This window comes from Scyliorhinus torazame, chromosome X, assembly GCF_047496885.1.
Source record: "Scyliorhinus torazame isolate Kashiwa2021f chromosome X, sScyTor2.1, whole genome shotgun sequence".
Classification (NCBI taxonomy): domain Eukaryota; kingdom Metazoa; phylum Chordata; class Chondrichthyes; order Carcharhiniformes; family Scyliorhinidae; genus Scyliorhinus; species Scyliorhinus torazame.
Window position 1 is genome coordinate 32727265 of NC_092738.1, and position 71339 is coordinate 32798603.

General features: G+C 47.6%; 2 protein-coding genes across 3 annotated transcripts; both read left to right on the forward strand.

The window, feature by feature from the left end:
• The first annotated feature begins 12888 nt into the window (after positions 1–12888).
• Positions 12889–23755, forward strand: mettl1 (methyltransferase 1, tRNA methylguanosine). Its single transcript, XM_072494014.1, has 6 exons — positions 12889–13049; positions 14158–14324; positions 18908–19092; positions 19517–19630; positions 20243–20344; positions 21290–23755. Exons 1-6 carry the CDS (start codon positions 12970–12972, stop codon positions 21434–21436), a joined length of 795 nt encoding a protein of 264 aa, XP_072350115.1. The 5' UTR covers positions 12889–12969; the 3' UTR covers positions 21437–23755.
• A 3959-nt stretch (positions 23756–27714) lies between these two features.
• On the forward strand, positions 27715–52215 carry cyp27b1 (cytochrome P450, family 27, subfamily B, polypeptide 1). Of its 2 annotated transcripts, XM_072494016.1 has the most exons (10): positions 27715–27801; positions 27889–28039; positions 33555–33745; positions 38002–38198; positions 40631–40831; positions 43423–43586; positions 43970–44136; positions 44691–44772; positions 47066–47263; positions 47946–52215. In XM_072494016.1, exons 2-10 carry the CDS (start codon positions 27902–27904, stop codon positions 48057–48059), a joined length of 1452 nt encoding a protein of 483 aa, XP_072350117.1. In that variant the 5' UTR covers positions 27715–27801; positions 27889–27901; the 3' UTR covers positions 48060–52215. The 2 variants fall into 2 exon arrangements, with proteins under 2 accessions (XP_072350117.1, XP_072350116.1); XM_072494015.1 differs by lacking the exon at positions 27715–27801 and having other exon boundaries at positions 27859–28039.
• Positions 52216–71339: the final 19124 nt, after the last annotated feature.

The following is a 71339-nucleotide window of genomic DNA, read 5'->3' on the forward strand; positions in this document are numbered from 1 at the left end:
CAGTACCTGTCTCTTTCAGCAGCTGCTGATCAAATATAATGGAACAACAAATAGAAAGCTGTTTACTGAGCCTTTCCACGAGTTGGTCACAGGCAGGAAGCAGGAATCTTATGATAACCACAGAATTCATCAGTGATCTTTCGAATAGGAGCTTCTCAGGTTTATATGGAACTGTTGATTTTCAAGATGAAAACACATGGCCTTTTTCAACACTATGTTATAACCTGCCTGCTTACCATTGGCTGGGGACTAATGACAATCCCACAATCCTGTGGGAGTATGAGCTTCCCCAATGAGGGGGGCGGAGAAACCATTAGTAAACTCCAAGTATAAATAAAGCTGGCCAGTTTAGGAACCAGCAGGAAGGAGTGTGCAGCAAGGGAAGTTGCGGCTGCTGTTATATATATATGTTATTGTAAATAAATGTTATTACTTTGTATCCTTAAACTCGTGCTGGATTCTTTGTGGCCCTTACAAAACTGGCGACGAGGGTTAAAGTGAATAGCTGTCTACACTGCTGAAGCCACCTCCCTGGATTTTTGTTGGATACAGGTTGGAAGTTGTTTTCTATTATACCATGCCTCTGTACGGACGTTTGGATGTTTTTGATGCTGCGCTGGAAAGCTGGAACCAGTACGCACAATGGATGCGTTACTATTTCCGGGCAAACAATATCACCGAAAACGAGCGCAAGATGGTCATATTGCTCACCGCCTGTGGCCCGCATATGTTTGGGGTGATTAGGAGCCTTACATACCCAGCTGTGCTGGACACCAAAACATTTGATGAACTTGTGAATATAGTGGGGCAACATTTTAACCCAACCCCGTCCACGATAGTCCAGTGTTACCGGTTTAATACCGCTGAGAGGACCCCTGGAGAATCCCTTGCCAATTTTCTATCCAGGCTACGCAGGATTGCGGAGTACTGTGACTATGGTGAGACCTTGTCAGAAATGTTACGCGACCGTTTGGTTTGCGTTATTAACAATGCAGCCACCCAGAGAAAGTTGTTAGCTGAGCCAACATTGACTTTTCAACAGGCAATTCAAATAGTATTGTCCCGAGAGAGCACAGAACGAGGAGTGCAGGAGCTACAGGGAATGGAAGTGCATGCCTTGGGGCGCAACTCCTTCCGTCCGAAAATGTCCCCCCGCGCTCCTGCGGTACCTTGGGCGAGGCGACGTCCGGACCGACGCCAGTGGCCGTCGGACATTCCTCCCCGAAGGGAGCCTTCTCCAGAACCAATGGATGAGGAGCCATGTCCGTGTCAAACTTGTAGGCGCCGACCCCGTCGCGGACGCCGGTCCTGGGGGCGCCAGAGGCGCCGTCGTTCTGACCGAAACTGGGATCAGCCCAGTGGCCTGTACCTTCCATGTGGATGAACCTGCGGTGACTACTCCTGAGGATGTGGAGACGGAGGACGACTGCCTGCAGTTGCATTGTGTGGCAGCTCCCCGTGTGGCCCCCATTAAGGTGACAGTACGGGTCAATGGTCACCCGCTTGAGATGGAGTTGGACACTGGCGCAGCGGTCTCCGTGATCGCCCAGAGGACATTCGACCGCATCAAGCAGGGTATACAGACCCTTACATTAACCGACTCACAGGCCAGGTTGGCCACCTATACGGGGGAACCACTGGACATTGCAGGAACTACAATGACCCCTGTTGTTTATGGACGCCAGGAGGGGCGTTTCCCACTTATCGTGGTGCGCGGCCATGGGCCCAGCCTGTTGGGTCGGGACTGGTTGCGCCATTTGCTGTTGCAATGGCAGCACATCCTCCAAACAGTTTCTGAAGGGTTGACTGAGGTGCTAGGACGATACCCAGATGCATTCCAGCCTGGTTTGGGGAAAATAAAAGGGGCCGTAGCCCGTATCCAAGTCGAACCAGGAGCCACGCCGCGCTATTTCCGGGTGCGCCCGGTGCCTTACGCCTTGCTCGAGAAGGTAGAAGGGGAGCTCATTCGTTTGGAGAGTTTGGGTATTATCAGGCCCGTCTGTTTTGCTGACTGGGCAGCACCAATTGTACCAGTAATGAAGCCAGATGCCACAGTTCGCTTGTGTGGCGACTATAAACTTACAGTGAATACGGCTTCCCGACTCGACCGATATCCAATGCCTCGCATAGAGGATCTCTACGCGAAGCTTGCAGGTGGACTCTCGTTCACAAAATTAGATATGAGTCACGCCTACCTGCAGTTGGAGCTGGACCCTGCCTCCCGACCATATGTAACAATTAATATACACCGGGGCCTGTATGAATATACACGGTTGCCCTTTGGAGTATCCTCTGCCTGTGCTATTTTTAGAAACCATTAGTAAACTCCAAGTATAAATAAAGCTGGCCAGTTTAGGAACCAGCAGGAAGGAGTGTGCAGCAAGGGAAGTGTGTGTGTGTATGTATGTGTGTGTGTATATGTATTATTGTAAATAAATGTTATTATTTTGTATCCTTAAACTCGTGCTGGATTCTTCCTGGCCCTTACAAAAACTATCACTGAAGTTTTTATTTTTTTCTATTACTTTAGCAGAGTTACAAAGCCAGAGCTCAGTGTGGACAGGGGCAAACCCCTAATCCAGCTCCTTGCCTGCTCCAAAAACCAATTCAAATTGAATCCAATTCATGGTCCCCACAAGAGAGGCGTACCAGATCCAAGCATTAAACCCGACCTCATGCTCAACTTAGCCAAAAGGCCGAGAAGCGGTGAAGTTTTAAAAAAAATTTACCCAATTATTTTCTTCCAAGGGGCAATTTAGCGTGGCCAATCCGCCTGCCCTGCACATCTTTTGAGTTGTGGGGGTGAGACCCACGCAGACACAGGGAGAATGTGCAAACTCCACACGGGTCCTCAGCGCTAACCACTGCGCCACCCACCTGAAGTTTTTAACATAACCTTTAGTTACATGGTTTTAATTAAAAGCAGGAAAGAATTTACCAGAATAACGAATGATTGGAGCCCCAGGTGTAGCACTGAGGCATATCGACCAAGAAGTTTAAGGTACTATTTCTATTGCATGTAAAGTTAGCTAATCCCAGGTAGGACAACACTTGGTGTGTTGGCCACAGTTAAGGGGGAAATAAATCCATCACCATTCTCTTTCCTTTTAAAAAAGATTTAGAGTACCCAATTACTTTTTTCCAATTGAGGAGCAATTTAGCGTGGCCAACCCACCTATTAGGCACATCTTTAGGTTGTGGGGGTGAGACCCGGGATCAAACCCAAGTCCTCAGCGCTGTAGGCAGCAGTGCTAACCACTGCGCCACCCCACCATTCTCTTTCCTGATTGATATCCAGTGAATGTTACTGAAACATTCCATATACATGGACATCCAGTGACGACAGAAGCAGGAGCTGAACTGTGATGTCCCCATGGGTATATTAGCTTGAATCTTGCATGAACAATAATCCGGTACCACAAGGCACGAGTTCTACCATCTATGATGGAGGTTCCCCATGTTTTGTGTCTCCCACAATATCTCCCACTCATTTGGAAGTCTAAACTCCAGCACTAGAACTACATTTATTTTTGAAGTATTATTTTGTTGTCATCCAAGTGCAGATGTTAGTGTCAGAAAGTTAAACTCATTTCAGAGGAAGATGAGGAGAGATTTAATTGAAGTGTACAAGGTTGTGAGGTGCTTAGTTAGAGTGCATGGAAGGGATCATTTCCCTTAGTAGAGAGGTCAGTGACAAGGGGATTTTAAGTGATTGGTGGGAGGATTAGAGGGGGGTGAGGAAAACATTTTTTATCCAGAGTCTGGAACTCACAGCTTGAAAAGGGTAGTAGAGGCAGAAACCCTTAACTCATTTAAAAGGTGTCTACGTCTCGTACCCTCCAGGGCCAAGTACTGGAAAATGGGATTCAGCTGGGTAGCTTGTTTTTCGGCTGGCACAGACACGATGGGCAGAGTGGCCTCCTTTTGTGCCGTATATGCTTCTACATTTAAAAAAGTTTCTAAATACATGTAAGGGCGGCACAGTGGTTAGCACTGCTGCCTCACAGCGCCAGGGACCCAGGTTCAATTTCAACCTTGGATGACTGTGTGGAGTTCGTACGTTCTCCCCGTATCTGCGTGGGTTTCCTCCGGGTGCTCCGGTTTCCTCCCACAGTCCAAAGATGCGCAGTTTAGGTGGATTGGCTATGCTAAAAATTTCCCTTTAGAGTCCAAAGATGTGCAGGTTAGGTGGGGTTACAGGGATAGGGCAAGGGAGTGGGCCTAGGTAGAGTGCTCTTTCAGACGGTTGGTGCAGACTCTATGGGCTGAATGGCCTCCTTTTGCACTGTAGGGATTCTATGATTCTCTGTATCTGAAAAGGAGGAATGTGAAGACAAGGAATGTGAACACAATGGGCCGGATGGCCTTCTTCTGTGCTACAATGATTCAGCATCAAGCACTGCCAGGGCCAAATACAACACAGCCAGTTGCAGAATGAAGCAATGCCCTACTCTGTCCTAATTATGTGCATCAGAAGAGCAGTTACCCACTCAATTGCACTATATAAAAGCAGCCAAGTGTTGGCCTTTTGAGTTTTGTGTGGTGTTGAATTGAAATGGCCTGATTTGTTTCTCATGAGAATTTCACATCAGTCTGGATTGCAATTGATTTGAAACAGCAGTGTCTAAACCACTGTGCCACTCAGTTCTCTGGTTTCTTTTTAAAATTAAATTCTTAGACCAGGGCCTCAACAGAGTAGATGGTTTTGTAATGAATAACAATGAGTATGAGAAGTGAGGAGAAAACTGCAACCGAGCTATGCAAATATGCAAAAATAGAAACAGAAGTGAAGACGAAGAGGGTCACAGTTTGAAGATAATTGGTAAAAGAGCCAGAGAGCATTTTGTTCTTGTGCAGCGTGTTGTGATCTGGAATGTTTCACCCAAAACGGTGATGGTAGCAAATTCCGTGGAATGTTCAAAAGGGAACTGGAGATGTACTTTAAGGGAAAGGTATTAAGGCTTTGGAGAAAGGGAAAGTGGGGCCAATTGGATAGCCCTTTCAAAGAGCTGGCACATATATGATGGGCCAAATGGCCTCTTTCTGTGGTTTAACATTAGATATGCTTAGCTTTTTCAGACCGAATTACAATTCAACAATCCACAAGCATTGCTCCAGGTATGGTCACTGAGACACCTGGAGATATTCAAACCCGGAACTGGTGCAGAGAAGAATGTGGATCCCTAGTCTCAGCTTGCCCGAGTTAGAAAGACTAAAAAATCTTGGCCGTTTCTTACCTTGTGCCTTACTTGCTAGGCTTAGCAAATAACAGCGACAGATTTCAAAATTATTTGTATGTTTTTGGGACATTGCAGCCGGTATGTGACATTAGATGCCAAATTGCTGACACATTTCCCTGCTGGTTGGGAACTTTGGGTTGCAATGTGATGACAAAATATCACTCTCTGGTTGAGAATTAATGCAGACTTGACAAAATTCTAATAGCTCTTTTGACAGGCAATCGCTGCCAAGCATGTAACGAGGTCAAGTTAACAAAGTAATTTCCTAATTTCACACATCGCAGACCCCCTAAGTGTATATTGCTGAATTGTGCATTTGATTCCTTTCTTTTTAATTCTGGTGTTGATGACGTTGATTTAATGATTTATGCAAATGAAACATTCTCATAACTGCGTGTGTGTGTGTGGGAGGGGTTAATCAGGTTAGTGCAAAATTGGCTACTGAATCTCTATTGGTCATTAGCACAATTATTCAAGGCCTATTTACACCCCCCACTAACTCAGCCCATGTCAGTTGAATAATTCTTGATCCCGGTCTCTCGTTGAACTAGATTACTTGTAATTTTTGGCTTAGTTTCTCACCCCCTTACCTATCATTAAACTAGCAACTGCAACAATGTTCACTATTGCCCCTGCAGCCAAAATCCTCAACTTCCTATGCTCTCCTAGCCAGTCTCACGCCAAACATATGGGCGGCACGGTAGCACAGTGGTTAGCACTGTTTCTTCACAGCGCCAGGGTCCCAGGTTCGATTCCCGGCTCTGGACACTGTCTGTCCGGAGTCTGCATGTTCTCCCCGTGTCTGCGTGGGTTTCCTCCGGGTGCTCCGGTTTCCTCCCACAAGTCCTGAAAGACGTGCTGTTAAGTGAATTGGACATTCTGAATTCTCCCTCTGTGACCCGAACAGGCGCCGGAATGTGGCGACTAGGGGATTCTCACAGTAACTTCATTGCAGTGTTAATGTAAGCCTACTTGGGACAATAAAGATTATTATTAACTTCCAAAGACATCTGCTTATCCAAATCTCTGGTTCAGCTGGAACATAAGGGGTTTGAATGGCCCAGTGAAGAGGTTGAGGGTATTTGCCCATCTCAAGAGATTAAAATCCGCTGTGTATTTTTTTGCAGGAGACCCACTTGGGGGTCAGGGACTAGACCAGCCTGCACAAGGGGTGGGTGGGGCAGGTTGTTCATTCTGGTTTTGATGGCAAGGCCAGGGGTATAGTGATTTTAATTAACAAAAGAGTTCAGTTTTCCTCCTCCACGATTACAGCTGATCCCAATGGTCAATACGTTATTGTTTGTGCTTCACTGTTGAGCACCCCGATTGTTATGGTCAACATTTACGTCCCCAGCTGGGATGATACTAATTTTATTAACTCCCTGCTGGCCTCCCTCCCTACTCTCGATTCACGTCAGCTTATTTTAGTTGGGGACCTGAATTGTGTTTTGTTTTTTAAAAATGTATTTTATTACAAACATGTATCAAAACAGGTTACAGCGAATAAACACCCTGGGAAACATACTTCCCAACAATCAACTATACAGTCTGTACAGATTTTTCCCCTTTCTTGCCGCCCGCCCCCCCCCCCCCCCACCCACCCCGCGCGACGAGCAGCTCCTCAAACACGGTCACAAGCAATCCCCGCCTTCCCTCAAACCCTCCTGCTGAGCCCCTTAACTCATACTTTATCTTCTCTAACCGCAGGAAGTCATACAGGTCACCCAACCGAGCCGCTATCCACGGTGGCGATGCCGACCGCCACTCCAGCAAAATTCATCGCCGTGCAATCAGAGGCGAAGGCCAAGACATCGGCCTTCCTCCTCTCCATGAGCTCCGGCTTCTCTGAAACCCCAAATATCGCCACCAAAGGGCTGAATCGTGTTTTGGACCCGAGGTTGGACCGTTGTAAGCCTAGATCCCTGGTTTCCATCAGGGATGGTTCGGGCGTTGTCTTCTTTTATGACTCAGAATTGGGGGGGGGGGGATCCTTGGCGCTTTCTGCACCCGAACGATAGGGACTTCTTGGTTTTTTTCCCACAAGTCCACCAAGTATATACCCCGATCGATTTCTTCTCTCTTCGGTGGTGGCGGCTGAGAACTCAGAAACTGTTATTTCCGACCATGCTCTACAATTTATTGACTTATTGCTAGAGTTCTGCCCCACCCTGGAGGTTAAATATTACACACTTAGCTTATAAAGTGTTGTGAACGTATGTCCACGGCCATAAACGATTATATAAAATTTAATAGTTCAGGTTAAATTTCCCCTTCCACGTTAAGGCAGTCCTCAGGGGGGCAGGGGAAGTTATTTCTCACAGGGTGTATGTGTTGAAGACAGCTAGGTTGGAGCAGCAGAGGCTGGTGGATTCTATTCTAGAGGTGGATCACCAGTACTCACTTGATCCAACTCCGGAACTAATGCCAAACAGGAAATAAATGACACTCAGTTTGAGCTATTGTCTCCTGGCACGGCTGTGTGTCAGTTATAATGCTCCAGGGGCACGTTCTATGAGTACGGGGAGAAGGCCAGTCATCTTCTTGCTCACCAACTCAAATGGCAGGCGGCCTCCCGGGAGATTATTCAGATGCTTAATTCGGGTAGCAACCTAGTTTCCGACCCTCCCCAAGTCAATAGGGTTTTAAAATACTTTTACTGCAATCTTCATAGGTAGGAGCCGCCTGCAGATAAATCAATCATGTCCGACTTTCTGGACAGTCTACCCATCCCAACGGTTGAGGTAGATCTGTGCAATGAGTTGGATCCCCCGCGATGCCCAGGCGAGATTTAAAAGTGTATCGGGCTGATGCAGTCTGGCAAGGCCCCTGGTCCAGTTGGCTTTCCGATTGAATTTTTACAAGAGGTTCTCGGAACAGCTTGTGCCACTGTTATTGGACATGATTAATGATTCCCTATCGCAGGGGTCGCTGCCTCCAACCCTCACTCAAGCTTCCATTTCCTTGCTTCTTAAGAAAGACCAAGGCCTGCCGTAGATCACTCTTGAATATGGACGTCAAACTACTCGTTAAAGTGTTAGCCCTGCGGTTAGCGCCTTGCCTCGTAAATATAATTTTGGAGGATCAAACAGTCTTTGTGAAGGGCCAACAGTTGTCAGCCAATATTCTTCACCTGTTAAATGCTATCCTTTCGCACTCCCCAATATCTGAGTCGGAGGATGCTGAAAAGGCATTTGATAGAGTGGAGTGGGAGTATTTATTTGAGATTCTTAGACGGTTTGGAGTTAGTCATAAATTTGCATCCTGGATTGGTCTATTATATAATGTCCCTTCTGCCAGTGTTCATATGAACGCTCTAAACTCTTCATTAATTTCTCTTGAATAGGGGCAATAGGCAGGGCTGCCCACTTTCTCCACTCCTGTTCGCTCTGGCAATAGAGCCGCTCTCTGTAGAGCTGAGGTCCTCAAGTCAGTGGAGGGGTATTGGTCAAGATGGGGGTGGAGCATTAGATGTCTCTCTATGCGGACAACCTACTTCTTTATATTACAGGCACTCCATAGACGGCATAATGAAGTTGCTTAACACCTTCGGGAATTGAACTCAGACAAGATTGAATGTTTTTCGGTTAACCCCCCGGGAGGCAAGCTCAATTGGGGACGTTACCTTCCTGCCTTTCGAAGACAAGCTTTCCCTCTCTGGGGGTCCGGGTCATCCACAACGGGGCCTCACTTCATAAGTTGAATGATATAAGCCTGGCTGATAGTATCAAAATAGATTTTCAGAGGTGGAATAGACTATTAAAATAACTATGCTCCTGAGGTTTTTATTCTCCTTTTCAGCGTCTTCCCATTTTTCTCCCCAATTCCTTTGTTATCAAGATTAACAAATTGATATCCCCTTTTATTTGGGCGGGTAGGAATCCTAGAATCTGTAGCCTTCTGCTCCAATTTGGTCCTCCCCAATTTATTGTTTTATTACTAGGCCGCTAACATCCAAAAATGTTGTTGTGGATCAGTGACGCCGATTCTATTTGGGGACAAGGAGGCTCGCTCCTACACCACTTTTACTCTCCTTGTCAGTCACTGCACCACTGCCCTTTCCCCCCACTGCGTTTTCCTCAAACCCAGTGGTGATGTCTTCTCATAGGACTTGCGAACAGTTCAGACAGCATTTAAGCTCCTTTCCGTGTCTTCACTAGCCCCTATTTGCAATTATCACCTTTTCCTGCCATCTGGGTTGGATCCGACATTTAAATCTTGGGAAGTGAAGGTCCTGGAGTGGTTTGGGGACTTGTTCCTGGAGGGGAGATTTGCCAGCTTTCGGGAGTTAGCTCATAAATTCCAGTTACCCAACTCCAGCTTGTTTCGGTATTTTCCAGTTCACACTTTTGCGCATAAGGCTTTTCCTGCCTTTCCTCTGGCGCCAAATTCATCCTTGATGAGGGGGATCCTGCCCCTGGCGCGGGGTCTATTTCGGCCATATTATTTCATTGGATTTTGCTCCATTAGCGGTGTGAGGGCGAAATGGGAAAGTGAATTGGGCCCCATTTCTACTGATGGGGCTTGGAGTGAGGCCTTTCACAGGGTTAACCCACATCATCATGTACTCGGCTGAGCCTGATTCAGTTGAAGGCCCTTCACAGTACACTCTTGACTACTACACAAGGCTGCATTCGTAGCCCCCTCCTATACTCCCTACACGCACGACTGCGTGGCAAAATTCAGCTCCAACTCCATCTACAAGTTTGAGGATGACACGACTGTATTGGATCGGATCTCAAACAACAAGCATCAGTGTACAGGAGGGAACCTAGTGGTATGGTGTGACGACAACAATCTCCCCCTCAATGGCAGCAAAACTAAGGAGCTGGTCATTGACTTCAGGAAGCGAAGTGTCGTACACACCCCTGTCTGCATCAATCAATGGGGCCGAGGTGGAGATGGTTGACAGCTTCAACTTCCTCGGTGTACACACCAACAATCTGTCCTGGTCCACCCACGTCGTGCTACGACCAAGAAAGCCCAACAGCGCCTGTACTTCCTCAGGAAACTAAGGAAATTTGGCATGTCCACATCGACCCTTACCACTTTTTACAGATGCACCATAGAAAGCATCCTATCTGGCTGCATCACAGCTTGGTATGACAACTGCTTGGCCCAAGACCGTAAGAAACTACAGAGAGTCGTGAACACAGCCCAGTCCATCACGCAAACCCACCCCCCATCCATTGACTGTCTACACCTCCCTGCTGCCTTGGGAAAGCAGGCAGCATGATCAAAGACCCCTCCCACTCAGGTTACTCTCTCTTCCAACCTCTTAATTCAGACAGAAGATACAAAAGTCTGAGAATACGCACGAACAGATTAAAAAACAGCTTCTTCCCAGCTGTTACCAGACTCCTGAATGACCCTCTTATGGACTGAACTGATCTCTCCACGCATCTTCCCTACTGTGTAGCACTACACTCCGTATGCTTCACCCGATGTCTATGTATTTACGTTGTGTATTTATATGTCCTTTGTTTTTTTTGCATGGAATGATCTGCCTGAACTGTACGCAGAACATTACTTTTCACTGTACCTCAGTACACATTTTTAAAAATAAATTTAGAGTACCGATTTTTTTTCCAATGAAGGGGAGATTTAGCGCAGCCAATCCACCTACTCTGCACATCTTTGTGTTGTGGGGGTGAAACCCATGCAGACACAGGGAGAACGTGCAAACTCCAGACACTGACCCGGGGCCGGGATCAAACCTGGGTCCTCAGTGCCGTGAGGCAGCAGTGCTAACCACTGTGCCACCGTGTCACCCCGTACCTCGGCACATATGACAATAAATCTAAATCTAGGGCAAGGATGAGTGGGTTCTTTCCCAAATGTTGAGGAGAGGTGTGAGCGTTGTTCTCTTGGCCCAGCTAACCACACACACATGTTCAGATCCTGCCCCAAACTTGTAGGCTTCTGGACTTCATTCCTTAATACCATGTCAGAGATACTCCGTGTGGAGTTAGACCCGCATCCGCCGGTGGCCATATTTGATGTGTCGGAATTGCTGGTGATTCAGTGTGGGGTAGAGGCAGATGTTGCCGCTTTTGCCTCACTGATAGCCCAGACGCAAATGTTGCTAAGTTCTCCTACTCCGCCCGGTACCTCTGCTTGGTTGGATGACTTGATGTCATTTCGGCATTTAGAGAAGGTCACGTTCACCTTTGGGGGTTGGTAGAGAGGTATTATCCAAGATGGCAGCCATTTATTTCCTTTTTTAAGGAATCAGTCACCGTCAGTTGTCAGTGGGTTTAGGTTAGGTTTAGTATTTAAGTTAATTATGGGTTGTGAGATTTTGTTTTACCTTTATATTTGATTGTGGGTTCTTAAAATTATTTTGTTCCGGTCTGTATTGCTTAGTATTGCAAAAATATTGATAAAACGTTTTTTTTATAAAAATAATTTCCTGACCACTCATGGCCTGTAATTTTCTTTTTTCCCCCTACTTTCCTTCTTGAATAACAGTACCACATTAGTTGTCCTCCAGTTCTCTAGCGCCTCCCCTGTGGCCAGAAAAGATTTGTAAATTAGCATCAGAGCCCCTACAATCCTCTCCCTTGCCTCACAGAGCAGCCTAGGATTACTCTCATCTGGGCCTGGGGATTTATCCACTTTTAAGTCCACGAATACCACAAACACAGCCTCCTTCTCAATGTTAATCTGTTCAATTATATCACAGTCCCTCTACCTGCTTTCTATATGTACATTGTCCTTCTCCACAATGAACACGGATACAAAATACTCATTTAATATCTCACCTACGTCTTTTGGCTCCACACACAGGTTGCCACTTCGGTTCCTATTCCTGCCCTGGTTACCCTCTTGCCCTTCAGATGCTGATAAAATACCTTGGGATTTTCCTTCTATTTTGTCCAGTGTTTTTCTGTGCCCCCTCACTGCTCTCCTAATTACTTTTCAAATACCCCCTCACCCTGCACTTTCTATTCTCCTCTGGAGCATCCACTGTTTTGAGCCCCCGAATCTGCCTTTTTCCCCCCCTTATCCAATGCTGTATATCTCCTGACATCCAGGGCTCTCTGGATTGGTGGTCCCACCCTTTACGGGAACATGTTGTTGGCTTTGTGAATGACTTGGGAAATATGTCCACATTGACAGGCGCTATCTAAACGTCAGGGACTGTCCTGTCCCAATTTTCCTCCGATTCTTGCAATTTTTGCCTAAAAGAAGCTTGACTTACATTGATGGGCGCTCTTCAATAACAACAACTTAGGAGGTAACACATTTTCTTTTGGTTTTGGACAAATTCCTCTCACTATCTGAGATAACAATCTGGGCTGACTAAATAATGGTGAAGAAAGCTCGGGCAAGCATCCCGGCGCTTGGTGACGACGCTATGTTCATGCAGCGGTCGCGCGCGAGCTAACGGGCGCTTGGTGATGACGCTATGTTCAAGCCGTGGTCGCATGCGAGCAATCGGGGGTTTGGTGATGACGCTTTGTTCATGCGGTGGTCTCGCGCAAGCATCCGGGCGCTTGGTGATGACGCTTTGTTCATGCGGTGGTCTCGCGCGAGCATCCGGGCGCTTGGTGATGACGCTTTGTTCATGCGGTGGTCTCGCGCGAGCATTCGGGCGCTTGGTGATGACGTTTCGTTCCTGCGGTGGTCTCGCGCGAGCATCCGGGCGCTTGGTGATGACGCGTTGTTCCTGTGGTGGTCTCGTGCCGACATTTCTATTCGCCTTTCCCCTTTCCCAGAATCGGCGGTTATGGCGGTCTCCGCTCCTCAAAAGCGCTTTTACCGACAGCGAGCTCACTCCAACCCCATGGCGGATCATGTCTTTGACTAGTGAGTATGGAGGATGGTCTGGGTGGGAGGACTCGTCCCCCACTCTCATTGGGCAGCACGCTGGTGCAGTGGGTTAGCACTGCTGCCTCACGCGCCGAGGTCCCAGGTTCGATCCCGGCTCTGGGTCAGTGTCCGTGTGGAGTTTGCACATTCTCCCCGTGTCTGCGTGGGTCTCACCCCCACAATCCAAAGATGTGCAGGGTAGGTGGATTGGCCACGCTAAATTGCCCTTAATTGGAAAAAATGAATTGGGTACTCTAAATTTAAAAAAAAAAAGATGCATGGGTATGAGTGGTGCCAGGGGCTGGTTTAGCACAGTGGGCTAAACAGCTGGCTTGTAATGCAGAACAACGCCAGCAGCCTGCGTTCAATTCCCGTACCAGCCTCCCTGAACAGGTGCCGGAATGTGGTGACTAGGGGCTTTTCACAGTAACGTCATTGAAGCCTACTTGTGACAAGCGATTATTATTATAATGCTTATGGTCCAAGACTTTCTCCGTTTTACAATTCTCATTCCTGTTTCAAAGCTGCTCCAGCCCTATAACTCTTTGAGATTTCTGGGTTCCTCCATACCAAAAGCCTGATCCCAGCTCCCCATATTACATCAGAATAGAAGTGGACTACTTAGCCCCTTGTATCTGTTTTACCATGCAGTTAGATTATGAATGATCTGTACCACAATTTCGTTAACTGCCTTTGATCCGTAACTCTTGATACCCTTACCTGATACAAATGTGTCAATCTGAGAGTTGAAAGCTCCAATTGACCTCCAGCACCCACAGCTGTTCTGGGACAAAACGTGCTTCTTGATTTCACTCCTGAATGGTCTAAATTCAAGATCGTATCCCCTTGTTCTAGATTCACCCAATTCAAGATTATACCCCCTTGCTGTAGATTCCTCCCTCAGAGTAAATCACTTCTCTTAATCATTCTTTTATCATTGTAAACACCCTGATTAAATCACTCCTCAGACTTCTAAACTCATTTGCAGCACTCACCATCCAAATTTCCAGTTTCCATCAGGCATTTTCATTTTTTCTTGTTGGTACTTAAAAGGTTAAAGCTGACAATTCATTGTGATTGCCAACTTCTGTCTATTTTTCTGTAGCCCAGTAACGCCTGAAGAAATGGATTGGTCCCAGCACTACCCCGAATACTTCAAACCACGCTCAAAAAATGACCATCATGATGACGAGAAAGATCTCATTGATGAAAAGAAATTAAAGTTTCAGGTGGAATTTGCAGATATAGGCTGTGGATATGGAGGTTTACTTGGTAAGAAAGATTTCGAGCAATCTGGGGTGCATGCAACCAACTTTTCTAAATATTCCGCCGAGGTCCCAGGTTCGATCCCAGCTCTGGGTCACTGTCCGTGTGGAGTTTGCACATTCTCCCCGTGTTTGTGTGGGTTTCACCCCCACAACCCAAAAGATGTGCAGGGTAGGTGGATTGGCCACACCAAATTGCCCCTTAATTGGAAAAAATGAATTGGGTACTGTAAAAAAAAAAATTTTTAACAACTTTCTAAATATTCTGTGTTAACATATTCTGATCTTTCAGATCGAGACTAATGTATTCAAACCACAACCTCTGTTCAGTCTGTAAGCATGACCCTGAGCTTCCTGCCGCTTGTCATTTCATTTCTCCACCTTGCTCCCACTCATAACCTTTCTGTCTTTGGCCTGCTACAGTATTCCAATGAATCACAAGCTCGAAGACCAGCATTTTTTAGAAAATAATTCCAATTAAGGGGTAATTTGGCGTGGCCAATCCACCTACCCTGCACATCTTTGGGTTGTGGGGGTGAGTCCCACGCAGACACTGGAAGAATGTGCAAACTCCACACAGATAGTGACCCAGGGCCGGGATCAAACCAGGTCCTTGGCGCTGTGAGGCAGCAGTGCTAGCCACCGTGCCGCCCACATCTCTTTCAACCTGGAACTCAACATTGAGTTCAACCATTTTAATTGATAACCTGTGCCTCCATCTTTGCTTCATGTGTTCATTTTATTTGTTGTTTCTTTCTTTATTCCTCCACATTGCATTCAGACAGCTGCTAAACAGCCATATTCACTTCATCTGGACACATCTTTTCTCTCTTTGCTATCCCCATTACCACTGCTTTTGGCATTTGTGCAATGAAATCTTTTGTCATTGAATCTCTCCTGTCCTTCAGCCTATCACAGACCTTCCCTTTTGTTCTTCCTTCCCCATGCCCAAAACCCATTACATTTCAATCTTTCCTCTGTCCTGATTAAAGGCCATCAACCTGTAACCTTAACTCTGTTTCTCGCATAGATGCTGCCTGGTCAGTTTTATTTTTCATTTTCATTTCAAACCAAAACATTGCTATTGAAATCCTAAGCTGCCCTTCAAGACTCTGTTCCCTGTCTATTCACATTTGAAGAGCTTTGTGATACCGTTAGTTTGAAGATGCTGTGTTTGTGGTCATAGCTGTCACTGAATTTGATCACGAGAAAGCAAGATCCTTGAATTTGTTAATTAAAACAAAACCATTCCTTAAAATGACACATTCAGGGCATTTTTAAAGCCTATTTCCACCTCATTTTGTAATTTAGATTTGTTTAAGCTTTTATGTGCAAATTTTATGCCCGCTTAAGGTGAAGGATTTCAATGCTGGTGAATGGAACACATTTCAGGTACACAGTGTCAACATAAAATACCAGGCTAATGTCCAGAATGACTTCAGTGCAGTGTAAGTAAAGTATTTATCAAAGTGTTCCACAACTGCTGTGGGCTGAATGACCATGAAATGAAAATCGCTTATTGTCACAAGTAGGCTTCAAATGAAGTTACTGTGAAAAGTAACATTCCGGCGCCTGTTCGGGGAGGCTGGTATGGGAATTGAATCGTGCTGCTGGCCTGCCTTGGTCTGCTTTCAAAGCCCACGATTTAGCCCTGTGTTAAACCCGCCCCTTAATAAGAAGCAGGCCTTTCAAGTCTGCTCTGCCATTCAATGAGATCATGACTGCTCTGATATGATAACCCTCCATTCCACTTTCCCACCGTATCCCCATAACCCTTGATTCCCTTACTTGTTAAAAATCTGCCTATCTCAGCCTTGAACATATTAATAACCCAGCCTCCACAGCTGTAAAGAATTCCACCAATTCATTATCCTTTGAGAGAAGAAATTCCTCCTCACCTTAAATGGGTTGCTCTGAGGATGTGCCTCTGGCCCTAGACTCACACAGCCTCTCAGCATCGACACTGTCAAGTCCCCTGAGAATCCTATTTGTATCAATACGGTCACCTCTCATTCTTCTAAACTCCAATGCGTACAAGCCCAACCTACTCAGCCTCTCCTCATAAGAAAAGCCCTCCATACCCAGGATCAACCTTGTGAACCTCTGGGCTGCCTCCAATGCCAGTATATCTCACTTGAGATAAGGGGACCAAAACTGTTCACAGTATTCCAGGTGTGGTCTAACCAGTGCCTTGTATAGTTTTAGCAGGACTTCCCTATTTTCACACTCCATTCCTTTTGAAATAGAAGCCAACATTCCATTTGCCTCCCCTATTACCTGCTGAACTTGCATAAATCACAGAAAACCAGCATGCAGGAGAGCTCTCAAATCCCTCTGCTGCAGTTTTCTGCAATCTTTCTCCATTTATGTGCTGAAATTCTTGGGATGTACCAAGTTTAAAAACATTCTCACACTTTTCATTCTTGTGCAAATACCCAAGAGTTCTGCAGCCCTTAGATCAGTATTCTTGAGAAGGATGTACAACTAGAAGGCAAAATGAACAATGGAAATATACCGTAGCCACTTGGGTGGATAAATGGGGGATCTGCCTCCAGTTCTGAACCTCCAATACGAACATTTGATAAGTTTCATTTGGCATTGCCTCAAAAATGTTCCCACGGTCTTGCATTGAAACAACTGATTAATCATTGTATTATGATATGGAATAGTTGCTGCAACACTTCAATGGACCTTTTCAGATTCAGAATTTTGCACCTTCAGAGGTGGATTATTTGGTGGTTTGAGAATTGGCAAAATATTCTTAACCCCAAGGCACTTGGAATTATAGCATTGAATTCCTACCACTAGATGGTGCTACTTTATGTGAACAAGAGTTGCAGGATTTTTGTGCTGTTACAATGCAGTGAGACACACCTGTATGTCCACTAGATCCTTTGACGATGAGCAATATTTTCTATACGCAAGGACCCCAAATAGTTTCTGCAATGTAATGACTTAACCTCATCCCATTTCTCCTGCCTTCCCCCATAACCCCTGATCCCCATATTAATCAAGAACTGATCTGTTCGATCCGAGGTCAGCAACCACGCATAAGCAATTGGTTAGAGCACAGAGGTTTATTATTACTTACAGTCAAATCACCACCAGTCCCCGGAGGGTCTCCTTCCCTGACCTGCACCCAGGTCGGGGTTTTTATACTAGAGGAACTACCTCTGTTAAGGGGAAGTCCCGCCTCTTTACTGGGGAAGTTCATATTCTCCAAGGGCACGGGAAACCTGGTGATTCCTATCCTGTAACCTCCGCTGGGGTTAGAACACTATCTATCTCTGTCTTAAACACTCAGTAACTTGGCCTCCACAGCGGCAATGAGTTCCACAGATTCACCATTCTCTGGCTGAAGAAATTCCTTCTCACTGTTTTAAAGGATCATCCCTTCAGTCTGAGGCTGTGCCCTCGGGTTCTGGTTTCTCCTGCTATTGGAAACATTCTCTCCACATCCACTCTATCCAGGCCTCGCAGTATCCTGGAAGTTGCAATAAGATCTCTCCTCATCCTTCTAAACTCCATCGAGTACAGACCCAGAGTCCTCAACCGCTCCTCATATGACAAGTCCTTCATTCCAGGCATCATTCTTGTGAACCTCCTCTAGGCGGAAGCACAAGTGGTTAGCACTGTGGCTTCACAGCGCCAGGGTCTCCGGTTCGATTCCCCGCTGGGTCACTGACTGTACGGAGTCTGTACGTTCTCCCCGTGTCTGTGTGAGTTTCCTCCGGGTGCTCCAGTTTCCTCCCACAGTCCAAAGACGTGCAGGTTAGGTGGATTGGCCATGATAAATTACCCTTAGTGTCCAAAAAGGTTAGATGGGGTTATTGAGTTACGGGGATAGGGTGGCAGTGAGGGGTTAAGTGGGTTGGTGCAGACTCAAAGGGCTGAATGGCCTCATTCTGCACTATGTTCTATGGACCCTTTCCAAGGCCAGCACATCCTTCCTTGGAGCATCTTGGAAACATGTCTACTTTGAACTGTGCTATCTGATGCTGCTGCCATAACATTGTATACTATAAAGAAAGATACTTCCATACCGATCAGTGTACTCCGCTTATTTTTTAAAATGTCTCCATGCTGGTCACCTGCCAATTAACAAAACAAAATATTTTTAAGTTTTAAAGTTACAACATTGGGACAATATGTTTTACTTAGAGAAAAATCATGTCCCATATAATGGAAGATTCAGCAGGTCTTTCAATTGAACACTCTGCTTTATCAAAAACATAGTAAATAATTGCTGACATCGTACATGTAGCAAAGAGCATGCTGTTTTAATGCTGGACACTAGTATTCACTTGCACTGCAGCTCCTACCTATTCTCATTTTTTTCTCCCTGACCAGCAAGTGTTTCTGCATTCATGATTGTCGCTCAGTTTAGTCAGGCCTTCTACAATACATTCAAATCAGTGTTTTGGTGCCTCTTTAAGCCAATTGGCCTTAATGTAACATGGGTTTGAAGTTACTTTGCACCATACAGTCAGTATTAAATCAAATCTACATTATTCCCCGAAATAAGTGCCAAAACTTCAAAAGCTGCACACTGCCGCCTCCACTAATGGGACTTATTCTTTTTTTTTTTAGTTGAGTTATCTGCTCTCTTTCCGAGTTCATTGATTCTGGGTCTAGAAATCCGAGTGAAGGTATCCGACTATGTCATAGATCGCATCAAATCCCTAAGAGCTTCCAACCCTGGAAAGTACCAGAACATCGCTTGCATCAGAAGCAATGCCATGAAGTATTTACCAAACTTCTTCACAAAAGGGCAGGTACAGTGGCTGGTTTATTCGATGACTGTCATCCCAACATACTAGAATGTTTGTGCTTGAAAACTTAAGAATCTTTGTTTAATCGTTATTGTTTAAAATTATCCCAGAACCTTTAGCACTTTCTTAAAAGTTTATAATATAGCGCGGCGCAGTGATTAGCACTGGGACTGCGTCGCTGAGGACCCGGGTTCGAATCCCGGCCCTGGGTCACTGTCCGTGTGGAGTTTGCACATTCGCCCTGTATCTGCGAGGGTTTCACCCCCACAACCCAAAGATGTGCAAGATAGGTAGATTGACCATGCTAAATTGCCCCTTAATTGGGGGAAAAAAAATAATTGGGTACTCTTTATTTATTTAAAAAATATATATATATTTTTAAAGTTTTTATAATGTTTATTTTTCCTACTTTTTTTCCTGTTTGCAGCTGAGCAAGATGTTCTTCCTCTTTCCGGATCCACATTTTAAAAAGACAAAACACAAATGGAGAATTATTAGCTCCACGTTGCTGGCTGAATATGCTTATGTACTCCGTGTAGGGGTAAGATCCTTTTCTTTCCATATATGGTGTGAAGACCCACAAGCACCTGATAACAGGGGCTTCAGTTTTTTCTAGAATTTGGGGAGATGATAGTGTGGTGATAATGTTGCTGGACTAGTAATCTTTGGGTTCAGGCTAATGCTCTGGGAACATGGATTCAAATCAAACCATGGCAACCGGTGGAATTTCAGTTCAGCTAATAAAATCTGGAATTGAAAGCTAGTATCCGTAATGGTGACCATGAAACTATCATTGGTTGTTGTAAAAACCCATCTGGTTTACTCGTGCCCTTTTTAGGGGTAGAAATCTGCCACCAGTAAGTGGTCTGGCCTACATGTGACGCCAGACCCACAGTAATGTGGTTGACTCTTAACTGGCCTCTGCAATGACCTAGTAAGCCACTTAGTTCAAGGGCAATTAGTAATGGGCAACAAATGCTGGTCTTATCAGCGATGTCACATCCCATCAAAGAATTTTTTAAAATCTAGACAGTGCTGTTTATGCACAGAACGAGACTCTCGCTTAGTTTTATGAAGTAATGGTGCTTTTTTGGTAATAAGGGCCAGTTTCCGATGTTTTAACTATAAATTTGCATTTTTTTTTTCTCCTTAGGGCTTGGTCTATACTATTACTGATGTGCAGGAAGTACATGAGTGGATGGTCAAACACTTCACTGAACACCCATTGTTTGAACATGCTCAACTAGAGGAACTGGTGAGAATTATACTTGCATATACATAGACGTTACAGCACAAACTTGAATTGTCCAACAGCGGCTATACTTCAAAAGTACTCCATTGGCTGTAAAGCACTTTGAGACATCTGGTGGCTGTGAAAAGTGCTGTATAAATGTAAGTCATGTAGCATATAATGCATTCAAAATCCTTCGTGCATCAGCTGTTTTGTTAGCATTCTCCTCTTTTCATACTAATTTTTCCAGGCGACAATTCCACGGGCATTGGTGGTCCTTTGTCTCTTCAAACTTGCTATTCTTTACGTTTTGAACTGAACAGTGACTTTCTGCAGTCTCTCTAACTTTGCTAGCCCCTGATCCCATCCTTGAATTATCACAATCCAGTTGTTTTATATTCCCCACCCTAGCCCAGGGACATTGAGCTCAGTGGGCAAGATATCAGCTGGCATCCAGTGCCCATGGGATCCTATCCCAGCAAAGGAATCAACAGATTTGGCCGAGGAGAAAATTGGCATGCACGTTTTGAGCTGGTCACGTCTTGTGCCAACTTGGAAAGAGTGAAATTACTCTGGAATGCAGACTCTTTCTGAGTCCGAGAAACTGGAAATGCAGTAATGCCAAATTAATCTTTTGGTTTCAGTTTGAAGTCACTGATTTCTGAGCTCATTGACTCTGCCTTATCTCAGGCTTTGAGGCTTTCCTCAGAACCCCTTCTGTTTTTCCAATGAAATTATACCTTTTATTTGTTGCAAAATAGTCTGTTATTTTGTGATCCTTTACTCTGTTTGGATCTGGGAAGATGAGAGTTGTCCCTGCGCTACTGTTAATGCACCTTCCAGTTCGCCATTCCGAATAGATTGGTGAGGTGGTTGCCCATTCCTTCTTGGTCATGGGTGGCATGGGAGGTTTCTTTTAAAAGAAATAGAGGATGCCTTTCTGATGCCTATTTTATTTAATTATACCAGAAGGATGACATCATCATTGACCGTCTTGGTGTCTGCACAGAAGAAGGTAAAAAAGTATTAAGGAATGGAGGACAGAATTTTACTGCAGTGTTCCGACGAGTTGAGGATAAAACACAGAGGTTGAAAATCGAAGAGGAAAAGTCCTGAGGCGAATACTCCTTGATTTGACTTTACAGAAGCAAGTGACTATTGGAAGGTTCTTGGCTCAATTGGAACACACTGGACTCGCTCTTTTATGGCTGCAGCAGCTTCATTGACGCTAGATTGCCACACATCTTTAAATATATATATAAATAAACTGAAAGTAACCTCCACTGCAGCCTTCAAATACATGGCGAGTGTTGACACGTATCCATTCTTGCTTGGGTAGGTATTTTGGCCAATCAACAATATAACTCCAGGTTTGAAAATTTGTTTGCTAGTGGCAATTTATAGATGTTTATTTTTAAGATGAGATTAGGAACATGACATTGTAAACTATTAGGCAGTGCAGAAAATTCCATTGAACAAATTTGTGTTTCACAAGTCTTTACTGATTGCTGTTTATTCTTGCTGCAATTGAGAATTGTCCCTTTTGAGACATATGCTTATAACCCACAGCTTAGGGGCTGGTTTAGCACACTGGGCTAAATAGCTGGCTTTTAAAGCAGACCATCGCAGGCCAGCGGCACGGTTCAATTCCCATACCAGCCTCCCCGAACAGGTGCCGGAATGTGGCGACTAGGGGCTTTTCACAGTAACTTCATTTGAAGCCTACTTGTGACAAGCTATTTTCATCTCATTTCATTATTAAACTGCAACCAACATTGCAATAGTGACGGCACTTCAAAGGACAACATTTGGCTGTGGGGTTTCCTGAAGCTGTGAAAGGTACTTCAGACATGCAAGTCTGTCTGCCTGTCTTTATACCAAAGAGGATTTATTGAGCAGGGTCAATGCTATCTTACTAATCGAAGTAACTTATTTTGATTACTTAATGCCTTGTGCGTCACCTTCCCTCAGTTGGCGGCACTCACCTCTGTGTCACAAGGTTGTGGTTTCAATTTGCACTTCAGAGATTTGAGCTCCTAATCTAGGCTGACACTCCAGTGCTACACTGTCAGAGGTTCCCTCTTGCAGATGAAATGATGTCTTTGTTTCAATAAATATCTTCCTTTCAGAGAATTCGCTGTGTTCTGGTCCCTCAACCATGTCCACCAAAAATAGATGACCTGATCATTCATTTCTTTGTTTTTAGGGTCTTACTGTGAATGGCGTGGCTCCTGCAAATCCATACATGACTGCATTTCAAAAGTAATTATTTGAATCTAGCACTTTCGGACATCCTGCTGATATAGTGAGGCAAAATAAATTCAACCTTGTTCATTGGTTATTTTTTCCTTTTTAGTTTTGTTCAGCACAGTGGGCTAAACAGCTGGCTTGTAATGCAGAACAAGGCCAGCAGTGTGGGTTCATTTCCTGTACCGGCCTCCCCGAACAGGTGCCAGAATGTGGCGACTAGGGGCTTTTCACAGTAACTTCATTGAAACCGTCTATTTTGATTCTTTACTTTTGAACGGGTATGTGTTCATTATTCCTATCTAACTATCTTATGGGAAGACTGTTTTATTTAAAATGGTAGGCTGCTGGAACTGACATGCAGTGCAGCATTCTGAAACACATTTCCATTCCCCAACTACTTTTAATTTCCCTATTTCCATTTAAAATTGGCAAAATTCACATTCCTGTGGATTTGCTATTAATTGGAATGTTAATCAGGGTGTCAATAGGTACGAATACCAGACTGGTTCATTGCCTACAATGGGTAATGGAGGTGTCCCAAAACAGGTCCCAGGTTCAATAACACCACTACCAACTTGATCAAAAAGTTTACAATCCCACATTGTTTCGAGTAGACTTTGATATTGGATTGAACTAGATCACGTGCTTTGATGCTGATTACAGACCATGTGTACCATTCTGTCTTAGACTCAGAATCTTTGGCAATTTGCATCAAAGCTGCTATATCTTCAGAGGGAAGGTCAGTAATTACAGTACATGGCTTGTAAAAGAAGGGCAATAATTAACTGAAAGGGTCACCATGTGAGTTAGAGCTGTAAAGAGCCAAATACATAAGCATTTAAGACTTTTGACCCAGAATATGTTGGAATCGATCAGATATGTTTTCTCTGGTTAGGATGAGTTTTGCAAGCTCGTCATATGCTTTCCTACAAATGATAGAGTGCATTTAAAAATTAATCTCTGGAATCTTCCCTAACTCTGTTAGCCCCATTTTTGTTCATTCCTGTCTATCTAGAGTTGGGAAGCTACTGCCACTTTACGTTTTGTAAACCTGTCCTTATTTTGTCCATTCAAATTTTTTAAAACGGCAGATTTATGTTCATCAGAGTTCAGTGTGTATTCTGTAAATGTGACTTTGAAAATATAATCGTGTTTGGCGAAATAAAATGATGCCTTGTGTATGGAGCCACTGAGAAACATGCTTGTGTTTACTGGGTATTGCAGTGGATGTTTTTGAAACCACGTTTCTAGACTCGTACAGTGACATTCGAGCTGAAGTAACGTCCATATATTTCAACGTTGTGTATTTAAAATTGATTCAAATTTGCAATCTGCTCTTAAAACTGAATACGTGCAGAACCTTCTTATAATAGATTACAAATCATGGCCTGTCCCTGATTGTGCATCAGCACATCTTCAATCTTAAAATGCTGTGTCCTTCTTAAGAACAAAGAAAATTACAGCACACGAACAGGCCCTTCGGCCCTCCAAGCCTACACCGACCATGCTGCCCGGCTGTACCAAACCCCCATACCTTTCTGGGGACAAAAAGAACAAAGAAAATTACAACGCAGGACATCTGGAGACTGAAACTGACAGCATATTCTTCTTATTTTTATTATTATTCCATTGCAAAGTACTATAAGGGACCAAACAGCAATTTAAGGTGCTTCACAGGAGCATCATGAAACAAATATTTGACATGAGCCACAAAGAGATAGTAAGACATGAAGAGGTAAGTTTTAAGGAGGAGAGAGAGGTAGAAACTTGGGGAGGGAATTCCAGAGCTTAGGGCCCAGGTATGGCTGCCACTAGTGGAACAAAGTAAATTGGGGATGGACAAAATGACTGAATTGGAGGAGCACAGAATTCTCTGTGGGTTTTGGGGCTGGAATCGGGTATTTGGAATTATTTCCATAGATCAGTGAAATTGTTGTAAAAGATGATTTTTTTGAATATGCTAAAATCCCCAATTGTTTGACCTATTTGGTCACCAGGATTTCGAGTGCAAGATTGGCATCTATTGATTTTGATGGGTTATGTACACACATGAAGCAAACACCGGATGGAAAGCTTTGCCCTGGCTCTCTGGCCAGGTCAGAACAATTAAACGTGTCGAGATATGAAAAAAGTACAAAATAAAACCAGGACGCCGGGTCATTTGGCTTGATCTGTCTCTCCATTTCTAATGACGGAATGACTAAACCTGTACAAGGATACATGCATGACCTTTAACATACACTCTGCAAAAGATCATGTTACTTGTTTGTATTTGGGGTAAATAACGGGTAGGGAACCAGTTTTAAAAATCGCACAGAGCCTGGCTTTCTGATTGACAAAACTCATTCCAATGTCTTGTCATTAATATTGAACTGACAATCTATTTAAGCAACAGCTGACTTAAGTTTAAAAGGGTAGCAGCTTTAAATACAGAAATGTGGTTAAATTTGAGCATCAACAAAGATTTATCAATCTGGTGTGCATATAGTGGAATCAGTACAGTCGCTATCGGTAAAGCCAATAATTATAATTGTGCACAAAAATAATTCTAGCACATTTACAGCATAGGAGGCCATTTGTCATGTCCATACTAACTGCAAGAACAGCTCGCCTCGTCCTACTCTCCCACCTTTTCCCCATAACTCTGCAAATGTTTTTCTCTACAGATAATTATCCAATTCTTGAATGCCACAATTGAACCTGTCACCATTACACTCTCAGGCTGTACATTCTGGATCTTAACTTGCTACATAAAAATATTTTCCATATAATCGCTTAAGGCTTCAATGAAGTTACTGTGAAAAGCCCCTAGTCGTTACATTCCGGCACCTGTTCGGGGAGGCTGGAATGGGAATTGAACCCCCGCTGCTGGTCTTGTTCTGTATCACAAGTCAGCTGTTTAGCCCACTGTGCTAAACCAGCCCCATGTATTGCCTTTGGCTCTTTTGCCAATTGCCTTAAAGGTGATTTAGGTGTCCTTTGGTTCTCAACTCTCTGCCAACAAGAACAGTTCCTCTCTCTCTATTCTGGCCAGACCCCTCAAGGTTTTGGACATCTCCATATCTCTTAATCTTGTCTTCTGCAAGGAAAACACTCAGCTTTTCCAATCTATCCACATAACTGAAGTTCTTGAAATCTGGTACCATTCTCATGAGCCTTCCTACATCCCCTCCAATGCCTTCATGTTCTTATCAGCTCAGTTCGCTGGGCAGCTGGTTCCTGATGCACAGCGAGGCCAACAGCGTGGGTTCCATTCCCATACCGCCTGAGGTTATTCATGAGGTGTGGTGATCTCGCTTGCCTGTACAGAGCAGCACGGTAGCACAAGTAGTTAGCACTGTGACTTCACAGTGCCAGGATCCTAGGTTCGATTCCCTGCTGGGACACTGTGCGGAGTCTGCACGTTCTCCCCGTGTCTGCGTGGGTTTCCTCCCACAACCCAAAGATGTGCAGGGTAGGTGGATTGGCCACGCTAAATTGCCCCTTAATTGGAAAAAATTAATTGGGTTCTCTAAATTTATAACAAAAAATAATAATAGTACGGCTACAGAAATGTATCCTCTTCCTATTAGCCCCCCCCCCCCCCCCCCCAAAAAAAAAGGTGTGATGAATGGGATCATATAGAGGGAAAAATAGATAAATATCTTCATTTACTGATTTGGAAATCGGGTACAGGATGTCACTGAAGAGGATTCTGATGTAATATGTGTACTACTCCCATGGCTCGCTTTCCCACTGCATGTTGCAAGACTCTGCAATCAAATGCATTCATCTTGTAGTTTTCCATTTGTCGCATTGCCCGAACACTGCTCTGGCTTGGGCTGTGCACCCTGTCCAGCTGGACGTGACTGCCACCAGTAGCAAACCACTGCAGGATGAGAAAGGCCAAAACACATGATGTATATACCCTACTTTTATTAAGGGTTTTATTTCGAGGACTCTAAATGATCTTTCGGACTCTCCCTGTTGATCAGGCTCCCATCTTTCCAGTTATCGTTTTACTGCCTCCTGTCCTGACCGACTCCCGAATTAAAGCTGTTATTCCACTTTACAGTTTCCAGAAATGTGACCAGCTTAATCATAGGATTTACAGTGCAGAAGGAGGCCATTCGGCCCATCGAGCCTGCACTAGTCCTTGGAAAGAGCGCCCTACTTAAGCCCATCCCTCTACCCTAACCCAGTAACCCCATCTAACCTTTTTTTGTACACTAAAGGACAATTTAGCATAGCCAATCCACCCAACCTGCACATCTTTGGACTGTGGGAGGAAACCCACGCAGACACGGGGAGAAAGTGCAGACTCCGCACAGACAGTGACCCGAGGCCGGAATTGAACCCGGGTCCCTGGCGCTGTGAGGCAGCAGTGCTAACCACTGAGCCACCCTGTTTTTGTCTTTATCCTTAAAAGAGTCACAGTATGACTTAACTCCTCTTTAAATTTAGTTGCCTCTAATTTAAAGCAAGGAAACGCCATATCCTCAATGAGCAGCTAGCCAAATATCTGCATTCTCGCTGTATTAAACTGCTGAAGGGATTCCCCGCTGACACTTCCCAATCCTGCTTATTGGGGTCGTGGAGGACGATCAATGATTTCTGAATTGGTAACAGTGAGGACGTTTCTTATAAAACACAAAAAATGACCAAGTCTGAGTGAAATTGCACATAATTTAAATATGATATTGACCAGAAGTTTAACATACACCTGCCAACCTTTACTCCTCGACCCAAGGTAAGCAGGGGGACTTTAGGAGCCTGTTGCTCTGTTATCTCCAGAAAATAAGAACATTGCGGTACACAATTTTCTTTTATATTGGCCTGATCTTTCTTCTCCCTTACACACGCACCAAAAAAACCCAATCATTTGATGCTATTTGTTTGCAAGTTCATCGATCTTTTGTTCTTAAATTTTTTTTTAAATCTTAAAATGCACACATTTCAGGGTTATTTTTCCCTCTGCTATTTTATTTCCACTACATTTCCTTGACCCCCATTCCTCCTGCACAGAGCTCCACTTCGCCCTGGGATTGTTGCTGTGATTCCTTTAATGACCCTTTAAATATCTGGCAGATTGTTCAGAGCAACCAAACCTGTTTGACAACCCTGATTGGCTCGATGTAATATTAATCTCCAGACTCAGCTCTGGATTGGTCGAATATATAGGAGCCTTTCTCCGCCGGCAAGCTTGGGTGAGCAGCCAGCGTTGTAGCAATATAAAGACCATCAGAATGAAGGTGAGGATTGTTGTAGTGCTTTATTTACTGGATGTTTGCAATGGCATTAGTCCTAAAGATGGTAAACCGATTCCCTGTGTATTGCAGGTACGTTGCAGAAATGGTGAAATCTGCCCTGCACAAGAAACCGAAGCGAAAGAGCTTGAGAACTGTGGCCGAGATGCCGGGTCCTAGCGCTGTGCAGTTTGCCTACGATCTGTTCTTTAATAAAGGGCTGGCCCGGTTACATGAGCTTCAGGTAAGGACAACGTGTGAAACTCTGCAGCGAGGCATTTGTACATCTGGAATTTAAGTGGAGAGCCAGGATTGAACAGTGGTACTATGAAATAAAAACAAAAAGGTCTGGCAGCATGTGTGGAGAGGGGGAGCAGAGTGAAGGTTTCAGGCACGGGTATGACTTCGGAACTGCAGTTGTACATTGGAATCTGGATGGAGAGTTACTGTATAAAGAATGAAATGAAATCGCTTATTGTCACAAGTAGGCTTCAATAAAGTTACTGTGAAAAGCCCCTAGTCGCCACATTCCGGCGCCTGTTCGGGGAGGCTGGTACGGGAATTGAACCCGTGCTGCTGGCCTGCCTTGGTCTGCTTTCAAAGCCAGCGATTTAGCCCGGGAATCTTGTCCATGATTCCCTCCTTTTCAAAGTTGAATAGACTCCATCCATGGCAGCATCTTAGTCATTTTTACTGTTAATTTTAAAAAGTTTTTTTCTTCATTTAATGTCTGTTTTAATATAAAAACCATTGATTTGAATATCTATCATTACAGTTTGTCCCCACTGACTTTTTAAAAATGTCCCTTTGTGACTGAATTTAAGAGCCTTTCTGGGCATAATTCCACTCTCTTCCTACATAACATGTCGGTCTTGGCTGAAGTTTCCAGATTATAGTAAGGATAATAATTATTACTAATTATAATGCTACACAATGCAAGGAAATTAGCAGCCTATTCGCTAATGGTCGTCATCTAAGCTGACAGAACAGTCAATGTGCTCTTAAAATCGTTCAACACCAAAGGCTATACAGCCAACTGGACCTGTGCTAGCCCTTTGAAAGAACTGTTTGATTAGTCCCCAGGCCCTGCTCTTTTCCCACCGTGTCCTGCAAATGTCTATTTTGGGTATATATTCAATTCCCTTTTGAAAGTAATTATTGCTTCTGTTACTACCACCCTTTAAAGCAGTACATTCCAGGGTTGCAACAACTCAAAATTGGAAAATCTGAATGCACCTCCCCTCGAGATATTTGCTAATTGTCTTAAATTGTGACCTCCGCTTACTGCCATCCTACCTGTGGAAATATTTTCTCCCTACCTCATAAAAACATCATAATTTTGAAATGATGCCAGCAACACATTGTGTGCATTTCTTTGAGATGTTTTTGTGACCCAATAAGTTTAAGTGCAGCCAAAGAGAAAATGCTGGGAAATCTCAGCAGGTCTGGCAGCATCTGTAGGAAGAGAAAAGAGCTAACGTTTCGAGTCCAGATGACCCTTTGTCAAAGCTGAGTTTAAGTGAAAGTCTTTTGTTCTCTTGTGTCTGATTGACCTTTGTTCCCGGTGTGTGATTTCATGCCCTGATGTGTCTGATTCTATGATTTTAGATGAAGTGGAGCTGATGTCGCCATCTCTCATACAAATGACTCCATGATTATGATCCTACCCAGGAGCACAGAATTACTCATTGTGCAAAGTTAAATGAATGCCAGACTGCATTTACACAGGAAGACCTTCTCTAAAATTAAAAGCAAAATTGTCAAATAATGCACATCACATTGTCACATCACTTGCCTGTGAGACAATGGCAAGTGGTGGACAGATTTCTGCTGCCGCTATTTTGCTAGACTGCTTGTCCAACATCCAGTCCTGGATGAGCTGACATTTTTAGAAGGAGACAATGACGTCAATGTCACTGGATTAGTAATCCAGCGGTCAGGCTAATGCTCTGGGGACGCAGGTTCAAATCCCACATGGCTACTGGAGGAATTTGAATTCCATTAGTAAATCTGAAATGAAAAGCTACTCTGTTGGTGACCATGAAACACGTGGTTAACTTTTAAATGTCCTCTGAAATGGCCGAGCAGAGTTACAAAGAACAAATAAAAGTACAGCACAGGAACAGGTCCTTTGGCCCTCCAAGCCTGTGCCGAACATGCTGCCCGACTAAACTACAATCTTCTACACTTCCTGGGTCCATATCCCTCTATTCTCATCCTATTCATGTATTTGTCAAGATGCCCCTTAAATGTCACTATCGTCCCTGCTTCCACCACCTCCTCCGGTAGCGAGTTCCAGGCACCCACTACCTTCTGTGTAAAAACTTGTCTTGTACATCTACTCTAAACCTTGCCCCTCGCACCTTAAACCTATGCCCCCCAGTAATTGACCCCTCTACCCTGGGGAAAAGCCTGACTATCCACTCTGTCTATGCCCCTCATAATGTTGTAGACCTCCTATCAGGTCGCCCCTCAACCTCCTTCGTTCCAGTGAGAACAAACCGAGTTTATTCAACCGCTCCTCATGGCTAATGCCCTCCATACCAGGCAAAATTCTGGTAAATCTCTTCTGCACCCTCTCTAAAGCCTCTACATCCTTCTGGTAGTGTGGCAACCAGAATTGAACACTATAGTTGTGTCAAACCACTACAAAAAGGCCAATAAGGAATTAAACTAGATGAACCACCAGCATCAACTTATGCACTGGCTTTGATTCTTCCTTGTCACTTTTACTCATCCAGTACTACAACCCTCCCAAGTTCTCTGCGTACCTACAATTCTGGCCCCTTGTGCATCCCCGACTTCCTTCACTCCACCATTGGTGGCTATGCTTACAGCTGCCTGAGACCTAAGCACTGGAATTCACTCCCTAAACACCTCTGCCTCACAAACTCGCTTTGCTACCTCTTTGGCCAAGTTTTTGGTCATAATATCTCCTTGTATGTAAAATTTTGTCTGAAAATATTCTTATGAAGCACCTTGAGACATTCTTCTAAGCTAAAGGTGCTGTACAAATCTGGAACCATAAACCCCTACAGTGCAGAAAGGCCATTTGGCCCATCGAGTCTGCACGAACCCTCTGAAAGAGCACCCGACCTAGGCCTCCTCCTCCTCCCTATCCCTGCAACCCCACAACCTGCACATGCTTGGACACTAAGGGACAATTTATTAAGGCCAATCCACCTAACCTGCACATCTTTGGACACAAAGGGACAATTTATCGTGGCCAATCCACCTAACCTGCACATCTTTGGACACTAAGGAACAATTTAACATGGCCAATCCACCTAACCTGCACATCTTTATATCTTGGAATATAAAAGCAGGGATGTACTTCTGAAGCTTTATAACCATTAGTTAGGCCCCATTTAGAATACTGTGAGCAATTTTGGGCCCCACACCTCAGGAAGGACATACTGGCACTGGAGCGGGTCCAGTGGAGATTCACACTGATGATCCCAGGAATGGTAGGCCTAACATACGATGAACGTCTGAGGATCCTGGGATTATATTCATTGGCGTTTAGGAGGTTGAGGGGAGATCTAATAGAAACTTACAAGATAATGAATGGCTTAGATAGGGTGGACGTAGGGATGTTGTTTCCATTAGCAGGGGAGACTAGGACCCGGGGGCACAGCCTTAGAATAAAAGGGAGTCACTTTAGAACAGAGATGAGGAGAAATTTCTTCAGCCAGAGAGTGGTGGGTCTGTGGAATTCATTGCCACAGAGGGCGGTGGAGGCCGGGGCGTTGAGTGTCTTTAAGACAGAAGTTGATAAATTCTTGATTTCTCGAGGAATTAAGGGCTATGGAAAGAGAGCGGGTAAATGGAGTTGAAATCAGCCATGATTGAATGGTGGAGTGGACTCGATGGGCCGAATGGCCTTACTTCCGCTCCTATGTCTTATGGTCCTATGGTCTTTGGACACTGAGGGACAATTTACCATGGCCAATCCACCTAACCTGTATATCTTTGGACACTAAGGGACAATTTAATAAGGCCAATCCACCTAACCTGCACATCTTTGGACGCGAAGGGACAATTTAGCACAGCCAATCCACCTAACCTGTACATCTTTGAACACTAAGGGACAATTTAACACGGCCAATCCACCTAACTTGCACATCTTTGGACACTAAGGGACAATTTAGCATGGTCAATCCACCTAACCTGCACATCTTTGGACTGTAGGAGGAAACCGGAGCACCCGGAGGAAACCCACGCAGACACGGGGAGAACGTGCAGACTCCGCACAGACAGTCACTCAAGGCCGGAATCGAACTCAGGTCCCTGGCGCTGTGAGGCAGCAATTTTAAATATGTTACCTTTTCACTTAAGCCAAACTGTGTAACCATTCCACTGCTTGGCTCGAAAGGAGGAGAACAAGGCTGAGCTTGAAGAGCATCTGGACTGTTTAACATAAAGGCCACTCGCAATTGTGCTGCAGAACCTGCAATATAAATCATGCATTGCTCTGCCCTGCTTCACAGCCTATAACAGTCAGCCTCAGAGCCATAGTGCAGTATAACTGAATCAATCACTGCAATTGTTTGTATTTACAGGATTGATCATTCAAATTTCTTGCTTTCGGTGAGAACTTGGGGATTTATTCTTGGCCAATCCACCTAACCTGCACATCTTTGGACACAAGGCCAGTCTTGTGCCTGTGCAAATATCTGACCCGCTTGTGTTAAATTCCTATTCAAATGCCTGCATTTGAAAAAGAACACAGCAGAATCAAGGATAACAACATTTAGTAAGGACAGCACGGTAGCACAGTGGTTAACACTGTTGCTTCCCTGTCCAGGGTCCCAGGTTCGAGTCCCGGCTTGGGTCACTGTCTGTGCGGAGTCTGCACGTTCTCCCCGTGTCTGCGTGGGCTTCCTCCGGGTGCTCCGGTTTCCTCCCAGTCCAAAGATGTGCAGGTTAGGTGGATTGGACATTCTGAATTCTCCCTCGGTGTACCCGAACAGGCGCCGGAATGTGGCGACTTGGGGCTTTTCACAATAACTTCATTGCAGTGTTAATGTAAGCCTACTTGTGACAACAAAGATTATTATTATAAAAGTAAAGTCGCCACAGTCCCAGATGACCATAAGCTGCTTTCCCCTTTGAGGGGGAGAGCTGACTGATGGTGATTTACTCTGAGGATCACCACAACTCGGGCGAAGGGCAAGGTTCATAAATAACCTCAGTTAGTACGGGAATTGAACCTGCGCTGTAGGCCTTGCTCTGCATCATGGACCAGCTGTCCCGCCAACTGAGCTAAACCAGACCCAAAAAACATTTAGCATTTGTATGGGAACAGTTCTTGGAAAATACAGTGCGTAGAATCAATCCTCCAAATGTTCTGTCATGGATGCTCGACCAAACTACCCATCTATCTGATATTTTAAGCAACGTTAAGTTCCTCCTATCTTTTGAGTTTAAAAAAACACATAAATATCGTTAATATCTCTTTACTCCTCAACACCCTCTTGCAGCAGATAGCAATCCAGTTCCTTTTTTTTAAAGACCATATTTTGACCCCAAACTGTCAGTGGGACTGTGTCTCACATGACCACTGCCCTGGAAGACTAGGATCTGCTTCTAACTAAATGAGCCCTGTTGTGTTGTTGAAGTTGGTTTATTCTGCAGCCCCTTTTGAAATTATTCTTGAAATGTCTTCAAGACCCTCTGACTCCATTTGAACTGGGAACTGAAGGGTTAAAGGATTGTACTGCCAGTGTCTTCACCCGCTTTGTATTCTTGTTTGTTAGTTGGAGGGAAAAGCAAAGTATGGCCCTGTGTGGAAGGCTCGTTTTGGGCCTATCCTGACCGTACACATTGCAGATCCAGCATTAATTGAACAAGTTTTGCGGCAGGAAGGGAAATATCCAATACGTTCTGAATTATCATCTTGGAAAAATTACAGACAATACAGAGGACATGCTTATGGGCTCCTCACTGCGTGAGTAGAACTAACTCAACAACTGACTTGAAACTAACTTGTGCGTGTTTGTTGCTATGTGAAACAGCCACCAAATGCAACCGATAGCTGGAGAATGTGGTTCTTCAACCGCTTGCATGAGGTGTTAAACGAAACAACAAAGTTTATATAGCACCTTGAGCTTATTAGAAAATCTCAAGACACTTCACAGGAGCCTGAATGCCTATCCCAGGGGTTCAGAGTTTCTGGCGCGATTTGGTGAAGAGCTATGAGTTCTCCTGGTATTCCAGTCAACATTCCTTTATTGAGCAAACATCACCACTGATCCCTCATGTTGTGGATTGTGGGATCTTGCTGTGCGCAAAACAGCTGCTGCATTGGCCTCCACGACGGCCATTATTGTTCAAAATGATTCCTTGTACGCGAGGGGTTTTGAAGTGTCTCTGAGGAACATCAGGTGCTATAGAAATACAAGCCTTTCTTTCTTTCTCAGCTGTACTGTCCCAGGGAGATGGGGGAGGGTGGGAGAGGAGGAGATGGAAAAGGAGAGGGGGAAGTTGGAACCGAGAGGAAATCCTGGCAGCTGTTACTTTAAATTTGACAGGCTTGTGAAAAAAACACAAAACATTAAAAATGCAACTGCAGGTCAGTTGCTGTCTGATAGATTAGCTTTGCTTCCTTATAATTCATACACAGCCCAGTTGCTTTTTCTTATGTCCACACAGAAGGACACTTCCACAGGCATGCTGTGAATGGAGATTCAGTGTTATAAAAACACACTTCAGGATGAACAATCAATTTACTGTAAATACTACAGATCACCACCATAGATTCTGGAGGTAGAAATCCAACTTGGTGGGCACCAAATGTTGGGCAGTATCACATCAGCCATCTGTTATATGCCTGCTTTATTTTCAGTCCTATTGAGAGTGTAACAGGCTGACTCACTACTACCCACTCTGTGCTATCTGCCAAATTCTACCCCCTGATCTCGATGAAGTATAGTTAATACCGACTATATATACACCTTGGGCTGCAAAGGTTTATTAAGTTAAACTTAATCAAAGTAGGATCACTAGACTGTAATTTAACAAAAAATAATTGACCTTTCACTTGTCTTTTTGAAACCTTTTCAAAATAAATGCCTCTCAAAACCTCCGGGTCTCTCCCATAACCGGGAGAGAAAGCATGTACATAATATGTCAGATATTTGCAATAGTGTTCCACCAGCCCCAGCTCTTCAATTGGCTGCCAAAGCAGAAATATCCCCACTTGTTGTTTTGGCATCTGAACTTGGAGAAAGGTAGCTTTCACAATGAGTGAGAAACTGGTAAAGGAAGCTGAGCAAACGTCGCTCACCATTCATCAAAGTTGATTGACTTGACAACCGGAACAAGAAGAGGCTAAATGGCTGCTTGAGTCACCTGCACTCTAATTCCATCTACCTGCCATTGCTCCATATCCCGTAATGGTTCACAAAAAAAATCTAGTAATCTCCGGTTTAAAGTTAACAATTGATCTAGCATCAAGAGCTGTTTGCGGAAGAGAGTTCCAAACTTCTTCCACCTTTTGTGTGGCAAAGTATTCCTAATTTCACTCCTGGAAGGAACACTGGTACCAACTGTGAAACACAGTGAACACAACATCTATTGAAATAATGACCTTCTTGATCTATGGAAGCCAACGGCACATTGATCTCTGAACTCTCCTACTTAGCTGCCGGGGAAAGAGACACTGCATTGACAAGTTAGTAAATAACACTGCCATAGGCAGGTGAGTGATCATATAAGGTCACTGCTCCTTTTGACTTCTGACCATTCTTGGATATTTTTATCATTTCCATAGGTCTGTTGCCTAGACCCAGAGGAAATTGTTGATTTTCCTTCCTTCTTCTGGGGCGGCACAGTGGCATTGCTGCCGAGGACACGGGTTCAATCCCAGCCCCAGGTCACTGTCCGTGTGGAGTTTGAACATTCTCCCCGTGTCTGCGTGGGTCTCACCCCCACAACCCAAAAAGATGTGTAAGGTAGGCGAATTGGCCACGCTAAATTGCCCCTTAATTGGGGAAAAAAAAGAATTGGGCACTCTAAATGTATAAAAAGAAAAAAAATAAGGTTTTCCTTCTTTGTTGTGAATGACTCGTTTCTTTTCGATCTTTGCCCAGGGTTTTATTTTTATCATAAAACAGAAGGGATTTGTCCCAAGTCCCTCAGTCATCAGCTGTAAGCAAAAAGAAGGAATGACTGAGCACGTCTGCTGTGTCTGTCCCTCGGCCAGGAGGTTGAAGAGCTGCATAATAACAGCTTCCAAAATGAGCCTTGCACTTACAGAATAGCTCCATGGTACGGGCTCAGCCCAATAGAAATCCAGCAAACAATTTACTTTGGAAAATAATTTTCTGCCAGGCAGTCAGGGGAAAAAAGCCGCTGTACTTTTCTTTGTTCTAACCTGTGGTGGAAACCAGACTAGGGGACCATAAATATAAAACAGACACTACTAAATTAAATTGGAAAATTCAGGAGAAACTTCTTCCCAGAGAGTAGTGAGAATGTGGGACTCGCTACAACAAGAAATAGTTGAGCTGAATAGCGTAGATGGAAGGTGAAGCTGGATAAACTATCATAATCTTTATTATTGTCACAAGTAGGCTTACATTAACACTGCAATGAAGTTACTGTGAAAAGTCCCCAGGCGCTATATTCCGGAGCCTGTTCGGATACACTGAGGGAGAATTCAGAATGTCCAATTCACCCAACAAGCACGTCTTTCTGGACTTCTGGGAGGAAACCGGAGCACCCGGAGGAAACCCACGCAGACACGGGGAGAACGTACAGACTCCACACAGACAGTGACCCAAGCCGGGAATCGAACCTGGGACCCTGGCGCTGTGAGGCAACAGTGCAAATCAATGTGCTACCGTGCCGCTCTTATGAACTCACGAGGCGGAAAGGAATAGGAGATTATGGCAGTTTCATATCAGGACCTTTTTTAAATATAAATTTAGAGTACCCAATTATTGTTTTTCCAATTAAGGGGCAATTTAGCGTGGCCAATCCACCTACCCTGCACATCTTTGGGTTGTGGGAGTGAAACCCACGCAGACATGGGGAGAATGTGCAAACTCCACACGGACAGTGACCCAGGGCCGGGATTCGAACCCGGGTCCTCAGCGCCGCAGTCCCAGTGCTAACCACTGCGCCACATGCCGCCCCTCCATATCAGGATCTTGAGCTGAAACTGACCAAATATTATCTTATCTCCAGCGTGAGGATTGAAGACATTTTATCCACTGAAGATGTCAGTTGAACACGGAATGATTTACCACAAAGGGCAGAGACTGCAGGATAAATTGGTCAACCTATCCCTTCCAACAGAGAACTGTGCTCAAATGGGGAAGAGGTCACATAATTGATGCCACCGTGTTGTAGTCACATCTCCAATACCTACTCCCTATTAGTGTCGCTCCCATCATCAGTTAATTTGCCTTTTGGATGAAACATTAAATTCTCCCTTGTTTCCTGGCCAATATTTATCCCAACATCACAGAAACAGATTATCTGGCCATTATCACATTGTGGGAGCTTGCTATGCACAAATTGGCTATCACCTTTCTTACATTATAACAGTGACTACACTTCCAAAAGTACATCATTAGCTATAAAACGCTTTGGGACATGCTGAGATTCTGAAAAGCACTACAGTATAAAAATTCAAGTTATGGTGCGGCACGGTGGTGCAGTGGTTAGCACTGCTGCCTCACGGCGCTGAGGACCCGGGTTCGATCCCGGCCCTGGGTCACTGCGGAGTTTGCACATTCTCCCCATGTCTGTGTGGGTCTCATCCTACCAGTAACTTCATTGCAGTGTTAATGTAAGCCTACTTGTGACAATAAAGATTATTATAAAAAGTGGATTGACCACACTAAATTTCCCCTTAATTGGAAAAAAAAAAGAATTGGGTACTTTAAATTTATTAAACAAAATGCAAGTTATTTCTTGTATAACATCTACTTAGAGGAAATGAAATAGGTATTTTTTAAAAGGGGGAATATAGAATAATGGAGTGCAAGAACAAGAAACTGGAATTAGATTAGATACTTGAAAAGAGCCCCAATACTGAGTCAAATGGCCTCTATCCTGTTGACCCGAGTATATTGGAACTGTCACTGGCCTCTTACCCTGCGAAAGATAATGATGGTTAATGTATATAAAGGCGACCTTGTGAGCTGTTGGCCATTGCTGCTATTTCTGCTGTGTTAAGGGATTTCTTTCTTGCAGGGAGGGGGAGGAGTGGCAGAATCTTCGCAGCATGCTCAGCAAACACATGCTGAAGCCAAAGGAAGTGGAGGCATATGACGGTGTGCTCAATGGGGTCGTCACTGACCTAATCTATAGGCTCCGACACCAACAGACCAAGAATGATGACGTCCTGGTGAAGGACCTGGCACAAGAGTTCTACAAGTTTGGATTGGAAGGTGAGGGGCTGAATACAGAAAGAGGGGAAGTGTCATTTTGGGGGCGTTTGGCAGGGTGTTTCCCACTGGCTTTTTGGCTGAGATCCAGACCTGTATTCATCCACACTTATTAATTTTTTGGGGACTTGGGAGGTTTCTCACTGGTCAATCCCACACTTCAAAATTTCAGTGGGGAACTAAACTCGCCGCTCAGACTGGCTCCTCAGAGAACAGGGCGCCATTTTGAAAGGGTGACCGAATCTCAAAGTGAGCTTGGGGGTTGTAGCGCACAAAGACTCCGTGAGACGAATAGAGTGAAGTCGATGAGGCTTTATTAAGCGTGTCTGTTCCCCCGCAGCTCGATAGTAAACTGGCCTGCGGGGGAAGACTCCGGCTTCTTATACTCCGCCTTCAGGGCGGAGCTAGAGGTCAACGGCCAACCAGGACCCGGGATCTGTCAGCCAATGACATTAGGGCTTCCAGTCCCACATGACCCCCAATACATATTACCACAGGGGTCCCCCACACCCTCCACCCACAGACAATGCGACCCCCTTCAGACATGGGCAACAACCTCGACCCCTGAGGGGCAACCTCTTTCCCCTCCCCGCCCATCAATAAAAGTTAGTGTGAATCCCCCCACCCACCCCACACCCATCCATCCTCATGGGCATCAGTGGCATCGTAACCCCCTCCCCCCAAGGGGCTGGTTTAGCAGAGTGGGCTAAACAGCTGGCTTGTCTAACAATGCCAGCAGCGCGGGTTCAATTCCCGTACCGGCCTCCCCGAACAGGCGCCGGAATGTGGCGACTAGGGGCTTTTCATAGTAACTTAATTGAAGCCTACTTGTGACAAGTTATTATTATTAAGTGAGCATACCCCACTATGGGGTCACTGATGCCCCCCCCCCCCCCAATTTTAGGCTCCCTCCCCCTTCATGTTCTCACCCTCCCCTTTAAGGACCCCCCCCTCCCCCCAACCTTCATAATGCCACTTTGTCCCCCCTTTCGTGGGCATGGTCCCCTCAGGCTCCACCCCTTGGCAGTCAACCTGGCACCTGGTCACTGCCCGGACACCCTGGCAGTGCCCTGTCTTGTGCCTGGCTACCTGGGGGGCTCCGGGTGATTGTGCCCTCATCCCGGCCGCACATATTTCGATGAGCCTAACGGTTGGTTTAAATATTATTACCCAGATCATGCCCAGCGAGGGCGGAATCCAGATCACGCCGTGGGCCGGGTGACCCGCATGTGGATTTGTGTCTGGCACCAGAATCAACACCAGGCACAACGCGGTGGGAAAATAGTGCCCTTTGTGTCTGAACTCATTTATTCCTTCAACCAACATCACTCAAACCGGTGATCTGGTCATTAACACACGTAACAGGTCGAAGCGGGGAAAGGAGGGCAAGAGGGGGGGTACAGAACAGGGAAGGTCTGTGTTAGGGTGGAGGCAGGAGAGATAAAAGGATGATGGTTTAAGGAAAAAAGGGGTGATAATGAAACGAGTAAAGAAACAAAAGATGTGTCCAGAAGTGGAAATAACAACAGCAGAATAATAAACAGTGCCTAATTCATGGGGGCAGGGGCGATGATTTGAAATTGTTGAACTTAATCTTGGGTCCACAAAGCAATAAAGTGCGAATTGAAAGATGAAGTGCTGTTCTCCAGTTTACATTGAGCTTCATTGAAACATTGTAGGAGGCTGAGGACAGAGAGATCAGATTGGGTTTGTGTGTGTGGGGTAGGGAGGGAGGGAGAGGGGGGTTAGAAATAAAGTGACAAAAAGTAACGTTGGCCTGCGCACACAGGAAACCAATGGACCCAAGCAGGATAGAGCAGCTCAGGGAGTTCATAAAAAAGGCCCTCTGTCAATTGTCACAGAATCACAGAATAATGCAGCGCAGACAAGGCCCATCGAGTCTGCACCAACACGTGAAAAAAACACCTGAGCTGTCTTCCTAACCCCATTGGCCAGCACTTGGTCCATAGCCTTGAATGTTGTGATGTTCCAAGTGCCCATCCAGGTACTTTTTAAAGGATGTGAGGCAACCCGCCCCTACCCCTGTCCCAGGCCGTGCGTTCCAGACCCTCACCGCCCTCTGGGTAAAAAGGTTTTTCCTCAAATCCCCTCCTAAACCTCCTGCCCCTCACCTTGAACTTGTGTCCCATTGTAACTGGCCCTCCAACTAAGGGGAACAGCTGCTCCCTACCCACACAATCGTGTCCACCTCGATCAGGTCGCCCCTCCGTCTTCTTTGCTCCAGAGAAAACAACCCAAGCCTGTCCAACCTCTCTTCATAACTGAAATGTTCCACCCCAGGCACCATCCTGGTGCCAGAACTAGCAGAATAGCGTGCTAAACCAGTTAGCCCCAAATAATGTTTTGAGATTACGGAGCTAGTTTTTAAACTTTCACAAGGATTCATCTCTGCCCATCTCTACTCATTCTTCCAGGCATCTCTTCAGTCCTCTTTGAGACACGGATTGGCTGCCTCAAGGCTGATGTTCCGAAAGAAACCGAAGATTTTATACAGTCAATTAACACCATGTTTCAAATGACACTCATCACTATGGCGATGCCAAAGTTTCTACATAAAATCCATCCAGAACCCTGGCAGAAATTCATCGTATGCTGGGATTACATGTTCGCTTTTGGTATGTGAGATGCTTTGTTGGTGTGGCAGATCTGTTCAATGTGTTGAGGCCGAGGAAGTGGGGAGGGATGGACGAAGAATGTTGTTTATGTTTTCACCACAAGGGGCAGACTATAACATTGCCTCACCATTTAACATCCAGGCCGGGATTCTCCGGGTCGGAGAACCCCCGGAGGGAGGCGCGAATCCCGCCCCGACGATGGCTGCCCTATGCTTCGGGGGCCGGCAGGAGTCCCGCCATGCCGGTCGGGGGGCCGTTGACAGCCCCCCCCCCCTCCCCCGGCGATTCTCCGGGCCTCTGGCCGTCCATTTTTGGCCAGTCCCGCCGGCGTGAATTACTCCCCTCACGCACTGTGGGACCTGGCAGATGAGTATGCAGGGGCAGTCCTGGGGGGGGGGGGGGGGGGGGGGGGCGTGGGCGTGGGGGGGGGGGGGGGGGGGGGGGGCATTGGGGGGGGGGGGGATCCGACCCCTGGTGGCCTGACCCGTGATCGGTGCCAACCGATCTGTGTGTGGACCTGTTCCCTGGGGGACTTCTTTCCTCCGCGCCGGGCCCCTGTAGGGCTCCGCCATATTGCCCGGGTGCCGGCGCGGAGAAGGGAACCCCCGCGCATGCACGGAAATACGCCGGCCGGTCTGCGCATGCGTGAGATCACGCCGGCCAGTCCGCGCATGCGCAAACTCGCGCCGGTCCTTTGGCGCCGGCTGGAGCGACGCCAACCCCTCCGGCGTCCACCTAGCCCCCTAGAAAGGAGAGGATTCCTCACCTTGGGGGGGCCATTGACGCCGGAGTCATTGGTGCCGGTTTCCCGCTGGCGTGGGGACATAGCCCCATTTTCACAGAATCGCGCCCATAGTGTCTGAGATCCACTTTCTGCCTAAAAGTAAAACCCGATCCCAGTGTGTCGGTGTCCTGTTTTATACATCTAAATTGTGACGGGGACTGTCTCCACTGGATTGGATTTGCTGATTGTCACGTGTACCGAGGTACAGTGAAAAGCATTTTTCTGCGAGCAGCTCAACAGATCATTAAGTACATACACAATGGGGCAACACAAGGTCCATAATGGAAATACATAGATACTGGCATCGGATGAAGCATACAGGGTGTAGTGTTAATGAGGTCAGTCCATAAGAGGGTCGTTTAGGAGTCTGGTGACAGTGGGGAAGAAGCTGTTTTTGAGTCTGTTCGTGTGTGTTCTCAGACTTCTGTATCTCCTGCCCGATGGAAGAAGTTGGAAGAGTGAGTAAGCCGGGTGGGAGGGATCTTTGATTATACTGCCCGCTTTCCCCAGGCAGCGGGAGGTGGTGGCGCCCTTTGCATCCCCCGGAGAGACGTGCCCATGGTGGAAGTGACACGTGACCATGGTGGAAGTGACACGTGACCTGCGGCATAGCTCACTGATTGCTTCCCTTGTAAAGCAAAGTATCTGCAAGCTCTGTCTCCAAGGTAACTGGAAGTAGGAGGGGTTCAGTCATGTGGTGCAGATCCCAGAGGGTGTGTGGTGCTGTGAACCTTGAATGCTGCCTCTCTCGGTCATTGCTTCTCCTCCGGTAAACAAAGCTACAGTGTAAAAACTATGATGCCTTCTTTACAATTGGGGATAGGAGGAAAGGAGTCCGTTAGCTGGATGGTGAGAGGGAGGCAGTGGCGTAGTGGTATTATCGCTGGACTAGTGACCCAGAGTCATGTTCTGGGAATCCGGGTTCGAATCCCGCCATGGCAGATGTTGAAATTTGAATTCAATAAAAATCTGGAAATAAGGAATCAATTATGGTAAAACCCCATCTGGTTCACTAATGTTCTTTAGGGAAAGAAATCTGTTGTCCTTACCCGGTCTGGCCTACATGTGACTCCAGATCCACAGCAATGTGGTTGACTCTTCAATACCCTCGGAGATGGGCAACAAATACTGGCCCAGCCAGCAACGTCCACAACCCATGACCGAATTTTTAAAAAATAATGCCAACCGTGCTAGTTTAATCCTTCTACCAGCTGAGGTAGTTGTTGGGGCCTACTTCCTCACCTTGCCCCATAGTAATATATCAACTCTTGGACAATGAGGATGCAACATTGCCCTATGTTGCATCATAGGGCAATGTTGCATCCCCACGGCATGTTCGTTGGCGGCAGGAGGCCGCGCGCTGTTGGCCGGCGGTAGGATCTTCTGGGATTTCCCATTGAATCCATCCCAAGCCACTGGGAAATCTGCGGCGGGGGTGCACTGTCAGTGGGACCGGAAGATCTCGCTGGCGTGAACAGCCGGAAGATCTCACCCATAGTGTGAGAGAGAGGGCATGGGAGCGGATGGCAGTCCCACAGTAGAAGGCACAAAGGCAGATGGTAAAGCGGCTGTTATAAGCACAGGAGGAGACCGCTTGGCTGTCACTGACTCTGCCTTGCTATTGACTCAATATGCAAGGGATTGTGTACAATCCTACTTGGAACAGTAGACTGTGCCAGGAGCAGTAATGGGTTTAGTCCCTCGAGGTTGCTATTCCAGTGGAGATTCACTGTAGTTAGCGGTGGTCAGAGAAAGTGTTGCTCTGCCTGGCCCTTATCCTTGCACTTAACTTGCAATTATTTTGCAGCTAAAGGACACATAGACCGGAGGATGGCCGAAATTCAACAGAAACTGGCAAGAAGGGAGCCAATTGAGGGGAAGTACCTGACCTACTTCCTGTCGTCCCAGAATCTGCCCATGAGAACCATTTATGGCAACGTCACGGAATTGTTACTTGCCGGTGTGGACACAGTAAGCGCTCGTCGCCATTAGTTCTTGTGGGTTTCAGATTCCATAAAATCCAGCAGGGGTAATTTTAACAGACTCACTGGGCGGGACACTCGTTCACCCTACCAAATATTACCGTCTGTCGACACGGCTGGTGACAGACTATTCCACCACCGAGGCATCGCACCCATTTCCAGTCCAGTTTCCTGCCAAAGGTGAGGGCTGTCATTGGTGAATGGCTTCTCACATAACCTGAGGATGTTTAATGCATTTGTAACACCGCAGTTGAGAACTGACAGCAGAGTCTGATGGTTGACTTTCACATCTTTATGACTCATTGCTACACTCGGTGGTTGGCCTCGTTCTCACACCCTGACCCGTGTTCCCTCTCTCTCTCTTTCCCGTAGATTTCCGGCACAATGTCGTGGACACTATACGAGTTGTCCAGGCACCCAGGCGTTCAGGCAGACCTGCACCGAGAAATCAAAGAGACAGTTGAAGACAAGCCGATCCCCTCTGCTGCTGACGTGGCAAAGATGCCCCTCATGAAAGCTGTTGTGAAGGAAGTACTGAGGTGAGGTTAAAGAATGAGTGTTGCTAATCTGCAAATGTGGGTGTCCCTTCAATATCCTCTGTCCACTCTTCCAGTATCCAGGGATTTGTGTCTGGAAGGCTGCAGTCACAAATAGCGACCTGAAAATAAATTGCAAAATTGTGTTTTATTGGGGAAACAAATAGTGGAGGTGATCATCCAATAAGAGAAAGCTCACTGGCCTTTCACCTGTAGAGAATGAGCTTGAATGTGTTGGGAATTTTCCAGAAGTGTAATTTCTTTTTGACATGGCTGGTATGGGAAATGGGCAAGTGATAGTTGGGACGTTGTTCTGAAGTTGGAGCAGAGGCAAGTTGACGGCACAGAATGAAGGGGACAGGACGTGTCGTTTCCCAGCTGGGCAGAGCCTGATGTTGACACTGGTCAGAAGCAAAGAAAGTATTCATCTCCCAAGTGTACACTTCCATCGTCAGAAAGACAAAAACAGTCATGAGAGAAATGACTGCTGACATCAGGAACACACAAGGAAATTCTTACTGAAACATAGGTGTAATTAACATTTTTCCACCTTCTAGGCTTTATCCAGTAATCCCAGGTAACGCTCGTGTCATTCCAGATAAAGATATCCAAATTGGAGAATATATCATTCCTCAAAAGGTAAGCAGCGTAGAGGCTGGTAAGATTGTTTAAATCCAGAGGGCGTGGGAGTTCCCGTTTGTCAAGGCCCTAAACTCTGTAATTCCCACCCTAAACCTCTCTCCTGATTGGATTTATTGGTGACCACCCCCTGGTTTTGGATTCTCCCAAAAATTGGAAATATCTCCACGCCTACCCTTTCATAATCTTAACTTGTACCATATCAAATCTCTTTACAAGATCTCTAGTATGTATGTGAAATAATATACAGTCGATCCTCACTTAACGTTGCAGTTGTGTTCCTGAAAAGTGCAACTTTGTGTGAAACAACTTTAAGTGAATCCTGTTTTCCCATTACAAACAATGTTAAAGCTGTAGTTAGGTTCTGTAGGATATTTCTTGTCAGACAAAAAAACATGAAAACATTATACCCTGTTCATTCCTAAATTCCTACATTTGTAAATGGAATAACTTTTAAAATGAATTTAAAAATATAAAAGAAACGTGCTAACTCCTTTCTAATTGCCTCCCGTTCACAGGGCTCTCCCACCCTGACCCTTCCCCGGGCTGATCCTCCAGCTCACCAAATCCCTCCAGCTTACCAACTCACTCTCCCGAACACTCGCTGTGAGCGAGGGCTCAGAAGAGAACATAGAACATACAGTGCAGAAATGAAATTAAATGAAAATCGCTTATTGTCACAAGTTGGCTTCAAATGAAGTTATTGTGAAAAGCCCCTAGTCGCCACATTCCGGCGCCTGTCCGGAGAGGCTGGTACGGGAATTGAACAGGAGGCCATTCGGCCCATTGAGTCTGCACCGACCCACTTAAGCCCTCACTTCCATCCTATCCCGGTAACCCAATAACCCCTCCTAACCTCTTTGGACACTAAGGGACAATTTAACATGGCCAATCCACCTAACCTGCACATCTTTGGACACTAAGGGACAATTTATCATGGCCAATCCACCTAACCTGCACATCTTTGGACACTAAGGGACAATTTATCATGGCCAATCCACCTAACCTGCACATCTTTGGACTGTGGGATGAAACCGGAGCAGCCGGAGGAAACCCACGCAGACACGGGGAGAACGTGCAGACTCCACACAGACAGTGACCCAGCGGGGAATCAAACCTGGGACCCGGGCGCTATGAAGCCACAGTGCGAGCCACGTGTGCTGCCCTACTGGGGTGGCAAGAGGAAAGAAGCAAACATGTGCTCAGGAGGGTCAGGGAGGGTGTGACCAAATGGGAGAGTTGGCAAGCAGGAGAGAGTTGGAACGCGGAAGAGTCTGGAGTGAGCAAGGCCACTCCCAAATGGCACCAATTGGGTCACGCGATGCTACGTCATTCCAGGCGTGAAATAACACTGAAGCAAAAGTCTCAATGCTAAGCGGGAATACCGTCACCATTATATTTGCAACGTGAATGTGGACGGACGCTTAATGAGGGAATTTAAAATGGGGATTCTGTGCATAAAATAGCAAATGAAATAAGATGACACAAGTGATTCTCACATTGAGCAGCAAAATCAGTCATACCCTGGGCAGCAAGGTGGCGCAGTGGTTAGCACTGCTGCCTCATGGCGCCGAGGTCCCAGGTTCGATCCTGGCTCTGGGTCACTGTTCGTGTGGAGTTTGCACATTCTCCCCGTGTTTGCGTGGGTTTTGCCCCCACAAAAATGTGCAGCGTAGGTGGATTGGCCACGCTAAATTGCCCCTTAATTGGAAAAAATGAATTGGGTACGCAAAATTTTTTTTTTAATGAAAAAAAAAAAAATCAGTCATAACCAACACCTTGACACAGCAGATCAGTAAAAAAAAACTTCAGAAGAATCCGGCAAATAGAGATTTGTTCTTCACTAATCTTGGAAGTTGTGACCTATGTATACTTTGTGGAAGGACAGCACGGTAGCACAGTGGTTAGCACTGCTGCCTCACTGCACCAGAGGCCCGGGTTCAGTTCCAGCCTTGGGTAGCCATCTGTGTGGAGTTTGCATGTTCTTCCTGTGTCTGTGTGGGTTTCCTCCGGGTGCTCCAGTTTCCTCCCATAGTCCAGGGATGTGCAGGTTAGGTGGGGCTATGGGGATAGGGTGGGGGAGTGGCCTAGGTAGAGTGCTCTTTCAGAGGGTCGGTGCAAATTTGAAGGGCTGAATGGCCTCCTTCAGCTCTGTAGGGGTTCTGTGACTTCTACTTGAGTTAGAGTGCACGGGAATACTCCTGCACCCTCCTGATAGCCATGTGCTCTGATAGCTTATCATTGTTCGAATGGTGCTCTGATGATTCTGAATGGTCTTCACTCTTCTATGCAGACCCTGATTACTCTGTGTCATTATGCAACATCACGAGATCAGGAAATCTTTCCCAATCCTGACTGCTTCCAGCCCAAGCGATGGCTTCATAAGGATCAGAGGTTTCATCCCTACGCATCCATCCCATTTGGATTTGGGAAGCGAAGCTGCATTGGAAGAAGAATTGCAGAGTTGGAGATATACCTGGCACTGGCTCGAGTAAGTTGGGGAATTTAGGATTTGCTGGGCAGAATAGAAAATGGGTTTATTGTTTCATGGCTATACTTAATAGATGGGAATGGAATAGTTGTAGCTGACGTGCAAGATCTGTATTGGTTGTTTTTTCACCATTTGGGTTCAATGGTGGTTTTACCAATAATTAGGAATGCGATGAGGCCATTCAACCCTCGAGCCTGCTGCACCATTCTGTCACATCATGGCTGATTTGGCCCAACTCAACATGATTTTCCCACCTTTGCTCCATATCCAACAAATCGACCAATCTAAGCTTGACAACACCAATTATCTGTCAACACGCACATTTGTTTTGTGGGAGAGAATTCCTGATTTTCATGACCCTTTTTGTGAAGAGGTGCGTCCCGATTTCCGCTCGACAGCCTGGCTTGAATTTGAAGATTATGCCACCTTGCTTTGGACTCCGCCCACCAGAGAAATTATTTCTTCCTATCCACCCGATCGACCTTTAATATTTGACATACTTGAGCAGATCACCCAAAAGCTCAAAGAAAACACCCGATCCTCACAATTTAACTCTCGTAAGTCTTGATATAATTCTGATGAGTGTAATGTCCTCTGGTGGAGAGTCTGTATACAGTCAATGTGAAATCTTTCTCCAGTGAAGAAACTGTGGTGGTGTAATTTACTTGTCTTTTTTTTTCAGATTCTGATCCACTTTGAGGTGAGACCAGAGTTCAAGGGCAGCATTGTGAAACCAATGACTCGAACTCTGCTGATGCCACAGCAGGAGATCAATCTCCAGTTTATTGACAGATGAATGTGTCCACTGTGAACATTTTTCACATTCACATTATGCGAAAAGGATGCAAGGCCTTTGATTTCAAACCTCTGAAGTCTCACAGGGCTGTTTAGTAGTTAAAATTCAGAAATTAAACTTGTCAAATCAGGCTATCACTTTTATCCAGAACTTTTGATGGACAATCTTGAGTGGACCTGCGACAGACCAGGGTCCTTGAAGTACTGCAGAAGACATTGCTACTTGTCTCAATGTTGAATCCATGAATATGACTTTTGCAGCCCAACAGCTCGGCCTTTTTGAGGACCACAGGTCCTGTGTGCTTGAGGTAATTGGAGAAAAGAACGAGTGTCGTATTTACATAAGCACCATACCATGTCTGAGAAAAATATCAATGTTTCACAATCAACTACCTCAAATTACAGTGACCATTTTGTCTGGAAACCCGGAAGTTATTCTGCTTCATGAAAGATCCCACAAACAGTAAAGTTACAGGAATAGTATTTATTACCTGGAATATGCAGGCAGGTGGAAAAAAAATTGTAATTTACCCTGGGCTAGAGGAGCTTCACCTCCCCGAAAAAGTCGGCATGGAGTTGACATCAGCCCACCCTGCAGCCACGCTGTGGGTGGGCTTAAAATGGCCATGTAGGACTTCCATCCTTCATTGGGGAAGAGGTCCCACTCTCTGGAGCTTCTGGCAGCTCCATCAGTCTGGCGCCAAGTAGCTACTGCTGGAACTGCAAGAAGGCGACAGAAAAGGCCCATGGGGGCAGCACAGTGGCGCAGTGGTTAGTGCTGCTGCCTCACGGCGCCGACGTCCCAGGTTCGATCCAGGCTCTGGGTCACTGTCCGTGTGGAGTTTGCACATTCTTCCCGTGTTTGCGTGGGGCTCACCCCCACAACCTAAAGAGTGCAGGGTAGGTGGATTGGATATGCTAAATTGCCCCTTAATTGGAAAAAATTAATTGGATACTCTAAATTTAAAAAAAAAAGCAAAGGCCCATGGCTCCCCAAAGCTGGTAAGCCTGGGATCTTGGGAAGTTGATTGGTTGGATTTAAGGCTGGGGTAGGGGTTTGATCTTAAGCGGGCTGACCACCCTAGGCCCCCAATGCACAAAGGGACACCTGCAGAAGATTGAAACCCCTTTCCATCCCACACTTAAAGGCTCCATGTCGGACTGGCCACTCCTACCCAGGTGCCCACGCCAGATATTTTATGATGTGGGCAGGGTATCATCATGACAATTGGCTTTGACAATGAGCCGAATTGAAGCTTGAATACCCATTTGAATATGGTATGAAGGCTGCTGGTTTTGACATGCCGTGTATTAGGAATGTGGTGGGGTGGGCAGCCACCCTATTTTACATGCCCCTTTGCCAGAAAGATGCCCACTGGGGGAGATAGAGCTATGCAGCCCGTTGAGTCTAATTTTATTATTGGGTTGCAGTGCTGAGGGCATAGATGCATTGGCAAAGTCAAGAGTTTTTTTTTTTTTTATTTTATTCTCCTTTTTCATATTTTCTCCCACATTTACATCCATCAACAATAAACAATAATCAGCAAGATATGTCAGTCCCCATAATAACAACAACGATCCCATCTACCCACCAACCCCCAAACCTCAACCCGCATGTTTACATAAACAAATGACAAAAAGGAATCAGGGATTACCCGTAGTCACCCTTAATCTTACACAGCTCCCGCGCCCCCCCCCCCCCACCCCAACCCCAGGTCTCCAGCTCCTCCCGTCCACTGCCTCTTGTAAAACTCCTCCTCCCAACCTCGGTTCCTTCCCCCCAACTTTCCACCCCGGCTAGACCACTCGGACCCTGCCAGGCTCCGATGGCCGTAGCCCCTCCCCCCCACCTCACTCCCGTTCACTGGCCGGCTTAAACCGGCCAGCGTGGAGGCCCCCGCCCGGGTCCCTTTCCCACTTGCCCGGCCCTAGGAAAGCCCAAAGATCCCCTTTTAGCACACAAACCCCGCATATCCACCTACACCCCAAAGAGTCCTCATTTCGAGTGAAAGTCCCGTCCCTTCCCTTGTCCAAATATATACAACATTGGCTCCTTTAGTCTCTACACCCGCGCGCAGTGATACAAAAAAGAAGAAAATACAGTCATGAGGTTACATTGGCACATGGCCATTCCTCAATTTGTCAGTTCTGCCACAGTCCTTCTGCTTTCGCAAACTCCTCCGCTGCTTCCGCCGTTCCAAAATAAAAGTCCCTGAGCTTGTAAGTCACCCTCAGCTTCGCTGGATATACAATGCCGCACCGCACCTTGCTAATGTACAGTACCCTCTTCACCCGGTTGAAGGCAGCCCGCCTCCTTGCCAGCTCCACCGTAAAGTCCTGGTATACACTGATACCAGCTCCAGCCCACTGCACCACCCGCTTCTGCTTGGCCCAGCTCAGGACCTTCTCCTTCACCCTGTACCTACGGAAGCACAGAGTCACTGCCCTTGGCGGCTCACTCGCCTTTGGTACAGGCCTCCACGACCGATGAGCCCGATCCAGTTCATATCGGGAGGGATCCTCCCCCTCCCCCAATAGTTTTGCCAACATCGTGGCAAAATACTCAGTCGGCTTCGGTCCTTCAACTCCTTCGGGCAGCCCCACAATCCTCAAATTCTGTCGCCTGGATCTGTTTTCCAGGTCTTCCATTTTTCCTCGCAGATCCTTGTTAATCTCCATCACCTTCCGCATCTCCTTCCCCATCGAGGTAAGTTGATCACCGTGCTGCAATAACGTCTCCTCCACTTCCTTCAGCGCCTCCCCTTGCTCTCGCACCTCCGCCACTGCGCTCGCCACCTCCGTCCTCACCGGGGAAACCGCCTCCTCCACCAACACACTCAAAACCTCCCTCATCTCCTTCCTCACCGTCTCCATGCATTTCGCAATCTGCGCCAACTGCTTTTCTAATTCCGCAGCCATCACCTTGGTTATTTCTTCAGCCGTAAGCAGTGCAGCCTTCCCTGGTGCTCCAGCCTCCATTTTTCCTGGTGACCCCGCGGTGACCTTTCCACTCCCCGACGGACCTTCAGCTGTTTTTTTTTCCGGCCGTTTTCTTGCTCACCCTCGACATTTTTCTTTGTTCTTTTTTTCCTCCTGTGTCTTCACTGTGCCTCCTCCGTGCCTTCTCCCTGCTTCTGCCGCCTCCGTGGACCCTGGGACCGGGCTTAAAGCCCCGAAAATGCCGTTGCCGAACGGGAGCTCTCCATTGTGCGGCCGCCTCCCGCCCGCCGTCACCGGAAGTCCCCAAGTCAAGAGTTTTTAATAAGTCTCTCTGACTCAGTGGTATGGTCCTCCCCTTCAGAGTGGTTCTATATTATAAATTTGATGCAGATTAGTTAATTGAGATAATTAATGATTTTTTAAAAATCCCCATCCCCCCAAAAGCTTCCCTCCAGTCCCAATTATCCTAGTAAATAGAAGAACTTCAATCCAGGGACTTAGCAATCAGTGGCTGAAGTGGTGACCTTGAGAGGGCAGTACCTTTGCCAGAAACCTATTTGAAAACAGGAAGGTGAATAACATGTCTGGATCAGTTGGGTACAAATAATTTTTATTTAAGTTCCAGAGTGATTTGTTACAGAACTTCAACCAATGGCTGAAACGTATCCCAACAGACAACCCCTTTCCCTGACCAAAATTGTCATCAGTGTCCATTTAATGTTAGTTTTAGTGTCCTGATCACTGCCCAATTTGAGCATTGTTTTTTTACTTTAGTTTAAAAACAATTTTAAATAAATTTAAAGCACCCAATTATTTTTTTCCAATTAAGGGGCAATTTAGCGTGTTCAATCCACCTACCCTGCACATCTTTGGGTTGTGGGGGTGAGACCCACGCAAACACGGGGAGAATGTGCAAACTCCACACGGACAGTGACCCAGAGCCGGGATCGAACCTGGGACCACGGAGCCGTGAGGCAGCAGGGCTAACCCACTGCGCCACCGTGCGGCCCATCTTTTTTTAATTTAAAACTTTAATTTATTTTTTGAAGAAAAATTTGGGGATTTCTCCTCACTTTGTTGCTAAGACACCATTCCATCGGTGTGTGTTGTATGTTTGATTGGCTGTGTGTAATGGTGTACATTATTTTGAAATGATGCTTTTTTGGTACATGCGTAATTTAATTATCAATCTGAATAAAAATGCTTTAGAATTATAATTTTTGTCTGTTTGCAATGAGATTATCCAGTTACAAACCAATATGTATTCACTTCCATTATCTATTGCAACCCTGATTGGGAAACAGGTTAACTGCAATCTCGACAAAGTCACCCCCTGCCAACAATATCTAAATTCCGAAACATGCGACATCCTCACTACTTTTTTCCAGGGGCCAAGATGCTACATTCTGCTCCACGCATGTTTTTCAAAATTTCTCTGTGTGGGAGGCCCTCTGTAAATACTGACACGTTCCTGGCAACTTTCTGTAAATACTGAAGCATTACCAGGGACGCCCTGTAAATACTGACACACTCCTGCAGGGAGCTCCTGTAAGTACTGACACACTCCTGGCAACCCTCTCTAAATACTGGAGCATTACCAGGGACCCCCTGTAAATACCGACACACTCCCCAGGGACCCCCTGTAAATACTGACACACACCCTGGGACCCCTGTAAATACCGACACACTCCCCAGGGACCCCCTGTAAATATTGACACACTCCCCGGGGACCCCCTGTAAATACTGACACACACCCCGGGGACCCCCTGTAAATACTGACACACACCCTGGGACCCCTGTAAATACCGACACACTCCCACAGGGGCCTCCCAGTAAATACTGACACACACCCTGGGACCCCTGTAAATACCGACACACTCCCCCAGGGACCCCCTGTAAATATTGACACACTCCCCGGGGACCCCCTGTAAATACCGACACACTCCCCCGGGGGCTTCCCAGTAAATACTGACACACACCCTGGGACCCCTGTAAATACCGACACACTCCCCCAGGGACTCCCTGTAAATACTGACACACTCCCTGGGACCCCTGTAAATACCGACACACTCCCCCAGGGGCCTCCCAGTAAATACTGACACACACCCTGGGACCCCTGTAAATACTGACACACTCCCCCAGGGGACCCCCTGTAAATATTGACACACTCCCCGGGGACCCCCTGTAAATAATGACACACTCCCCGGGGACCACCCTGTAAATACCGACACACTCCCCCAGAGACCCCCTGTAAATATTGACACACTCCCCCAGGGACTCCCTGTAAATACCGACACACTCCCCGGGGACCCCCTGTAAATACCGACACACTCCCCGGGGACCCCCTGTAAATACCGACACACTCCCCCAGGGACCCCCCAGTAAATGCTGACACCAACCCCCCCCCCCTCCCCCCCGGGGACCCCCTGTAAATACCGACACACTCCCCCAGGAATAAACTGTAGTTGTTAAAACCTACCTCTGACCAGGTTTTTTGGTTGTCATCTTGGTACTGTGTTAATTTTTTGTTCTAAAATGCTCCTGTGAAGCGCCTTGGGATGTTTTACTGCTTTAAAGGTGCCATATAAATGCAAGGTGTTGTTGCCATTTAGGTTCTGTTCTTTGCTTAATGCTTCTGGAATGAATCTACGCATTAATGGATTTTATGACTGTGATGTTAGTGTGTGTTTGAGATGAGAGTGTCCAGCCCAGGGAGATGCCTCTTCCTCTAATCGAATAAATTAGGCATCTTGTTCCACTTAATGTTCAGGATTCTCGCATTATGCAAAGTGGCAAATTATGCAAATATTGACCTCCCTTGCCCAATAACTTTAATAGAAATGAATAACTGAGGTTAAAATCGGGAAATAGCTGAATTCCTTGATGCTTTCATGTGATACTTTGCTCAGTTTGAGTTTTCTTAATAGTTTGTTGGCGGGGTGTGGGTGTTGTTGGCGGGATGTGGGTGTTGTTGGCTGGGCCAACATTTATTGTCCATCCCTATTTACCCTTGAACTAAGTGGCTTGCTCATTTCAAAGAGAAGAGTCTGCCATGTTGCTGTGGGTCTTGGCCACATGTGTTCCAAGGAAGGACGACAGACCTCCAGATGGTTTTCTAACAATCTGGTCATTTGTTACTGAGACTAACTTTTTTATTCCAGTTTATGTAATTTAATTTAAATTTTAAATGGTGGGATTTGAACCCTTTGTCATCCAGGTGTCACCCAGGCCTCTGGATTACTAGTCCAGGAACACAGCCACAATGCTGCGGTCCCTATGTTTTAACAGAAGACTAATCACTTCAAAATAAAAGACATTGTAACAAGATAGAAAACAGTAAAAATCACGGCTCATCTTCAGAAGTGACAGGCAGAAATACCGAGGTGAGCTGTTAAATATTAATAATGGCAGCCTTCCTGAGGTCGGCTTCACAAAACTTGATTCTTTTAGATTTTTTCTGTACTAAATACATGAAACCTTCTATATGTTTATTACGCACGGCAGGCAAATTTACGCTGTCTGTGTTGCAAATTTCTGTCCATCCTTGACCTGTATTTCTGTCCATCCTTGACCTGTATTTCTGTCCATCCCTGGCCTGTATTTCTGTCCATCCCTGGCCTGTATTAGCTGATCCTTGCTGAGGTGATAGTCAGGGATTCAATCAGCTTCAAGGGTGGGGGGGGGGGGGGGGGATGTGAGGTTAGGAGAGGATCTACCCTGCTCTCTAGTGATGAATGCCTGCCAATAGTCACTTTGACATAGTACACAGAGCAACCTGTGCCTGTCAAATCAAAGTAATTACATTTACATAGCGCCTTTCACCTCCGGCTATCCCAAAATGCTTCACAGCTAATGCATTTATTTTTTTGAAGTTCAGACGACAATGTGATAATGTGGAAGATACAGCAGCCAATTTATATTCCACACAAAGAGCCCACAAACAGCAACAAGATGAGGACCGGGTAGCCTGTTTTTTAGTTATGATGGTTGAGGGATAGATATTGAAGATTACAATGATGAGAACATCCTTGCTCTTCTTTAAAATACTGGCCGTTCGATCTTTTGCATCCACCTGAGAGGGGAGATGGGTTTAATATTTCATCAAAAAAATGCACCTCCAACAGTGTGGCGCTCCCTCAGTAATGCCCCTACAACAGTGTGGCACTCCCTCAGTAATGCCCCTACAACAGTGTGACACTCCCTCATTAATGCCCCTACAACAGTGTGGCACTCCCTCAGTAATGCCCCTACAACAGTGTGGCACTCCCTCAGTAATTGCCCCGATAAGGGGACTGAATGGGCTGGTTAAGTGGGCCCGCGTGTTCGCGCACCTGAAGGGGCTCAAGGCGGATGTGGTTATGCTCCAGGAGACACACCTGAAGGTGGCAGACCAGGTAAGACTGAGGAAAGGGTGGGTAGGTCAGGTGTTTCACTCGGGGCTAGATGCCAAAAATCGAGGGGTGGCGATCTTGGTGGGAAAGAAGGTGTAATTCGAGACGTCGAGCATTGTGGCAGATAATGGCGGTAGGTACGTTGCAGGGAGAGAGGGTGGTACTGGTCAATGTGTATGCTCCGAACTGGGACGATGCGGGTTTTATGCGACGTATGTTGGGTCGGATCCCAGACTTGGAAGTGGAGGGCCTGATAATGGGGGGAGACTTTAACACGGTGTTGGATCCGGCACTGGATCGCTCCAGGTCTAGGACGGGTAGGAAGCCGGCGGCGGCTAGAGTGTCGAGGGGATTTATGGACCAAATGGGAGGGGTGGACCGTTGGAGATTTGCAAGGCCGGGGGCTAGGGAATTTTCATTCTTCTCACGTGTCCATAAGGCTTATTCTCGAATCGACTTTTTCATTTTGAGTAGGGCGCTGATAGCGAGTGTAGAGGATACCGAGTATTCGGCAATAGCCATTTCGGACCACGCCCCGCATTGGGTGGACTTGGAGATGGGGGAGGAGAGGGACCAGCGCCCGCTGTGGCGCTTGGAGGTGGGGCTGTTGGCGGACGAGGAGGTGAGCGAGCGGGTCCGAGGAGGTATAGAGAGGTACTTGGAGACCAACGACAACGGGGAGGTCCGAGTGGGGATGGTATGGGAGGCACTGAAGGCGGTGGTGAGGGGAGAGCTGATCTCCATCAGGGCCCACAAGGAGCGGGGGGAGAGGGAGAGGCTGGTGGGGGAGATGGTGAGGGTAGACAGGAGGTATGCGGAAGAACCTGAGGAAGGATTGTTGAGGAAGAGGCGCAGCCTCCAGGCCGAATTCGACCTGGTGACCACCAGGAAGGTGGAGGTGCAGTGGAGGAAGGCCCAGGGGGCGGTCTACGAGTATGGGGAAAAGGCGAGCCGGATGCTGGCGCATCAGCTTCGGAAGCGGGACGCAGCTAGGGAAATCGGGGGAGTTAAGGACAGGGGAGGGAGCGTGGTGCGGAGTGGGGTTGGCATCAATGGGGTCTTCAGGGACTTCTACGAGGAATTGTACCGATCCGAGCCCCCACGGGAGGAAAGAGGGATGGGCCGTTTCCTGGACCAATTGAGGTTTCCAAAGGTGGAAGAGGGACTGGTGGCGGGACTGGGGGCCCCGATTGGACTGGAGGAGCTGATCAAAGGGATAGGAAGCATGCAGGCGGGGAAGGCACCGGGGCCGCACGGTTTCCCGGTCGAGTTCTATCAAAAATATATGGACCTGCTGGGCCCGCTGTTAGTTAGGACCTTCAATGAGGCAAGGGAGGGGGGGGCTTTACCCGCGACGGTGTCCCGGGCACTGATCTCCTTGATCCTGAAGCGGGACAAGGATCCCCTGCAATGTGGGTCTTACAGACCGATTTCCTTGCTAAATGTAGATGCCAAGGTGCTGGCGAAGGTCTTAGCCACGAGGATTGTGTGCCGCAGATCATCCATGAAGACCAGACGGGGTTTGTGAAGGGGAGACAGTTGAACACGAATGTGCGGAGGCTTTTGAACGTTATCATGATGCCGGCAAGGGAGGGGGAGGCGGAGATAGTGGTGGCGATGGACTCTGAGAAAGCCTTCGATAGGGTAGAGTGGGGGTACCTGTGGGAGGTGCTGAAGAGGTTCGGGTTTGGGGAGGGGTTTGTCAGGTGGGTTAGGCTGTTGTATGAGGTCCCGATGGCAAGTGTGGCCAAAAATAGGAGGAGGTCCGAGTACTTTCGGTTGCACCGAGGGACGAGACAGGGGTGTCCCCTGTCCCCCCTGCTCTTCGCACTGGCGATTGAACCCCTGGCTATGGCACTGAGAGAGTCGAGGAACTGGAGGAGGTTGGTGCGGGGTGGGGAGGAGCATAGGGTGTTGCTTTATGCGGACGACCTGCTGCTGTATGTGGCGGACCCGGTGGGAGGAATGCCAGAGGTAATGAGGATCCTTAGGGAATTCGGGGACTTTTCGGGGTACAAGCTCAATATGGGGAAGAGCGAGCTGTTCGTGGTTCAGCTAGGGGACCAGGAGAGGGGGATTGGCGAGCTCCCACTAAAAAGGGCGGAGAGGAGCTTCAGATATTTGGGGGTCCAGGTGGCCAGGAGCTGGGGGGCCCTGCATAGGCTTAACTTTACAAGGCTGGTGGAGCAAATGGAGGAGGAGTTCAAGAGGTGGGATGCGTTGCCGCTGTCCCTGGCGGGTAGGGTGCAGTCAATCAAAATGACGGTGCTCCCAAGGTTTTTGTTCCTGTTCCAGTGCCTCCCCGTGTTTATCCCAAAGGCTTTTTTCAGGCGGGTTAACAGGAGTATAATGGGGTTTGTGTGGGCGGGAGGGACTCCGAGGGTGAGAAGGATGTTCCTGGAGCGGAGTAGAGATAGGGGGGGCGGCTGGCGCTGCCCAACCTCTGGGGGTATTACTGGGCCGCCAATGCGATGATGGTACGCAAGTGGGTGATGGAGGGGGAGGGGGCTGCATGGAAGAGGCTGGAGACGGCGTCCTGTGTGGGTACGAGTCTGGGGGCGCTGGCAACGGCTGCCTCTCCCTCCAAGGAGGTATACCACGAGCCCAGTGGTGGTGGCGGCCCTCAAAAATATGGGGGCAGTGGAGGCGGCATGGGGGGGAGTTCGGGCCTCGGCGTGGACCCCATTACGGGGGAACCACCGGTTCGCCCCAGGCAGAACAGGTGGAGGGTTTTCGGGGTGGCACAGGTAAGGGATACGAAAGTTGGGGGACCTGTTTGTGGGCGGGACGTTCTCGAGCTTGGGTGAGCTGGAGGAGAAGTACGGGCTCCCCCCGGGGAACACCTTCAGGTACTTACAGGTAAGGGTGTTTGCCAGACGGCAGGTGGTGGAATTCCCGCGGCTACTGCCACACACAGTACAGGACAGGGTGCTCTCAGGGGGGGTAGGTGGGAGTGGGGAAGATCTCGGAAACTTACCAGGTGATGCAGGAGTAGGAGGCCTCGGTGGTGGAATTGAAAGGTAAGTGGGAGGAGGAGTTGGGAGAGGAGATCGAAGAGGGGACGTGGGCAGATGCCCTAGGGAGGGTGAATTCTTCCTCTTCGTGCGCGAGGCACAGCCTCATACAGTTTAAGGTGCTGCACAGGGCACACATGACCGGGACAAGGATGAGCCGGTTCTTTGGGGGTGAGGACAGGTGTGTTAGGTGCTCAGGGAGCCCAGCAAATCACACCCATATGTTCTGGGCATGCCCACGCTGGAGGAATTTTGGAAGGGCGTAGCAAGGACGGTGTCGAGGGTGGTAGGATCCAGGGTCAAACCGGGCTGGGGGCTCGCAATATTTGGGGTGGCAGAGGAGCCGGGAGTGCAGGAGGCGAAAGAGGCCGGAATTCTGGCCTTTGCGTCCCTGGTAGCCCGGCCAAGGATTCTCCTTCAGTGGAAAGAGGCGAGGCCCCCAAGCGTGGAATCCTGGATCAGCGATATGGCAGGGTTCATTAAATTGGAGAGGGTGAAATTCGCCTTGAGAGGGTCGGTACAAGGGTTCTTTAGGCGGTGGCAACCGTTCTTAGACTTCCTGGCAGAACGATAGACATTGGTCAATGGCAGCAGCAGATTGGGGGGTGGGGGGGGGGTTTACTTTATTTTTGTTTATGTTATTTACACTGGAGGGTCTGAGGGGGTGTATACACCTGTTGTCTTAAGTCGGGGTGTTAATGTTAATTTATTATTTAGGTACAGGGGGGGGGAGAGGTTTGGGGGGTTGCTTTTTTAGATTGTGTTTTGTACTTAACCCTGTTGGGTTCTTTTTTCTTTCTCATTTTGTTATTGATATTTTATGAAAACCTTTAATTAAAATTATTTTTTAAAAAAGTAATGCCCCTCCAACAGTGTGGCACTCCCTCAGTAATGCCCCTCCCTCAGTACTGACCCTCTGACAGTGCAGCACTCCCTCAGTACTGACCCTCTGACAGTGCAACCCTCCCTTGGTATTGCCCCTCTGTAGTGCGACACGCCCTCAGTACTGATCCTCTGACAGTGCAGCACTCCCTCAGTACTGACCATCTGACAGTGCGACACGCCCTCAGTACTGATCCTCTGACAGTGCAGCACTCCCTCAGTACTGACCCTCTGACAGTGCAGCGCTCCCTCAGTACTGACCCTCTGACAGTGCAGCACTCCCTCAGTACTGACCCTCTGACAGTGCAGCACTCCCTCAGTACTGACCCTCTGACAGTGCGGCACTCCCTCAGTACTGACTCTCTGACAGTGCAGCACTCCCTCAGTACTGACCCTCTGACAGTGCAACCCTCCCTTGGTATTGCCCCTCTGTAGTGCGACACGCCCTCAGTACTGACCGTCTAACAGTACAGAATTCCCTCAGTACTGGCCCTCAGACAGCACAGTGCTCCTTTAGCACTGACTCTGACAGTGCAGCACTCCCTCAGTACTGACCCTCTGACAGTGCGGCGCTCCCTCAGTACTGACCCTCTGACAGTGCAGCACTCCCTCACTACTGACCCTCTGACAGTGCAACCCTCCCTTGGTATTGCCCCTCTGTAGTGCGACACGCCCTCAGTACTGACCCTCTGACAGTGCGGCACTCCCTCAGTACTGACCCTCTGACAGTGCAGCACTCCCTCAGTACTGACCCTCTGACAGTGCGGCGCTCCCTCAGTACTGACCCTCTGACAGTGCGGCACTCCCTCACTACTGACCCTCTGACAGTGCAGCACTCCCTCACTACTGACCCTCTGACAGTGCAGCGCTCCCTCAGTACTGACCCTCTGACAGTGCAGCACTCCCTCAGTACTGACCCCCTGACAGTGCAGCACTCCCTCAGTACTGACCCCCTGACAGTGCAGCACTCCCTCAGTACTGACCCTCTGACAGTGCGGCACTCCCTCAGTCCCGACCCTCTGACAGTGCGGCACTCCCTCATACTGACCCTCTGACAGTGCAGCACTCCCTCAGTACTGACCCTCTGACAGTGCAGCACTCCCTCAGTACTCACCCTCTGACAGTGCGGCACTCCCTCACTACTGACCCTCTGACAGTGCAGCACTCCCTCACTACTGACCCTCTGACAGTGCAGCGCTCCCTCAGTACTGACCCTCTGACAGTGCAGCACTCCCTCAGTACTGACCCTCTGACAGTGCAGCACTCCCTCAGTACTGACCCTCTGACAGTGCGGCACTCCCTCACTACTGACCCTCTAACAGTGCAGCACTCCCTCAGTACTGAACCTCTGACAGTGCGGCACTCCCTCAGTACCGACCCTCTGACAGTGCGGCACTCCCTCATACTGACCCTCTGACATTGCAGCACTCCCTCAGTACTGACCCTCTGACAGTGCAGCACTCCCTCAGTACTGACCCTCTAACAGTACAGAATTCCCTCAGTACTGACCCTCTGACAGCACAGTGCTCCTTTAGTACTGACTCTGACAGTGCAGCGCACCCTTAGTCCTTCACATAGCACAGCTCTCCCTCAGCACTGTCCTCTACCCTCCAACTTGACAGTGCTGAGGGCACTCCCTCAGTAATGCCCTCCAACAGTCCAGCACCTCCTCGACACTGCCCCTCCTGACACAGCAGTGCTCTTTACCTACTGACCTTCCATCCAGTCAGGTGCTCCTTTACTACTGATCTTCCGATAGTATGCACTCCTTCGCTATTGCACTAGAGTGTCAGCTTGGATTGCATGCTCAGGCCTCTGAAGTGGGACTTAAATCTGCAACCTTCTGACTCATTGTGATGGAGGTTGGGGGGAATGAACTATCAGCTGAGCCAGAGCAAGTGATCACTGTCTTCGGTGTAGAAAGGAAGAAGATTAGTGGATGGAGGAGGAGGAGTGAAAAGAAAGAAATAGAATTTGAGCAGTAATGAGTGCTGACTAATGGGTATGCCGTTGACAGTGGCAGAGCAACCAATCGTTGCGTGGCTTTCCTGACACAGTTCTTTTTAAAATTTAGAGTACTCAATTCATTTTTCCAATTAAGGGGCAATTTAGCGTGGCCAATCCACCTACGCTGCACATCTTTAGGTTGTGGGGGTGAAACCCACTCAGACACGGGGAGAATGTGCAAACTCCACACGGACAGTGACCCAGAGCCGGGATTGAACCCGGGACCTCGGTGCCATAGGGAGCAGTGCTAACCACTGTGCCGCCGTGCTGGCCCTGAGACAGAGTTACTGTGGTAAACTAGACTGCCGTCCGCAGACGCGACTACCTCCAACTCCTTAACTACACTCTTTATTGCTTACAGGACTTTTGTGGGGCTACTGAACTAGAATATTGGGTCAGGGCCAGAACTGGACGGGACAAAGAGCAATGTGGGTTCCTCCATTCATTAGGCTCGTGTTCACTTGTAAGTATAGTGTAATATTTACAGAAACGATTCATCACTGCAGGAATGTACTGTGCAGAAACTGCTAGGTAAAATGTCTGTGCCAGTTCCTTCTGTTTGTTTTCCCATTGACTCATGGACGGAGTTTGTTTTCCCCATTTTCGTCCAGGAGTGAACAAAAACAGCTAAGCCACAGAGCCTGGATCCAGGGTGAGGCCAATGTGTGCCAGCTAGCTTTTCCTTCATTCAACCTGGGGATGTGAACATCGCTGACTCGACCCGCATTCATTGCCCATCCCTAATTGCCCCTTCAGAAGGTGGTGGTGAGCTGCCTTCTTGAACCGCTGCAGTCCCTGTGGTGTAGGTACACCCACAGTGCTGTTAGGGAGGACGTTCCAGGATTTTGACCCAACGACAGTGAAGGAACGGCGATATAGTTTTTATTTTTCAAATTTAGAATACCCAATTCATTTTTTCCAATTAAGGGGCAATTTAGCGTGGCCAATCCACCTACCCTGCACATCTTTGGGTTGTGGGGGCGAGACCCACGCAGACACGGGGAGAATGTGCAAACTCCACACGGACAGTGACCCAGAGCTGGGATCGAACCTGGGACCTCGGCGCCGTGAGGCAGCAGTGCTAGCCACTGCGCCACCGTGCTGCCCTGTTTCTAGCTTTTTCGTTCCATATTTATTAAGTAATTGAATTAAAATTTCCCCCGGCTGCCACAGTGGAGACCAGCACATTAGTCCAGAAGTCTGGGTTACTAGGTCCAGTAACATTACCACTGTGCCACTCTCCCCATGCACTGATATGTACCTGCGTCAAAGGTTTCCACTCAATCAAACAAATCTCTTCTTTCCCTCACTCTCATGTTACCATTGATCAGAAACTGAACTGGACCAGCCATATTAATACTGTGCCTACCACGGCAGGCCAAAGGCTAGGAGTCCTTGGCGGGTAACTCACCTCCTGACTCCCCAAAGCCTGTCCACCATCTACAAGGTACAAGTCAGGAGTGTGATGGAATACTCTCCACTTGCCTGGATGAGTGCAGCTCCAACAACACTCAAGAAGCTCAACACCATCCAGGACAAAGCAGCCCCGCTTGATTGGTACCCCTTCCACAAACATTCACTCCCTCCACCACCGACGCACAGTGGCAGCCGTGTGTACTACAAGAAGCACTGCAGGAATTCACCAAGGTTCCTTAAACAGCACCTTCCACACCCACAACCACTACCATCTAGAAGGACAAGAGCAACAGATACCTGGGAACCCCACCACCTGGAGGTTCCCCTCCAAGTCACTCACCATCCTGACTGGGAAATATATCGGCCGTTCCTTCACTGTCGCTGGGGCAACATCCTGGAACTCCCTCCCTAACAGCACGGTGGGTGTACCTACACCACAGGGACTGCAGCGGTTCCAGAAGGCAGCTCACCACCACCTCCTCAATGGTAACTAGGAATGGGAGGGTAATTAGGGAGGGCAGAATGGGGAGCACTTTATTGAGATTGCACTTAAGGTAAAGGGTTGAGGCTCAGGAAAGGGGGCTTTAACCTGCATTTGGCCCATACTGCACCAAGCCTGGAAGCATGTACTGAGGGGACAGCATTCCAGCAATGATTCCCCCTCACCTTAATGGATACAGAATTTGCAAAAAAAGAAAGCAATGCATATTTATAATGATTAACTCAGCAGAGGGTTTCATTCCTTTGGGTTGTGCACTGGTTAACAGTTTAATAACTCCATGAATGCATTGTGCTAGCAGGATCAACTCGGCCCTCCGTGATGAAGGGTTTGAATTGCACTGGAAGTCTCTTCAATCCACAAATGCTTTCCAAGCCAATTGACTCCCCCGCAACCAACACTCATCCACAGCTGGAATCATGCAAAATTGAAAATCAGGCAAAGAGCAGCGTGTCCATCACACCGCCCCACTCCCCTCCCATCCCCAAAACCTCAGCAGGCAGGTCATCTCCTGGGAGACGCAATAAAACAAGAGACAAAAATCTAAGAGGCCAATAACTAATCTGGAAAGTCCCTCTCAGATCCCTTCATGTGATTGAAACCGATCAAGTGTTGCATTTATATAGCACCTTTAACATAGTAAAATGAGGGCAGCATGGTGGCGCAGTGGGTTAGCCCTGCTGCCTCACGGCGCCGAGGTCCCGGGTTCGATCCCAGCTCTGGGTCACTGACCGTGTGGAGTTTGCACATTCTCCCCGTGTCTGCGTGGGTCTCACCCCCACAACCCAAAGATGTGCAGGGTAGGTGGATTGGTCACGCTAAATTGCCCCTTAATTGGAAAAAATGAATTGGGTACACTAAATTTATTTTAAAAACATAGTAAAATGTCCCAAGGCATTGTAAAACACAATTTGACACTGAGCCTCATAAGGAGATATCAGATCGAAAAACCTGGACAAAAAGGTAGGTTTTAAGGAACGTCTGAAAGGAAGGGGAGATGGAGAGGTTTAGGGAAGAAATTACAGAGCTTCGGGCCCAGGTAGCCGAAGGCACAGCCGCCAACAATGGAGCGATAGAAATCGAGGGATGTGCAAGAGGCCAGAATTGGACAGAGAGTTGTGGGGTTAGACAGATTTGGAGAGAGGAAGCCGTGTAAAGATTTGAAAACAAGGATGAGAATTTGAAAATCAAATGTTTAATTTCTGGCAGTGGCCCTTTCTACAGACACTATCTGTGAGAAGGAAAATAAGTGTCAATTCACTTCATAGAATCATAGCATTTACAGTGCAGAAGGAGGCCATTCAGCCCATTGAGTCTGCACCGGCTCTTGGAAAAAGCACCCTACCCAAGGTCAACACCTCCACCCTATCCCCATAACCCAGTAACCCCACCCAACACTAAGGGCAATTTTGGACACTATGGGCAATTTATCACGGCCAATCCACCTAACCTGTACATCTTTGGACACTAAGGTACAATTTATCATGGTCAATCCACCTAACCTGCACATCTTTGGACTGTGGGAGGAAACCAGAGCACCCGGAGGAAACCCACGCAGTCACGGGGAGAACGTGCAGACTCCGCACAGACAGTAACCCAAGCCGGGAATCGAACCTGGGACCCTGGAGCTATTGTGCTAACCACTGTGCTGCCCTAACCATGTAGACCATGGCCTACTCCTGCTCCTCTGTTCCAAGGAATACATTACTGCTGCCTATAAATTTCACTGACAGTTAAGATGGTCACCTCCTGCAAGGTCTGCGTGTGGGAGATGTCAAAGCAGGAGTGGGCAAAATCCAGCCCCCGGACTGGATCCGGCCTGTACATTACTTCTGTCTGCCTCGCCATGCCATCCAGACCAGACTGATGTGTTGGGTGTTCTGGATCACATACAGGTCACCAACACTTGAAATAGTGCAACACTATTTTATTGAATCATTAACTGTTTAAACATACTTAGACTGTGGGTTAATACGATACTAGCTTTAACTAAAGACCTCTGCCTTGTCCTAACCAGTTGATGCACTCAGCACATGGTGATTGTCTGTGTTGCAGGCTGTGAGCCCTGTCCTCCTAGCTAGCTGCAACTCGAATGAGCGGGAACTCTGATGCTCCCTGTCTTTATAGTGCGTGTGCTCTCACTGGTGATTGGCTGCGGTGTTGTGTATGTTGATTGGTCCCACTGTGTGTCCATCAGTGTGTGTCTGCACCATGATATACTGGTGTATATTATGACACAGACTATATATCCTTCTGCCCTGAAAATGAAAAACAGATTGTTCTGTTTTGATCAAAATGGTTATTTAAACACAATTGAAACAATAGCATTTGGGGCACTTTAATTTACTTTATCGGCGAATATTGTACAGCAGGAAAACAAAGAAATATCTGTGTGTAGGGTACGGGTCTAGGATTGGTTGCTATGATCATGTTGTTAATCACAGCAACCAATGGTTTAGCATGGGAGCCACAGGAAAATTAGTCTGACGAAGAGAAAGCTAGACGATTGCATGAGATGGTTGCTCAAATTAAATGTTAACTTTTACTTTAACAGACATTTGGACAATCTGCAAACACAAACTCACTAGTCACTTCTCCTGTGATTATCATGCGAGAATGTCTTCATGCATTGAACTTTAATGGTGATGCACGATCAATGACCACTAAAGCGAGGTTGTAGTCCAACTGAAGGCTTTAATAAGCTAGATGTTTCCCCAGCAGCTCAGGTACAGAATGAAGGCTGCTGGGGTGGCACGGGTTCTTATACCCCGCCTAGCAGGGCGGAGCTACCATACATCCTAACCAATAGAAAGCATACAGTTTCCACCAATGGTGCTCCAGCCTATCAGGTACCGTAATACCTATAATACCACATTCACCCCCTGTTGAAAAAGAGTCTGGCGGGGGTGGTGGCCTGAATCTACAAAACATGGCAACATGGTATAATTAGTTATGGAGGTACCGTAATATCTCCATACAGTGTTTAGAAACTGTCATAATATACACCAGTACATTATGGTTCAGACACACACACACACACTGATGGACATGCAGTGGGACCAATCAGGCGGAACGGGTCCAAACAACTGAACACCTCCAAGGCTGCAGCCTGGATGAGGGTGCCCATTTTGCGCGCTTTTCGTGGCCTCCCGTGCTTGTACGCGCCAAACGAGGGGACGATGATGTGGAGGAACGTGATGCGCAGGCGCGCACCACGCAGGACCACACTGCGCCTGCGCGGTGGCGCAACGAGCGTACTGACGTCACGACGTGCGGCAACTGTGGCTCCGCCCATTTAAAGCGGCAATGTCCTGCAAAATCGCGACAATGCCTACGATGTGGCAGACTTGGCCGCTATGCTGCCTGCTGTCGAGCAGCTCAGCCTGCCAATTTGCATCGCTTCAGCCAGCCTCGCAGGACCGTTCGGGCAATTCAACCCACGTTCACCGAGTCCGATTCCGACTTCCCGCAGACCAATGACACCGAGGACCCGAGGGAGCCTTTTCGAGTCGCTGTTATAACAAAGAACAGGCTGTCCCCGAATCAAAACCACCAGCCGCTGTCGGTGCACAGCATTGACCCAGACGACGAGCGGTGTGCCACCCTGATGGTCAACCAGAATTCGTCGCCCACCTCAGAGACTTGACTTATGAGTTTTACAATGTTGGACTCTTTGATCTGTTCTGTTATCCTGTTTCATCGTTCCAGTAGTTTGTATATAATGTTCATTTCGTTGTTGGTGTGACACCCTATTTCTCTGCACCAGGCACCTTCCCGTGTAAATAGATGTACATAGTCATGTAAATAACACGCACACACATAGTCAGGTACATTCACTACACAATATTTATTGTCACGCAGGCACATGTTCTTTATATAAAAGGGGGGATGTCATAATATACACCAGTATATGATGGTGCAGACACACACACACACACTGATGAACATGCAGTGGGACCAATCAGCATACACAACACCGCAGCCAATCACCAGTGAGAGCACACGCACTATAAAGACAGGGGACAGGAGAGTTCCCGCTCATTCTAGTAGCAGCCAGCTCGGAGCACAGAGCTCACAGCCTGCAACACAGACATTCACCATGTGCTGAGTGCATCACCTGGTTAGGACTAGGCAAGGGTCAACAGTTAAAGCTGGTATTGCATTTACCCACAGTTCAAGTATGTTAATATAGTTAACCTTATAATAAAATAGAATTGCACCACTTCCAGTGTTGGTGACCTGTTTGTGATCCAGAACACCCAACACATCAGTAACTATTTACAATTCTGATAGTTATGTACATTCGATGGTTTATATTTACAGATTACAATTAAAATGAAGCAATCAGTCGATCGGGGGCCCTGGTCGTCCTCTGCGATCGTCAGAGCTTCGGTGGAGGCTCGGGTGTCTGTGACTCCGGGAGCGTGGCTTCAATCTCCATGGCAGCTTTGGCACCCCTAGACGGCGCTGGTGGGGAAAACGGTTGACCTGGGAAGGGAGCGCCTGCGGGGAGCGTCGGTGGGTGGGCCGGCGGAAGGACCGATCCTCCTGTAAGGTGCTGCGGTGGAGGGGAGGGTGGGAATGGCGGCTGGAATGTGCGTGGGGTTCCGGCGGGCGCCAGGTCCCGTAGGGAGACCGTATCTTGTCGGCCGTCGGGTTACGCCACGTAGGCGTACTGGGGGTTAGCATGGAGCAGGTGGACCCTCTCGACCAACGGGTCCGACTTGTGCACCAGCGGGTGTTTTCGGAGCAGGATGGGTCCAGGTGCTGCCAGCCAGGTCGGGAGCGAGGTCCCAGAGGACTTCCTGGGGAAGACAAGGAGACGTTCGTGAGGTGTCTGATTGGTGGTCGTACAAAGCAGTGACCGGATGGAGTGGAGGGCATCCGGGAGGACTTCTTGCCAGCGGGAGACTGGGAGGTTGCTGGACCGTAAGGCCAGTAGGACGGTCTTCCAGACCGTTCCGTTCTCCCTCTCTACCTGTCCGTTACCCCAGGGGTTGTAACTGGTGTTCCAGCTCGAGGCGATGCCCTTGCTGAACAGGAATTGACGCAGTTCGTCGCTCATGAAGGAGGACCCCCTATCACTGTGTATGTAAGCAGGGAACCCGAACAGTGCAAGATGCTATGGAGGGCCTTGATGACGGTGGTTGTGGTCATGCCGGGGCAGGGGATGGCGAATGTGAACCGGGAGTACTCGTCAATCACGTTCAGGAAGTACGTGGATTTTAGCGGTCTGGAGAAATTTTCGGAGGTTGGTGTCGTGGTCCTGCTGGTCATGGCCACAGATGGTGACATTATCGAGATACGGGAATGATGCCCGTAAACCGTACCGGTCAACCATTCGGTCCATCTCGCGCTGGAAGACCGAGACCCCGTTAATGACACCGAAGGGAACCCTTAAGAAGTGATAGAACCGCCCATCTGCCTCGAAGGCAGTGTATTTGCGGTCACTGGTGCGGATGGGGAGCTGGTGGTAGGCGGACTTGAGGTCCACCGTGGAGAAGACCTTATAATGCGCGATCCTGTTTACCAGGTCGGATATGCGGGGGAGAGGGTACGCATCCAGCTGCGTAAACCTGTTGATGGTCTGACTGTGGTCGATGACCATCCTGTGCTTCGCCCCGGTCTTTACCACCACTACTTGAGCCCTCCAGGGGCTGTTACTGGCTTCAATGACCCCTTCCCTCAGTAGCCTTTGGACCTCTGACCTAATAAAGATCCGGTCCTGGGCACTGTAGCGTCTGCTCCTGGTGGCGACGGGTTTGCAATCCGGGGTGAGGTTCACAAACAGGGAAGGCGGGTCGACCTTAAGGGTCGCGAGGCCGCAGACAGTAAGGGGGGGGGGGGTATAGGGCCGCCAAATTTGGAGGTCAGACTTTGAAGGTTACACTGGAAGTCTAAACCCAGGAGTGTAGCTGCGCAGAGGTGGGAAAGGACGTAGAGACGGAAATTTTTGAACTCCCTTCCCTGGACTGTGAGGTTTGCTACACAAAACCCCTTTATCTCCACTGAGTGTGAACCGGAGGCCAGGGAGATTTTTTGATTAACGGGGTGGACGAGGAGAGAACAGTGCTTTACCGTGTCAGGGTGTATGAAGCTCTCAGTGCGCCCAGAATCGATTAGGCAGGACGTCTCGGGCCCGTTGGTGAATATGGTCGTCGTAGCAGTTGAGTGTTCGAGGCCGAGACTGATCCAGAGACACCGAGGCTAGTCGCAGCAGTTGAGAGTTCTCTTCGGGCAGTGCATGGTCAGCCGAGCTGGGGTCCTTAGGGTTCATCCAAGATGGCGTCTCCCATGGCTGGGGGTGAACAAAATGGCGGCACCCATCCTTCCAACGTGGCGTCCGTGGAACAAGATGGCGGCGCCCGGGGTCCGCACATGGCCCTGGGATATGCAAATGGTGGCGACCACTGGCCGCACGGGAGAAGTTAGTGGTTGCGGCAACCGCCCGGGCCTGGCATACCCCCACGAAATGGCCCTTTTTGCTGCATCCCTTGCAGGTGGATGCCCGGGCCGGGCAGCGCTGGCGGGGGTGCTTTGCCTGCCTGCAAAAGTAGCAGCGGGGCCCCATGGGGTTGCCAGGCCGCCTTGCAGCGTAGACCTGTGGGGGAATGGGGGAAGTCTCGGGGTCGGCCGCGGAGGGGTTCCACGCTGCCCAGGGGGCTGCCGCACGGTCAGGAATGTAATCGCGGGCGTTCCTGGAGGCCACGTCCAGGAAGCCTGCAAGGGCCCGTGCCTCCCTGAGACCCAGGGTGTCCTTTTCTAACAGGCGCTGGCGGATTTGTGACGATAGCATACCTGCCACAAAAGCGTCCCGGACTAAGAGTTCCGTGTGTTCGCTCGCAGAAACTTGCGGGCAGCCGCTGCTTCTGCCCAACACCAGGAGTGCACGGTAGAATTCCTCCAGCGATTCCCCAGGGGTTTGTCGTCTTGTTGCAAGCAGCTGCCGGGCGTAGACCTAGTTTACCGGGCGAATATAGTGTCCTTTTAGCAGCTCTATTGCTGCATCAAAGTCTTCCACTTCCTCGATGAGGGTGTAAATCTCCGGCCTCACCCTTGAGTGCAGGACGTGCAGTTTCTGCTCTCCCGTGGGTGCGTTTTCGGCCGTCTCAAGATACCCTTTAAAGCACGCCAGCCAGTGCTTAAAGATTGCCGCTGAGTTCGCCGCGTGGGGGCTAAGTTGCAGACACTCCGGCTTGATTCGGAGCTCCATCCTGTCTTCTTAAAAACTAGCTTGTTAAATTGATGCACGATCAATGACCACTAAAGCGAGGTTGTAGTCCAACTGAAGGCTTTAATAAGCTAGATGTTTCCCCAGCAGCTCAGGTACAGAATGAAGGCTGCTGGGGCGGCATGGGTTCTTATACCCCGCCTATCAGGGCAGAGCTATCATACATTCTACCAATAGAAAGCATACCGTTTCCACCAATGGTGCTTTAGCCTATCAGGTACCGTATACCTATAATACCACAAATGGCACTAGCCGTTCACGCATTTTGAGGCCTATTCTGAAGCCCTGGCTGAGATCAGGTACAGTAGCACAGTGGTTAGCACAGTTGCTTCACAGTTCCAGGGTCCCAGGTTCGATTCCCGTCTTGTGTCACTGTCAGTGCGGAGTCTGCACGTTCTCCCCGTGTCTGCGTGGGTTTCCTCCGGGTGCTCCAGTTTCCCCCCCACAGTCCAAAGATGTGCAGGTTAGGTGGATCGGCCATGCTAAATTGCCCCTTAGTGTCCAAAAAAGGTTAGATGGGGTTATGGGGATGGGGTGGAGGTGTGGGCTTAGGTAGGGTGCTCTTTACAAGGGCCGGTACAGACTCGATGGGCTGAATGGCCTCCTTCTGCACTGTAAATCCTATGATTCTATACCTCAGGACATATCTCGGATGGAAGTCTAGATTCCAACTTTAATATCACAGCGCAGTATGGCAGCATGGTGGCGCAGTGGTTAGCACTGCTGTCTCTTGGCACTGAGGTCTCAGGTTCGATCCCGGCTCTGGGTCCCTGTCCGTGTGGAGTTTGCACATTCTCCCCGTGCTTGCGTGGGTTTCGCCCCCACAACCCAAAGATGTGCAGGGTAGGTGGATTACAAAGAACAAAGAAAATTACAGCACAGGAACAGGCCCTTCGGCCCT

What these genes read in the sequence shown, in the direction of transcription:
- mettl1 (XM_072494014.1), top strand. Translation starts at nt 12,970, where the DNA reads ATGGCGGTCTCCGCTCCTCAAAAGCGCTTTTACCGACAGCGAGCTCAC. An exon ending in TGGATATGGAGGTTTACTTG is followed by an intron (nt 14,325 to 18,907) that starts GTAAGAAAGATT and finishes TTTTTTTTTTAG; the next exon opens with TTGAGTTATCTGCTCTCTTT. An exon ending in CTTATGTACTCCGTGTAGGG is followed by an intron (nt 19,631 to 20,242) that starts GTAAGATCCTTT and finishes TTTTCTCCTTAG; the next exon opens with GGCTTGGTCTATACTATTAC.
- cyp27b1 (XM_072494015.1), top strand. Translation starts at nt 27,860, where the DNA reads ATGGTAAACCGATTCCCTGTGTATTGCAGGTACGTTGCAGAAATGGTG. An exon ending in CTACAAGTTTGGATTGGAAG is followed by an intron (nt 38,199 to 40,630) that starts GTGAGGGGCTGA and finishes TCATTCTTCCAG; the next exon opens with GCATCTCTTCAGTCCTCTTT. An exon ending in GTTGTGAAGGAAGTACTGAG is followed by an intron (nt 44,137 to 44,690) that starts GTGAGGTTAAAG and finishes TCCACCTTCTAG; the next exon opens with GCTTTATCCAGTAATCCCAG.